The 60948-nt window shown below is 38.2% G+C and overlaps 1 protein-coding gene across 1 annotated transcript; it reads right to left on the bottom strand.

Moving 5' to 3' along the window:
• Positions 1–481: 481 nt before the first annotated feature.
• Positions 482–20443, bottom strand: MYCT1 (MYC target 1). The gene is made up of 2 exons (XM_040238713.1): positions 20268–20443; positions 482–3110 (listed from the first exon to the last, which is right to left on the bottom strand). Exons 1-2 carry the CDS (start codon positions 20440–20442, stop codon positions 2599–2601), a joined length of 687 nt encoding a protein of 228 aa, XP_040094647.1. The 5' UTR covers position 20443; the 3' UTR covers positions 482–2598.
• Between the last annotated feature and the right edge of the window lie 40505 nt (positions 20444–60948).

Below are 60948 nucleotides of genomic sequence, written 5' to 3'. Positions count from 1 at the left end.
ACTGAACTGAACTGAGGGTAGATCCTCAAAGTTCTCATCACAAGTAACTAAATGTGGCTGCAGATGTTAATTAGAATCGACTATGGTGATCGTTTTGCAGTACATTCATATATCAAATCCTTATGTTTTACACTTAAAACTAATATAACATTAAAAGTAAATTATATCTCAAAAAGTTTATTCTCTAAAAAAGTTAATTAAACAATTCTGGAATTGTTTATCTAAGTGAGATAAGAATCTAAATTCATGTTTTTAACAAATAACTTATTTTTCATCTATATTAATTCATTAAAAATTCTGGTTTTTTCTTTGTGATCATACCCTTTTTCTATTATACATTATTAGATAAAACAAGGTTTGTGTCTCTAGAATAGTTTATAAAGAATGATTTTTTTCCATTTTTTAGAGAATGATCTTGATTAAGTTAAAATACCAAATAAACAGGAAACAGTCACAAGCTATTCAATAAATAAACTCTGAATCAAAATTGACATCAGTTTAATTTTATTTCATAATCAACTAAATATTTCAAATAAAATAATTACATTAAGAGAAGGCCTCCAGTTTTTGTTATAATTTCATGTTTTATACATTGCACATTTACAACATACTCATTTTGATCATTTCATAACTTGGTGAGGGAAGAGGTAATAATTCTTTCAGATGGTTAAATAGAGAGGATTTCTGCTCTCATTTTCCTTATTTAAGAGAGATGAAGCAGTTTTTACTCTCAACATAAATTCTACACAAAAACCATATACTTTGCTTACCTCACATATTAGATATTAAAGATGGCATACAAGCAAAGATAGAGTTGAATGGCATCACTGACTCAATGGACATGATTTCCAGCAAACTCCAGGAGATAGTGAGGGACAGGGAGGCCTGGTGTGCTGTAGTCCATGGGGTCCCACAGACTTGGACACGACTTAGCAACTGCACAGCAACAAGCAAAGATCTCTTAAAATTTTATGTGGCTATAACTAAGTTTTTATTAAAAAAACTTACAACAAATTTGCCATCTTTCGAGCTTTTTTTCTCTTTCCTTCCTTTCTTCCTCTGTCCCTCCCTTCCCTCCTCCTTCCTCCTTTCAGGTATATTGCATTAGAAAGCATCTATTTATAGACATTTACTATAGACATCATTAAGCATAACTGTCCTTGAGGAACAGTGGAAAATGTAAGCTAAAAAAAAAACAATAAAGAAAATGCTATGCAGAATCTTTTATTGCGTAAATATCTATTACAGGATTGAATCGTATTCAGACTCCATTAGCTGGGACTGCTGCATTGCAGAAATTACCATGAGAGGACATTTTTCTTCACGGAAAATCCCAGTGTTCGTTGAAGAAACAGCAACATAAGCTAAATATTCAGAAACAAACCCCAGGTCGTCTGAGTAATAATTCTGGGAACTCATGTCCTTAAATGAAAAAGACCGGCCGGTCATCTCTGACCACTGAAGCTCTCTTCCTTTAAAAGGGTGGCTTCTTGTGGAGATGGACTCCTTGAATAACTGTCTGCACCAAGGACCAGCTGGCATAGTTTCATCTTTGTACAAAGACTCTTCACAGAAGCTGAGGTTGAAATCCATAGAGAAGTAAATAAAAGATGATGACTGACTGATGGGCCCATCCAGGAAGGAAAATTCTTCACGGCTGTAACATATAATTTGGATAACAGACTTTCTCTCTACTAGCCCTCCTTTATTTGTCTTTGAAGTTACAGAAAATCCTTAGGTAACAAGCTTTCCCCATTGCTAGATTTAAATGTAAGGAATAAAGTTTATCCCTTAAGAAAAATGTAAACTCGGTATTAGCATTTGTTTTTAGAGCAAATGAATTGGATTTGCTATTGTTTTTATAACAATATAACGAAAACAGTAAAGAAAGGTCAAATCATCAAGTGAGTAAATCCGAGGATTTTGCCTCAGTAAAGAGGATAACTATTCTTGGGAAAAGAACAAAAGGAGTTGGGGGAAAAATAAGTGTCAGAACTGCACTATTCTGTAACACTCACTGAGTTCAGCTTTCTTTGCTTGATTTCCTCACTTGTCACAAATGAGTAAAATCAAGAAACTTTAGAATCTCCTATGTTCCATCATTTTATGTCCATAAAATCACTAAAAATCCAAGATTGTCAAATGATTCACTTGTCTTTCTTAAGAAAGTTAAACTAAAATCCCTTAAGACAGGAATTTTTTAAAGTTACACAGTAATTTTTTTCCCCTTTATAGTCACATTGGACATTGAGTGAAAATTGTAATCCACAAAAATCCAAAGTTTTTGTTTTAGTCTAAAAGACATATATACTGTATCCAGTTGATTCTTAGGTAAGAATCACTATCTTTAAAAATTCCCACGTTGAATACAAAATACATAAATATATAACTATTTTGAAAAATATTATTTTTGTGTGTGAGACAAAAAAAAAAAAAGAAATCTGTTTTACATTGTGATGTCCAACTTGTGTGTGCATATTTCAGCTTAGAAACTCATCTGGCATTTGGGCCATGTCCTCAAAATTCTGTTTTGCCTATTTGTAACTTCCCTTCAATAAAAAACAATAAAAGAAAGAAACGAAAACAGAAGCACCCTACTCAGGAGTCCGAGAAAGCCTTTATGATGGACTCATAGGCAGGGGGTGGTGGTGGTGAAATGCCAATCCGAAGATTGTTATTGGACCAGTGGAAATCTGGACGGCCCAGGCTGTGGGAAGTGTTGATGGTGGAGGAGGTAGTGGATGAAGGGAAAGTCACCAGCTGACTCTCAGTTTCCACAGGAAGTGGTGGGCATTGCAGAAAGGGGTGGAAAGTTGAGCCCCTGAAACTTGATTTTCTTGGAAAGGAATTGGCTTGTTCCAGGGAAGCTTGTCGCTGGAAAGTGAGGCTTGCCAGGCTGAGGTTGCTTCGACGTTCACAGCCACTGTGGCGATAAAATCCGTTTCTGTTGAGGCCGTGGGTATATGAAGATCTGGATCGCCGGCTTGAACTCCACTGCGAGATGGGGGCGCTGGCCCTTCTTCGAGACAAACAGACAGACAAAGCCCAAATAAATCCTCCGATTACAAGTACCGTTGCCACGGATACCGTGAAGGACATTATCACATCCTCTGAAACCAAGAAAACAAATAGGTAATATGATTTATAGATAGGTGTTCAACTAAATATACAGGCAAAATGCAAATGAGGACTATGGAATATTTGATTAACTTAGATTCTGGATTTGGGAGATAGAAGATGGTGTTGGGTGGGTATAAATAAATGAAGCTGTTAGGCTTCCATTTATCAAAGAAAAACAATAAAGGATGTAAAACGACATCTTTTTAGCCATAACATTCCACATTGCTTACAATATTTTCTTATCTTTAATAAATTAATAATTAAAAAGTCTCATATTTTGAAAAAAGGCTCTTCTTTATTGAGCTCATAAATTTTTATAGTTGCAAATATAATCCAAGGATTACTTCCTTTTGAATTACAGTAGTAACCAATGTGCCAAAAATCCATAAAGAATTTCACAGTCACATTGACTTTGCCTTTTCCTCTATCCGCTTTCAAATCCCCCACCAGTGTCTCCCACCCTGCAGGCTGCATGATGCCTCACATCCGTTCTCATTCTGAGACAGGAAGTGCTGGGCTAGAACCATCTGGAGGGTTGACTGATTTATGTCTTATTTCCAGAACGCCTGGACTGTCACCTTTATCTTTCACTCATTGATGGCATGAGCTATGCAGACTGCTGAGCTCTTTCTTGCTCCCCAAGCTGGTTCTTGCTATTATCATGCCCTTGTGATCATGAAATTCCTATCCCCTGAACCTCCATAGAATCTCTGCTATACACCAGTATCCTCCAATTCACAGAACTTGTCCAGATTTCCTGTTGTAAGGAGGGAAAAATGCCTTTCCCAAATACCTTATTGCTTCTTTTTGTGAACTAAAAACATTCTTGAATAAAACTAGGTAGCAGAGCCCTGCATTAACTGGAAAGACATGCTGAATATTAGAAGACCCCTCTACCCGTATCATCCACCACACACAGACACACACACCCATGATCTAACCCACAACCCATATTGATTTTCACACTATCCTAAAATCTGTTGTTCTCACTCAAATTCCATACATTTCAGGATATTTCCCCCTGATGCCTGGATATAATTTTAGAATTTTCTATTTGGAAAACTCAGTATGTGCTGAATTTTAAATACAGTCAACCTACCAACTGAGTATGGTTCATGAAAAAAGACCAGCAGAAAATCCATCAAGCTGACCCCAGCCCAAGTTGCCCACCTACAGAATTGTGAGCTAAGTAAATGGGGTGGATTGTTACACAGCAAAAGCTAATTAATTCAGGGTTCCAAACTCAGCTCTATTCCTAACATTCTGTGTGATTTTTATAAAAATTTATTTAGACTCACTTATTTTATTACTTTCTTCAAATAAAGGAGTTAGATTTTATGATAACAAAAGTTCTCTCCAGTTTGTTAATATAGTCTATGACAGTATGCACCAAATCTATAATATAGAAATAACAAAACAAGCCAGTATTAATAAAAAAAAAAAGGATATTCATTGTTCCTTAATTTTTGGATCTATTTTAGCATCCTTCTATCTTATATTGTCATGTTTTTCTCCTGTGGAAAGACCATATTTATTATATCCAATGTTTACAGTTATCACAAATGCTTGTATCAAAATCTCTAAAACAACTCTTCATGTCAAATCTAGGCAATGAATTCTTTACAACAGGAAGATGACTTCTGAAATACAAGATGATTTATGGCAGATCTTCTAGACTCAGGATTGTTCTTCAAAATTGTCTCTCATCTAATATTGAGTCATGGCCTTAAAGGGAAATCTCTTGAGACTGGAGTTTTATAGAGTTAGGCTTTATTTGGAAAAAGCAATAAGCACCGTCAGAACCTAAAATTAGCCTTATCGATAATACAGTAAAATTACAAATTAACTTGTAACTATCAGTGCCCCCAAATATTCAGAACTCAAAAAGGGAATTATAGAAAATCTGGGCTGCCAACACAAAGAGACCATGTAAATCGGGATTTTCCAAAGTTTCTTCTGAAAAACAATAGAGGACAACAAGACGACCAAATAAAAATATACAAAACTATGCTTTCAGCATAATTAGAAGACACAAATATCCAAACTTCAATTTATCTAAAAAATAAATGATGGAAAATAAAAATCAATAAATTATCTCCCATACTTCCACCATGTTGTCATGGAGAAGAAGAGCAATTCTGGAAATACTATAAAAATAAAATGGAAAGGTATTTTGACCCATTAGCACGCTGACCACGAAAGGGACTTACAAGTGAATATAGGAATGAGAAGAGGCAGAGTCCTGTCACAAAAGGATCACACATTTTATGATTCTACCCACAGGAAATGTCCAGAAGACACAAACTATATAGAAAGAAAGTAAACTGGTGATGGTCTAGGGCAAGGGGGTGAGGTGGAAGGGAATGGGAGGGACCTCTAAGTTGGGACAGGATTTCTTTTTGAAGGACAGAAGTGAAGGTGAAAGTCATTCAGTCATGTCCAGCTCTTTGCAACCCCATGAACTGTATAGTCCATGGAATTCTCCAGGCCAGAATTCTGGAGTGGGTAGCCTTTCGCTTCTCCAAGGGATCTTCCCAACCCAGGGATTGACCCCAGGTCTCCCGCATTGTAGGCAGATTCTTTACCAGCTGAGCCACTAGGGAAGCCCAAGAATACTGGAGTGGGTAGCCTAGCCCTTCTCCATCAGGAAAGCCCTTTTTGGAAGGACAAATTGTTCTTAAATCCGATGTTGGTGGTGGTCACACAACTCCTATAACAAAACCATTTAATTGTATGCTTTAAGTGGGGGAACTATATGGTCTGTGAATATAGCTCAATAAAGTTGTTTAAAAAAAGAAAGAAAAAGACAGGTGCTTTTTGGAAACCACACAATGAAGGAGGAAAGAGGCAAGACTGAGGGGAAACTGGAGGATCCTTCAAAACAAAAGAAAATTTAAAACAAAGGACATGCAATTCCTCCCAACTCCATTCGCTAAAAGTTAAAGTCAACCAGCAAAAAGCAACCAACCAAACACACACACACACACACACACACATGCACACACAGTCAGCCAGTAAAAACACCACATTTTGCTACCCTGAGGAAAGGATGAACCTAGAATGACTCAGGTTCTGGTGTGGGCAAGTGAGGGTGGATAGGCGCTTACTAGTATCGTTTGTCCAAATAGGGAGGTAATGGGAGACTGTAGAACTGGGGCTGGAACTGATATTAGGAAGATGTTGAGTTTGCATGTCCTGGAGTGTATATTAGGGAATTCAGGGTTAAATAAATATGGAGTTTAAAAAGACGCAAAATTCAGAATCTTCGTGCTGCAAGAGAGTTCAACTAATCAAAGAACGCACTTCTAAAGAAACAAATGTGTTTACAGAAGTGAGTTGACAACAAACTTCCAGCAAAACTAGAATTTAACAGGTGGTGGAGGTCAACACCAGGGAAACACAGAAGGGCTAATTAGGATGGCCCACAGAGACAAGAAAGGCTACTCACACTGAATCAAAGTGAGAAAAGACTTTTAGGGAGAAGTGATTAGCAACCAGGAGCCCCAGAGAAATTTAATCAATTCATTTGTTAGCATATAAAGCACCCACTAGATACCCAGTACTGCTAAGTACAGATAGAGCAGGGAAGAAAATAATCTGTAGTGGCGTTAACATTCTAGAAGACTTAAAGTAAGAAAAATGCCCTTTAGATGGGACAGTGAGTGGGTCATTGGCCACTTTACACACAGTAGGCTGGGGGTCAGATGATGGAAAGCCCTGAGTACTTCTCCAAGAAGTTCACCCTCTTCCCTGTGGGGCAAAGAGGCTTGAGCAGTTACCCGTAGGAAGGATAAAGATGCAGCTGGTGTTGATATCTGTGGTAGACTGAAAACAGAGAAGCAGGGAGGAGAGGGAAACAATGATTCGAACATGAAATAACAATGGCTTAATCTGGGAAGCTGTAGTAAGAATAGGAAAGAATCTGATCATGGGAGTCTCAAAGTGAAAAGAATATAAAAATTATTCCATAGTATCACATCATCTAATGTCCTAGAGATAAGACATTGAGGAGAAAAATGGTGATAAACTGAGGCTTAGAAGCTCTTGCTCCTAAAATCTAAATAGTAATGTTATTTTACAGTAGTAATTTGATAATCAGATCAAATTTTAATGTTTTAGAAATTCTATCATCTGCTTACTTTATATTTACTTGCCTTTGCCATTTTATGCAACAGTAGTTTATCAGAGAATAGATTTACTAGATAAAATTTTAATTTGTATTATAACCATTGCATCTTTCCTTGAAGTTTTGTGTTGTTTATAATAGCTATCTAAATTCTGGATTTCACTGAAAAATGTTTCCATTGTTCTTGTAAGAGAACTAAGTAAAAATCATGAACTACTCAAATACTTCATAAAACCCAGTCCTTTGTCTTCTTCCAAATAAGTATGTGAATCCAGAAATTTTACTAAATTCAGTTCTTTTGTTAAGAAAAATACCTAATTTTACTATATTTCAGTGAGGTTTAGTAATCTTTGTTCTTGTGAGGTATATTGCACATAATTTGAATAATTTATTGTGCATTATTAAGTGGTCGGTTGTCTCTGGAAGAGTTTATGCATTAAGTAGTTTATGCTCCAGAGGATCCATAAGTAGATTACCATGATAAGCACTTTAATCAAAGAATATGAATAAAGTCACTCAGAGATTCTGTCTTTCTATTTAGAATGGATGAATGAAAGATATACTATGATTCATTTTAATGTTATTGTGTCTTTGAGTAGAAAAATAATGCATTAAGTTGAGACTTAGTTGGTAAACTGTAAGATCCTAAATTTAAACTTCTGTTATTCTAAATTAGAAAGGTTTCACTAAAACTAAGATCAAGAAAATTTTGATGTTGGAATGAACACAGTTTACAAAATGCAACCCTATTTTTATTTCATTATTTTGGTAAACAGTAATATGCATTTGTAATTTGATTAATTTAATGTAGGGTCTTGGACACTATTTTAAGTGTATTACATCCCTTAATTGTCAAACAACCCCAATTAGGGAAAAGCTCTTTATCTTTGGTGTGTTGTAAGAAAATATTAATCTGAAATGAAAAATTTGAAATGCATAGAATTGTATTGATTTAATACCAGATTTGGTAGCCAGTTACAGATAGAAATACTTGGAGGAAATGTGGTAAAGCAGTGTTATATATTCTGCAATTACATTTCTGAATCAACAACCTCCACCGGAAAATTTTAAATATCAACAACTTCAGATATAGAATCAGAGATACAATGTTTCAACTAAAACTCTTGCCTCAGCTCAAACTCTGAGTTTCTTTTATATTGAAACAGAGTCGTGCTTTCAAATTGTGATGCTGAAGAAGACTCTTGAGAGTCCCTTGGACAGCAAGGAGATCGAACCACTCAATCCTAAAGGAAATCAACCCTGAATATTCATTGGAAGGACTGATGCTGAAGCTGAAGCTCCAGTAAATACTTTGGCCACCTGACATGAACAGCCAACTCACTGGAAAAGACCCTGATGCTGGGAAAGACTGAGGACAGGAGGAGGGAGTGACGGAGGAGGAGGTGGCTGAATGGTATCACTGACTGAACGGACATGAGTTTGAGCAAATTCTGGGAGATGGTGAAGACGGGGAAGTCTGGTGTGCTGCAGTTCACGGCGTCGCAAAGGGTCAGATGTGACTTAGCAACAGAACAAGAAGATTTATGCTATGGGTGTGTGTGTGTCTGTTAGTCACTCGGCTGTGTCTGACTGTGATCCCATGGACTATAGCCTACAAGACTCCTCTGTCCCTGGGCTTCTCCAGGCAAGAATACTGGAGTGAGCTGCCATGCCCTCCTCCAGGGGATCTTCCCAACCCAGGGATCAAACCCAGGTCTCCCACATTGCAAGCGGATTCTTTACTGTCTGAGCCAACCACTGCACATAAATAAAATATTTATTTTAATAATTGAATATTGACAACCAACACTAGTCAGGGCACTTTTGCATTCACTCAGGTATGACATAAAGTGAGAAAATAAATATTAAAGTCTATGAAGCATTGGGTTGGCCAAAAGGTTCATTTGAGTTTTTCCATAAGATATTACAGAACACCCAAGCAAACTTTTGACCAAGCATGCTCTTGCTTTTGTGTATAAACCTGTGTAACCACTAGAGTCTGATGGAAGATTCTGAATATCTCAGTATATAAGCATGCATAATAGATGAGATAAAGAGACATACTTACTGTATTTCAACTAAATGAAGCTAAAATCTTAAAATTCCATAAAAGCATTTAAAGTTTCCAGGAGTTCCTTAACATCATCTCAGTGCATATGCCCTCTGAGCCCTTCTACCACAGCCTCTTCAGACAATGTGTTCTAAAAGATTAATCTATAGCCAAAATTAGCATAAACTTCATTTCAAGAAAAAATTAGAAACTTTTAAAATGTAAAACCAAGGGGAAGCAATTTTACTTCAAGTAACAACAATTATAATGCAACTAAAAAGATCAAATGATTGCTTTAAAAATGACAGATCTCCCTTTAAAGGAAAAAAGAAACAAACTCTAACATTAGTAAGGCATAGCATATAACTTAAGTGTTATCCTATTTTATAACTTATGTCTATATATCTACTAAGGGGCTGGCACATTGGTCCTCAAAGAACGACATCCATTATTACTAATGGATGTATAGCTTTCCTGTGTCATTTGACTCTTCCTAGTCTAATAATAATGATCACTATAGTGCCTTTCAATTCTAAGATTCTAATATTGAATCTGGTTTTCGATAAATCTAATACGTACCTAAAATTCTGGCCACTGCTATCAAAATTTAGTAAACGTCACCACCTAGTGGCCTTGAGTTGAATTGTTCTAATATCTGAACAGTGATTTTATCTTTGACAATAGAACATTGATCAATTCACAAAATCCTTTGCAATCTTAAGAATCATTAAGCTTAGCTATTACTGAAGGAGACTGTGCTAATCTTGGTACCCTAGAGAATATAGCAGGATGGTTCAGACAATAAGATTTTGGCAAAAATTGTTTTTAGGAATAATTATATTGAAGGTTTAGAAAACTTAATTACAATAATTTAAACAAGAGCAAGCATTTCTTATGTGTATCTCATCTCCCAGAAAATCCTACTGGGTCTATTGTCAGAACGTATCCAGAATTCAACTTCTCATTATCTGGTCTGCTACCTTCCTGATCCAAGTCAACATCATCTGTGACTTGGACTATTACCATAGCCTTCTCTCTGGTTCCTGCTTCTCTCCTTGCTCAGTTCTCAGTTCAGTAGCCAGAGTGAGCCTTCTAAAGTGTTAGTCAAATCACATCACTCTTTTGCTCTAAACCATTCATTTCTTTCTAGCAATCAGAATCCAACAACACATTAAAAAGATCATACACCATGACCAAGTGGGCTTTATCCCAGGGATGCAAGGATTCTTCAATATCCGCAAATCAATCAGTGTAATTCACCACATTAACAAATTGACCATATGATTATCTCAATAGATGCAGAGAAGGCCTTTGACAAAATTCAACATCCATTTATGATAAAAACTCTCCAGAAAGCAGGAATAGAAGGAACATACCTCAACATAATAAAAGCTATATATGACAAACCCACAGCAAACATTATCCTCAATGGTGAAAAATTGAAAGCATTTCCCCTAAAGTCAGGAACAAGACAAGGGTGCCCACTTTCACCACTACTATTCAACATAGTTCTGGAAGTTTTAGCCACAGCAATCAGAGCAGAAAAAGAAATAAAAGGAATCCAAATTGGAAAAGAAGAAGTAAAACTCTCACTGTTTGCAGATGACATGATCCTCTACAAAGAAAATCCTAAAGACTCTACCAGAAAATTACTAGAGCTAATTAATGAATATAGTAAAGTTGCAGGATATAAAATCAACACACAGAAATCCCTTGCATTCCTATACACTAATAATGAGAAAGTAGAAAAAGAAATTAAGGAAACAATTCCATTCACCATTGCAACAAAAAGAATAAAATACTTAGGAATATATCTACCTAAAGAAACTAAAGACCTATATATAGAAAACTATAAAACACTGATGAAAGAAATCAAAGAGGACACTAATAGATGGAGAAATATACCATGTTCATGGATCAGAAGAATCAATATAGTGAAAATGAGTATACTACCCAAAGCAATCTACAAATTCAATGCAATCCCTATCAAGCTACCAGCAATATTTTTCACAGAACTAGAACAAATAATTTCAAGATTTGTATGGAGATACAAAAAACCTCAAATAGCCAAAGCAATCTTGAGAAAGAAGAATGGAACTGGAGGAATCAACTTGCCTGACTTCAGGCTCTACTATAAAGCCACAGTCATCAAGACAGTATGGTATTGGCACAAAGACAGAAATATAGATCAATGGAACAAAATAGAAAGCCCAGAGATAAATCCACACACATATGGACACCTTATCTTTGACAAAGGAGGCAAGAATATACAATGGAGTAAAGACAATCTCTTTAACAAGTGGTGCTGGGAAAACTGGTCAACCACTTTTAAAAGAATGAAACTAGATCACTTTCTAACACCGCACACAAAGATAAACTCAAAATGGATTAAAGATCTAAATGTAAGACCAGAAACTATAAAACTCCTAGAGGAGAACATAGGCAAAACACTCTCGGACATAAACCACAGCAGGATCCTCTATGATCCACCTCCCAGAATTCTGGAAATAAAAGCAAAAATAAACAAATGGGACCTAATTAAAATTAAAAGCTTCTGCACAATAAAGGAAAATATAAGCAAAGTGAAAAGACAGCCTTCTGAATGGGAGAAAATAATAGCAAACGAAGCAACTGACAAACAACTAATCTCAAAAATATACAAGCAACTCCTGCAGCTCAATTCCAGAAAAATAAATGACCCAATCAAAAAATGGGCCAAAGAACTAAATAGACATTTCTCCAAAGAAGACATACGGATGGCTAACAAACACATGAAAAGATGCTCAACATCACTCATTATTAGAGAAATGCAAATCAAAACCACAATGAGGTACCACTTCACACCAGTCAGAATGTCTGTGATTCAAAAATCTGCAAGCAATAAATGCTGGAGAGGGTGTGGAGAGAAGGGGACCCTCCTACACTGTTGGTGGGAATGCAAACTAGTACAGCCACTATGGAGAACAGTGTGGAGATTCCTTTAAAAATTGCAAATAGAACTGCCTTATGACCCAGCAATCCCACTGCTGGGCATACACACCGAGGAAACCAGAATTGAAAGAGACACATGTACCCCAATGTTCATCGCAGCACTGTTTATAATAGCCAGGACATGGAAACAACCTAGATGGCCATCAGCAGATGAATGGATAAGAAAGCTATGGTACATATACACAATGGAGTATTACTCAGCTGTTAAAAAGAATACATTTGAATCAGTTCTGATGAGATGGATGAAACTGGAGCCGATTACACAGAGTGAAGTAAGCCAGAAAGAAAAACACCAATACAGTATACTAACACATATATATGGAATTTAGAAAGATGGCAATGATGACCCTGTATGCAGGACAGCAAAAAAGACACAGATGTGTATAGCGGACTTTGGACTCAGAGGGAGAGGGAGAAGGTGAGATGATTTGGGAGAATGGCATTGAAACATGTATAATATCATGTAAGAATCAAATCACCAGTCTATGTCCGATGCAGGATAGAGCATGCTTGGGGCTGGTACACGGGGAGGACCCAGAGAGATGTTGTGGGGAGGGGGGTTCATGTTTGGGAACGCATGTACACCCGTGGTGGATTCATGTCAATGTATGGCAAAACCAATACAGAATTGTAAAGTAAAATAAAAAATAAATTAATTAATTAAAATAAATAAATAAATAAATTAGTGGAAGGTAAAAAAAAATAATAATAAAATAAACCATTCATTTCTCCCAGAGTATAATAAAATGTAAACTCTCCCAATCGCCTTGAAGTTCCACCTTGATCTGTTCCCTGTCATCTGTCCTCCTCACTACTCTTCCACTGGCTCATTCATCTCCATTTGCACTGCCCTGTTTGCCATTCCTTAAACACATCATCTGTGCTCCTGACTTAGAGCCTTGTGCGATTTGTAACATATTCCTAAAACTCTACTCAGCTGTTTACATGGGTGACTTCACTTACATGTCACCTTCTCACTGAGAGCTACCCTGACCACCCTATTTAAGGGTCATCCTGTCCCACCTCTGATGTCTAACTGCCCCCATTGGGTTTTTTTCTTTCTTTCTATATTACTAGAAACTAGACTAACTGGATTATGAGACAAATGAAAAATCTGGAAGATTTGGAAATAGTTTTGATCAAAAGAATAAGGCATAAGTCATACTATGAATGTAATTATTCAACAGTACTGTTAGAGTAGAAGGTAAGTTAAAATATGTTCAGAAGGAACAGGGTAGACCATCACTTTCTGTGTGTGATAAACCAACTATATCAAACTTCTGGGACCAATTATAAAATACAGATCAAAAATATATATTTTAAAATCTCGGTGTAGTCTTTAGGGGGCTTCCCAGATGGCACTAGCGGTGAAGAACCCACCTGCCAATGCAGGAGACATATGAGATGCAAGTTCAATTCCTGGGTCGGGAAGATCCCCTGGAGGAGGGCTTGGCAACCCACTCCGGTATTCTTGCCTGGAGAATCTCATGGGCAGAGGAGCCTAATGGGCTACAGTCCATAGGGTCACAAAGTGACCTGGCTGAAGTGACTTAACTTGTAGTCATTAGAGACCTACCCAAACTGCTAACTTGAGGGAGAAAATTTTAAGAGAAAAGGAAATCTCTTATCACAATAATCTGTAAAGAGAGGGAAAAAGTCTGAGTAGAATTCTGTGAAATCTCTGTAGGTCTGGAACACAAAAACTGGAGTTCAGGTGATACCAAGGAAGGTAGACTTTGGGAAATATTCTAGACTCTAAGTTGGGTTTCCAGAGAGCTACTCCCTAAGAGTAATAGCAAATAAGGAAAAAAGGAGACCTCATAAAGATAGAAATACAGTTAACCCTTGAACAACACAGGTTTGAACTGCACAGGTCCACTTATACGTGGATATTTTTTCAATAAATACATAGTAGTGATTTCCTCTGGGGATGATGTAAACAGGGTTGACTAAGAAGTGCCATTATCATTAGGGGACTTTTCAGGTTGGAAATAATGTTCTATATCTTTACTGGGCTTTGGGTTACTCGGGTGTGTGAGTCTTTATCAAAATTCAGCAAATATTCAGTTATAGTCTGTGCACTTCATTTTTTGATCATTTACACATTTTATTGATGTATGTTTGACTTTCAAAGAAAAAAACTAAAAATATTAAATTCTTGTTAATACTATAAATGCTAAATTAATTGGGGGGAAGCATACTGATATCTTCAATTTTCTTGGAAATATAAACTAAGATTGGTTGATAAAATGAATATTATAAAAATGTTAATAGCATAATCTAGCAGTAAGTATATGGATATTCACTGCAAAATTCTTCAATTTTTTTCTGTATATTTCTTTCATAATAAATTTTAGAAAAGTATATGAGAGAAGGTCATGAACAACTTTAAGGCAACACATTTAGAAATTTAATTCAAATGGGCAAATTCCTACAAGACACAAACTGCCCTAAAGTAATCAAATGATCAGTAGGAAATCTGAATTATCCAATACTGTTAAACACATTGACTTTTCACTTAAAACCTTCTTATTAAAAATACTACAGATAATTACACTGGTGAATTCTTTCAAACATTTAAACAATAAACAATGCCACTCTTACACAATTTTTTCCAAATAATAGAGTTTTTTCACTTCTTAACCTGTTTTAGGAAACCTGCCTAACATTGATACCAGAATCTGACAAGGCTTTTGTAAGAAAAGACTACTATAAACAAATTTCTATCATTAACATAAATGCAGAAGTTCTAAAGTCAGGAACCTATTAAAAAATTACATTCTTCTAGGCTCTGCCTCATCCTACTGAGCCAATCTCTGAGCATGGAGTTCAGTGAGAGATGAATCATGAAACTTCTGTCTGTGGAACTGAGATACAGCAGTTTTAAAGACAAGCGTTTATAAACACTTGTCAATCAAACTTCCTAGGTAACTGATATAAAGCAAGTAATTATCAGGCTGTTAATATGAAATGTTGCATAGATGTCCAAGAGTTTTAAAATACAAGTTAAAAATACATATTTGAAACATAGTATTTGTTTACTATTTGGGAAGAGGGAATATAAAGAATATTGTTGGGGAGCATTCCCAGCCCATAAGCTTTCTCCCTCCTCAACCTCTCTAGAAACACCCTTCTTTCATCTTCTGGGGTAGATCCCTAAGTGACATATTTTTTCTCAGGTTATGAAATAAAGTTTTCAGCTATTAACCAAGGTTTGCTGCCCTTGACAGCACTTGATTGCCCAAGAAATCAATGAACAATCCTCCCTCTCTTCAATTATCTTGGAGAGGATTAGGATTGTTACCAAAGATGCACAGAAAAAAAAAAAGAAAAAAAAAACGGTGGTCAGAATTACTAACAGGATTATTAAATACTTAGAAGATAGTCTTGAAAACAAATTGTTTTACTCCAATCAGCAGACATTGTGAAAGACACAAGAGTGTTTTGAGTTTTTTGTTTTGTTTGTTTATTTGTTGCAATTTCAAAATACTGAGCACCTAAAAGACTCAAGAACATAGCTTTTAATATAATGAACAGTGCTGGAAAAAGGAACTGTGGTCCTCGCATGAGTCATGCCCAGGTCAACTTGGGCTGCTGTTTAAATACCACAGACTGGGTGGCTTCAACAACAGACATTTATTTCTCACATTTCTGGGAACCAGGATGCCCAGCATCCAGATGCCAGCATGACCAGGTTCTAGTGAGAGCCCACACCCTCATCTCAGTGCTAGCACACAGATGGAGAAAAAACACTTATCTCTTTCTCCTATTATAAGGCCATTAACCCCATCATGGGGGACCCACCTTCTAATTTGATCCTAATGAAGCCTCGAAGGCCCTGTCTCCAAATAACATTGCATTAGGGGGTTAAGGATTCAACACTGAGTGGGGGTGGGGACTTAAATATTCAATCTGTAACAAGTAAATTTTCAGAAGCAATGTGAAGAGGAGAAGTTTTGGAGACCAAAAAAGGGCTATGCATACATGTGACCAGTGAGGGTCCTGGATAAGGGGCCATTACTCCATTTCTGCCTGTGAATGAGCTACAGATTTGTTTAGGGAATCCCAGAGAAATTGATATCCATTTCCAACTTCTTGGGATCCAGATGGGAAAGATGATAAACCCCTTTGAGAAACTCTGGATCCCTGAAAAGCAGAGTAAGGATGAGGAAGTATTGACATTAGTATATCCAGATCTAAGGGTCTTATATACAGCCCAAATGCCCTCAGATCCAAGGTTACGAAAGAGCATTCAATATTGTTCTGTGCCAGCTGAGACAGATGGAAAAGAGCCAATAGACTAGAAAGGAAAAATCATGCCATTAGCAAATGTCGCACAGATCATCAGATTTTATGGTAATAATCTTCAGCAGTAAAGGCAAGAAAAACGGGCAATGCCCCTAAAGCAGATGAGAAATACACATCAGTAGAGTCAACAGAGACCAGAACTTGACCAAGAACCAATAGCCCTCTGGTTCCAATACACTTGACAGCCCTGTCTCATCCCCTTTCCAGCTGTAGAGGAAAGTAAAGAGGGAAGTGGGGAAGCTTGAAGTAACTAAATTAAAAATAATTAGGTTAAATCAGATCTCCTGTATTACAGGAAGATTCTTTACTTCTGAGCCACTAGGGAAGGCCAAGGTTAATCAGGTCTCTGTACATGGAATTCTCCAGGCAAACTTTTACAGTATACTATAATACTGGAGTGGGTAGCCATTCCCTTCTCCCGGTAAACTTTTACACTAACAGCCAAAACTACACAAATCTCTCTCAAGTCATTCAGTTCTCTGCAAACGGCTTGTGTATTTTTAACTTCTGTATATTTGTTAATAACATTGTTTCCTGATTTTCCTGATATTCTCAAACCATGCCATATTTATCTCACAAACACTAGGCACATTGCCTAATATACAAAGAGTGGTCAGTCAATGCTTCTGAGTAAACTAGTGAACTGGATAGATAAACAGACAAAAGAATGATTTAATAAGATAATATAAGAAATATGAATGACTACAATATTCTTCCTAGAATTCTCTCCCTATTTGAACCTTGTCTGATTTATAGAAACAGGTAAAGCCTCACTTTTTTTTTCTAAAAAGTATTTAGGGAGCAGGTGTTTCAGACAGTGAAGAATCTGCCTGCAATGCAGGAGACCTGGATTCAATCCCTGGGTCAGGAAGGTCCCCTGGAGAAGGGAATGGCTACCCACTCTACTATTCTTGCCATGGAAAGAGGAGTCCCTCAGACATAGTCTATGGTGTCACAACTTAGGGACTAACACTTTCATTTTTCTAACTCATAACATTCATTGCCATTTTACTGAATATTATCTAGCGTTATTCCATAGCAATATAGACATATGTTGCATACATATGTTTGCAAAAGTGTAATCTTCTTTAGGACAGACATTATAGATTTGATGAGGATTAAATCAGGTGAATAAAGGTAAATTCCTAAACCCATAAATTCTCTAATTTTTCACAATACTAGCCAAAACCACACATGGTAAGGCAAGAAGTATTACCAAATGGTCTTATTTAGGACTCTAAATACGAAAAGACTAACCAAGTTTAATGACACTTGTCTACAATTTCATTAAAGCAGAGCGCAGCAAACTTTAACAGGTTATGTTTCCTGTTGCCTTCATTGGGATTGTTTATAGGGAAGGGAAATGCATGAAAGACAGCAAAAGTGAGAAATGCGAGTCTTCAGCTGTGTGGTCAGGCCAATTTTATCAATCGCCTTTGCATTAATTACTGTCGTGTTTGTACAACATTTAATAAATTTTACCGGGTGATTATCAATAAAATGTAAACTATCATTATTGGTAATAACCTGGTATCTTTATCTAATTTTTCAATATTCTTTAAAGTAAACCAGGGAAATTACATTTGGAAAGCAATTTTTTATGCAGCCTTAGCATAAGTCTGGGAAATTTGTATGGTTTGATGTACAAGTTTTGCTTTTCTAAACTGTTCTTTCCCTATCTTCTGAATTCAAAATGCCAACAAGCAGACAATTGATTTTGGAAGCAATAGACAATGCATTGCACTGCACTTTGCAGGATTTTCAAATAACATTTTTTGTGGAGACAGTGGACATGATAGATATCAATTTAGACATAAAAAGGAGATAAAAATTTTAAAGGTCAACATTTATATTTTAGAAAATTTTTACATTTCATAGATCCACATTTTTGCATTTTACACTTAATTTTTTTTTTAGCCCAGAAAATAATGGGATCTTCTATATATTTTCCCCACATCATCAAACATTATAATATTATATCTGCATAACATATCTGTTTGGCTTTGTTAATGCTTATCAAAGTAACACTCCCCTTCCTGGTTTTCATTATTTCCATCTATTTTCCATTGTATTCACAAAGTAAGATAAAGAAACACTCAGAACTATCTTTGGAATAATAAGTTTGAATTCTTTCTTAAGCATAGATTTCTATACTAAAAAAATATGATTGTAGGATTGGTAAATTGCCACTAAATATTCCATTTTTAACTGGGGTTATTTTATGACTATGCTCCATGTTTTAATCAGTGGATAATTATTTTTTCCCTTAAATCTTTACATAGTCTTGAAAATTTTACTTTGGTCTGAAAAAGAAGTTGATTTGGTAATTTTGCAGTAAGAATTACTTTTCAATAATTTATACAACATTTTTGCAATGATGAATTTAATGTAAACACATTCTCACTATTTTTTAGCATGTGTTTAGCACATTCACTTTCTCTATGAAGGAGGACAGCAAACTAACTGTATTGTAAGAAACCCATATAATTAACACTCTCACAATTCAGACTTGTCATTTGGTGTAAGTAGAATAACATTACCAAAAGCTATTCTTTACAATATGCAAGTACAATTTACTTTCTTTTTCTTAATTCTTTAAGAATTACAATAGGATATATACTAATATCTCTCATTTTCAGACATGAAATGAACATAAATGTTGATGGTAAAAAGAGAATTCATTTCCTCCATGAAAATTTCTGTGATGGTGGAAGACCAGGTAGGTGGTTGGGGCAGGCGGCACCCCTGCCCATCTTTCTTTTTTTTTTTTTCACCTGAGAGCTCCCCAAACATACCTTGGAATCACAGCGGAAAGTGTTAAATAGTTCCCTTGGGGACGTGATCTCTTCATGAACTCCATTATCTCCTTTAACATTTTTTTTTCTGGATTTAACCCAACTTCTCCCTTTATTTTTTAAATTTCCCTAAGCCCAAGCACCTGCATCAATTTCATGTCTCAGCCCTTCTTCCCTGAGTCTTCAGCCTTGGAAGACATGGATTTTACCTCAGCTCCTTTCTGTTGCTGCTGATTGACTAGAAGTTGTGTCTGAACCCAGCCAAAACTACCTTTGTATTGTTCCCTTTTTCCCTGTGATAAGCTTTCTTTATAATGTTATTTGTGATATTATTCCCACTTAACTTGTTCTGTTACAGTTTTTCCCTCTAATTTCATAATATGATTTTTTTACTTGATCATGTCATCACATTCCTTCAGTACATTTATTATTTAGATTCACTTTGGAAATTAAAGAATATAACACTGACAGTGTAAGTTAAAATTAATCTCTGTAGAAATTCTTAGTTTCATTAAATAAGATACATAATCTGTATAACCATAAGACAAAACAATTTTCCAACAAAATCCACATGAGTATTTTCTAAACAGCAATGATTTTCATTATTATTTTCTAATTATCATTTCTTATTATTTTTTTATTATTTTGTAACACCAGCCAAAATCTTGTTGCCCAGATTCCACTTCAATGATTTCACAGCCCACATTACAGACATTTTACATGAACACATTTTTTTGTACTAAATCTATGAAAACATTAGGTCGTCAACTTAGAGTAAGCAAAATGGCTCAGGGATTTCCAAGGTTTTAATCACCTCTAGGTAGTACATTTCTCTACATTCTAATTTTAAATTAAAAACAGCTAAAGAAAATCTTACCCCAAAAGTTTTCTGGCCATGGGCTCCCTAAACTTGTTGTGTTATTAGCCATAATATCCACAAAGAATAGAAGAGAGAAGAAAAGCCAGTGTGTCCAGAAGAAGAACTTTGAGTCTGTGTCTTTGTAGTTCAGCAGAATAAATTTCACACAACCTCTCATATACTGGGTTTGCATGAAAGGAAATAAGTGTTTCATGTTTCCTGCTTTTATACTCAAATTAGCAACTGTTTTTCTTATCTTGGAATTCCACACAGTTCCTGAGACACAAAACAATTTCCTTCTCGTCATTTCCTCAGCTCAGTTGCTAAGTACCCGCCTTTCCCCCACCTCCAAACTGCTTTGGAGACATGAGACTTCTTTTCTGTCCTTTCCTCATCTCCTACTGACATGTAGAGGATGATTTCAAACTCTCAGCTACAACACTTTGGGTTTAATTTGTGTTGGATAAAGAAATAGACCGGGGGGAGAAAAAAAAAAAAACTGCCTTGCAATGTTTATAATATAGTTTAAAAACTATATTTATATAGTAAGTTGGGGGTTGGGAGGAACTCTTCAGAAATCCATAGTCTGTTCCAAAGCAATTAATTTTATCCAATACCTATTTTTTATAATTCTCAGTTACTTACTAAAATTCTAATGTCTTTGGCTCTATTTTGCATATTGATTTTGAAAAGGGAATTCTTGTTTTCATAAATACCTCTAAAATATAATCTATATTTAATTTTTTAATTTAAAGTGGTGTATAAGTATGAGAAAAAATTTTTTTCTATATTGATGGGGCCTATTTAAAACCAATTAGGGGAAACCTAACTGTAAACATTTAATTACCACAGAATGTTAAGCACTGCGTTGTAAGGAGTACAAGGATAACTGTTTTTCTTCATGATGAAGTGATGACTTTGGTACTGTGTATGAAAGTATGAAAATAATTGTACCAATTGGAGAAAGAGTAAGACAGAAAGCAACATCAACAAAGAGAGGAGTTATGACAACACTGTGGGTATTCTGGATATCACAATCCAGAAAATGGGTAAATGGGCTTTGAGAAAGAATTACATGAGACATCTCGGGAAACATAAGTTAGTTAAAATTTCAAGAGTCTTTGCAAGTTTTACTAGTTAGACTGGATTCTCTGAGCATTGGGAAGGCATTGGAAGTAGGAACAGTACCATACCACTTATAACAGCACTGAACTGTTAAGAATCTGGTTTCCCCCATCTTTGATCAACTCTATCATTAACTCGGAGAAGGCGATGGTACCCCACTCCAGTACTCTTGCCTGAAAAATCCCATGGACAGAGGACCCTGGTGGGCTGCAGTCCATGGGATCGCGAAAAGTTGGACACAACTGAGCAACTTCACTTTCACTTTTTGCTTTCATGCATTGGAGAAGGAAATGGGAACCCACTCCAGTGTTCTTGCCTGGAGAATCCCAGGGACGGGGAGCCTGGTGGGCTGCTGTATATGGGGTCGCACAGAGTTGGACACGACTGAAGCGACTTAGCAGCAGCAGCATTAACTCTTGTATAATTCTCATTCATCCCAATTGTCATCACAATATGATTTAGTGTGAAGCAATAATCATCTTCATGAAACCTGTCATATATTCCTGAGTAGCTCTAGGAAAATCTGAAAAACCATAATATAAAGTTGATCCCGTATAAAGTTTTACAGTCCTGATTCTCTAAAATTAGGTTGTTTCTGCTCATTTTGAAAATTTTGATATATTTGCATCAACTTTAAATTCATTGGAAGTTAAAATATAGCTGCCTAGCCTCTTGAGAAATCTGTAGGCAGGTCAGGAAGCAACAGTTAGAACTGGACATGGAACAACAGACTAGTTCCAAAAGGAGTACATCAAGGCTATATATTGTCACCCTGTTTATTTAACTTATATGCAGAGTACGTCATGAGAAACGCTGGACTGGAAGAAACACAAGCTGGAATCAAGATTGCCAGGAGAAATATCAATAACCTCAGATATACAGAAGACACCACCCTTATGGCAGAAAGTGAAGAGGAACTAAAAAGCCTCTTGATGAAAGTGAAAGAGGAGAGTGAAAAAGTTAGCTTAAAGCTCAACATTCAGAAAACGAAGATCATGGCATCTGGTCCCATCACTTCATGGGAAATAGATGGGGAAACAGTGGAAACAGTGTCAAACTTTATTTTGGGGGGCTCCAAAATCACTGCAGATTGTGACTGCAGCCATGAAATTAAAAGATGCTTACTCCTTGGAAGAAAAGTTATGAGCAACCTAGATGGCATATTGAAAAGCAGAGATATTACTTTGCCAACAAAGGTCCATCTAGTCAAGGCTATAGTTTTTCCAGTAGTCATGTATGGATGTGAGACCTGGACTGTAAAGAAAGCTGAGCGCCAAAGAATTGATGCTTTTGAACTGTGATGTTGGAAAAGACTCTTGAGAGTCCCTTGGACTGCAAGGAGATCCAACCAGTCCATTCTGAAGGAGATCAGCCCTGAGATTTCTTTGGAAAGAATGATGCTAAAACTGAAACTCCAGTACTTTGGCCACTTCATGCAAAGAACTGACCCATTGGAAAAGACTTTGATGCTGGGAGGGATTGGGGACAGGAGGAAAAGGGGACAAAAGAGGATGAGATGGCTGGATGGCATCACGGACTCGATGGACGTGAGTCTGAGTGAACTCCGGGAGTTGGTGATGGACAGGGAGGCCTGGCGTGCTGCGATTCATGGGGTCACAAAAAGTCGGACACAACTGAGTGACTAAACTGAACTGAACTGAAAAGAGAATAATGGAATGTAATAGAAAATTTAGAGACTCCACTGTGCAAATATGAAAAGTCATCATCTCTATAATATTCTTGGTAAGGTTTATTTCCATATAATTGAATAATAAGATACTCATCTTTTTGCTTAGGAAAAACAAAAAAAAAGGGACTCACATTTTAATAGTTACCTTTACTTTTCAATATTTTTGACAGAATTTATAAAAACATAAAATTTTAAAATTATCTTATTTCTGGAAAAACATAATCAAGATGAAAATGTGTTGAAATACTTCTGAATTCTAAATTCTTTTGGGATTTGTCAATCATTAGTTTTTTTAAGTATTTATTTATTTGATCTCTAGTTACAGCACGCAAACTCTTAATTGTGACATGTGTGATCTACTTCCCTGACCAGGGATTGAACCCAGGTCCCCCTGCATTGGGAGCATGGAGACTTAGCCTTAGCCACTGAGCCATCAGGGAAGTCCTTACATTACTTTTAAGTGCACATGTTGTATTATTGGCTACCTGATTCAATACACACTAATTACAAAAATGGATATATTTTTATAAAGAGTTATATACAGTGCATTTGATCTAAAACAACAAACTAGATGAGTGGAATAGATGAGTCTGGTTTGGTGGAAGTGCCTTCTGTGTGGAAGTTGGGCTCACTCCATCTCAAGGCTGGGATACAGTTTGAGACTTCCTTTCATTGTTTCATGTTTAATTATCTAGATTTTCTCCCAGTTTTCACTTTTGCAGATGTTCAGAAGCCAGTCAAAACTCTGAAGAAATTTATTTTCTAGCACTTTATGGCCTAGGAATATTTTTCTTTTCTGTAAACAGATGTGTGTAACATTTGCTCTTATCTGTGCATATAATTTGCTTGGTAAGAGATTCATAATTTTCTTGGCAGAGATCTACAGAAGTGACTATTTATGTCTATGCCATTTTCAAATATCTTTCAAATGGCTTCTAATGACAAAAAAGGAAATTGATTTTTATCTGTAAAAAAATTGTTAGGTCTTTTCTTCTACTGTTCATTTTTCAGAAGATAGGTCTTCAGATCTGGATTCCCCAGTAGTCAGGCAACACATTTGGAGGCTTGTTCTTCCTTATAGAGGTGGCTGAGACTGTAAAGAATGTGCCTGAAATGCAAGAGATGCAAGAGACCCAGATTAGATCCCTGGGTCGGGAAGATCCCCTGGAGAAGGAAATGGCACCCCACTCCAGTATTCTTGCCTGGAGAATTCCTTGGACAGAGGAGCCTGGTGGGCTACAGTCCACGGGGTTGCAAAGAGTCAGACGTGACTGAGCATACACACATATGCTGTGTATACACACATACAATGTTATTAAGAGCAAAACAGGCTTAGTAACACGCTCATATTAAATATTTGTTTAATAAGCGAATGAAATAATTCCAAGGACTCCAAAGATGAAAGTGTTACTAAACCAGGCTTGTCCGATGTGCAGCAAGCCAAATGCTGAGATCTGCAGCACAGAAAAGGTTTTTTCAAGAGGTAGCCAAGCAAATAGATGGTAAAACAAACTTCAAATCCACCTCCTGAAAGGTGAGGGGCTCAGGATATTTACAAGCAGAGTACAGGGTGGTCAGAGGTTCAGGGGAAGGCGACTGAAGGCAGGAAAAAGTGAAGTAATTGCTGCTCTCTACAAGTCTATCTACATTACCTGCTTCTTCCTAGGATGCACGTTCAGAAAATAGCAGTATTAACATAACCCGAGGGTGGAGTTTTTGGCCCTCTGATGTTGAAAGGTTATCTATTGGACATTTGAAGTGAAGTGAAGTGAAGTCGCTCAGTCGTGTCCAACTCTTTGCGACCCCATGGACTGTAGCCTACCAGGCTCCTCAGTCCATGGAATTTTCCAGGCAAGAGTACTGGAGTGGGTTGGCATTTCCTTCTCCAGGGGATCTTCCATAGGTCCAATTGAATGGTGGGTGGTCTAGATTAACTTGAGCTGGGCTAGAACCAGTTCCAAGTTGCTGAAAAACAACTTAGGCAATCATTAGTATTCTGGCCCACACATTAGAGGTGTTATCTATATGGGACAGTTAAAGGAGTCTTGTGATATACTGTCTAAGAAGCTATGTGAAGCTTGGAAGGTATACAGTTTGCAAGAACAATTAAAGTGAGCTTGGTTAGTGGAGATAGGTTATAATTTACTGTTTATTAGACAAACAAGTTATAGTTTAATGAATCTAATTCTCAGTTTCAAAAGTATTTTGGACATCCCAGTGGAAACCAGAAACAATGAAATAATATCTTCAAGGTTCAAGAGAAAAAGTGACCTGGGTACCCAAGCAACTGATATACTGTGAACCCATTTTTCAAAGATAAAATTAAACTACAGATTGTTTCAGGAAAACAGAAATTGAGTGATTTTATTATTCTAAGAATTACCAAAGAATAAAGATCAGAAAGAAAAAAATAATTCTAGAGAGCAAATTTGATATAAAAACTGGAAAATATGTCAGTCAACCCAAAAGTTTATATTATGAAAATAATAACAATAAGTTCTAAATTATTAAATTATTGGGATAAAAAAATCAAGACAGAACTAAAAGTCTGTAGGAAAATAGAGTCTATAAGTAAAAGGTACAAAATGAGCTGAAATATTCAGATGACTTACTTGTCCAAAAAAGAGATAAAGATATTGATGACATAATCTAAAGAAAAGAAAGAAACTTTTCTTAATCTGAAATGTAGTATGAACTAAGAAAAAATTCAGTTAAAATTATAAATATAAAGAAATACTAAAGCACACCCTTTATAATTCCTTTATAACATTCCCTTTAGAAACAAGACGAATCTGATCACTATCAACATTTGCATTCAACATTGGACTGCATAGACTTGCCAGTACCATAAGAAAAAGAAATAAATATATGATGTAAGAGAATTGGAAAGATAGAAATGAAACTGTATTTTTGTATACATTGTATAATTGTCCATATTACCACAAACTAAAAAACTAAAACTACAAACGAAAGAAGTTATTAATAGCAACAAAATACAAAAAAGAAAAAACAATGTGCAAAATTTATATGGAAAATGATAGCATTTATTGAAGGATGTGAAGGAAAACTTTTAAAATGTGGTGATGCAACATATTCATAATTGGGAGTAATCAATACTGAAAAGATATCAGTTTTCAACATACATATATTTTTCAGACATGTTGTTTTTAAATTCCTTAAAAATTCCTAAGGGCATTTTTTAATAGATTTGGCAAATTTATTCTAAAATATATATGAAAGACCAAGGGGCTAAAAACAGCCAAGACACTTAAGAAGAAAAATTAGCTTCAGTTCAGTTCAGTCACTCAGTCGTGTCTGACTCTTTAAGACCCCATGAATTGCAGCCTGTCAGGTCTCCCTGTCCATCACCAACTCCTGGAGTCCACCCAAACCCATGTCCATCGAGTCAGTGATGCCATCCAGCCATCTCATCCTCTATCGTCCCCCTCTCCTCCTGCCCCCAATCCTCCCAGCATCAGAGTAATTTCCAATGAGTCAACTCTTCGCATGAGGTGGCCAAAGTACTGGAGTTTCAGCTTTAGCATCATTCCTTCCAAAGAACACCCAGGACTGATCTCTTTTAGAATGGACTGGTTGGATCTCCTTGTAGTCCAAGGGACTCTCAAGAGTCTTCTCCAGCACCACGGTTCAAAAGCATCAATTCTTCAGCACTCAGCTTTCTTCACAGTCCAACTCTCACATCCATACATGACCACTGGAAAAACCATAGCCTTGACTAGACGAACCTTTCTTAGGGGACATATAAAGATATTATGACAGACTTCCTCTGTGGTCCAGTGCTTAAGACTGCCTTCCTCCTCCTTCTGCATTACAGGAGTTGTGGGTTTGATCTCTGGTCAAGGAAATCAGATCCCACATGCCATGGGGTAGGACCAGAACTTTAAATAAATAATAGCTAATATTTTTTCAAAATATATTGTGGCTCCTTATAATGTGCTGTATTCAGTACAGTAAAATTTTGATTCAGGGGTAGAATGTTGTGGTTGTTTAGTAGCTCAGTTGTGTCAGGGTCTTTTCTAATGAGTCAGTTATTTGCATCAGGTGGCCTAAGTACTGGAGCTTCAGCTTCAGCATCAGCCCTTCCAGTGAATATTCAGGACTGATTTCTTTTAGGATGGACTGGTTGGATCTCCTTGCAGTCCAAGGGACTCTAAAGAGTCTTCTCCAACTCCACAGCTCAAAAGCATCAGTTCTTTGGTGGTCAGCCTTTCTTATGGTCCAACTCTTCACATCCCTGCAGGAGTAGAATAGCAAACCAATTATGCAGAATAGAGAATTCAGAAATGGATCCTTGATGGATGACAGCTCTTGGATTGATGCAATCATTGTTAATATTGAAGGTCTTATAGCCTAGACATATTTTAATAATAAAACTAATTTAACATGGCATGACTTGCTTTTATTGCAATAATACACGCTCTTGCAATTATCAGTGTCCATTCTCGAGCAATGCCCTCATTCAAAAACTCATTCTAAAACTTTTAGGATTGATGGCAAAAATTTACCTTAAATTTTAGGAACCAATTTATTAAAACTAAAAAATTTCCTATTCTCCATGGTTCTCTAAACTCACATTTAATGAGTTGATATTCAAATTCCCAGTATGTTAGAAACCAGCAAAAAGGGGGAGCAAATCATTGCAACATGCAAGTTGGATGAATCTTGAGGGGATCTCAAAGGAATAAGCACACACACACACACTCACACATACACACACTCACATACACATGAATGCATGTAACACTGCTGCTGCTGCTGCTGCTAAGTCGCTTCAGTCGTGTCCAACTCTGTGCAACCCCATAGAAAGCAGCCCACCAGGCTCCCCCGTCCCTGGGATTCTCCAGGCAAGAACACTGGAGTGGGTTGCCATTTCCCTCTCCAATGCATGAAAGTGAAAAGTGAAAGTGAAGTCGCATGTAAAACTGGGAGCATCTAAATAAGATCAATGGATTGTATTAATGTTAATATTAATACTCTACCATTTAAAAATACTTGGTAAAGTGTACATGGGATCCTTCTTTATGATTTCTTACAACTGCGTGTGAGTCTACAACGATCGAAAAACAAGGAAAAAGAATTTCCAAACTTTGTGAAAGATTGAAATGAACGATGAAGTGGTTCCTAATGAAATAGGACAGAAATACTAGATGATGCCTCCAGGAATCAAGTCTCTATCTCATCAAACCTCAGAGAATCTTGGGATGCAAAAACGCTTGGTTTGAGTAAAAATACAAGAGATATGGGAATCAAAATAAGTTGATTGACTGTAAATACATTTTTGCAGTTCAATACCAATTTCCCAACAAGTCCCCCAACCTAAGAATAACTGAAAACCAGATAAGCAGGTTCTACCACTTCCTGGAGAAGACTTGAGAGTCCCTTGGACTGCAAGGAGATCCAACCAATCCATTCTGAAGGAGATCAACCCTGGGATTTCTTTGGAAGGAATGATGCTAAGGCTGAAACTCCAATATTTTGGCCACCTCATGCGAAGAGTTGACTCATTGGAAAAGACTCTGATGCTGGGAGGGGTTGGCAGGAGGAGAAAGGGACGACCGTGGATGAGATGGCTGGATGGCATCATGGACTCGATGGACATGAGTCTGAGCGAACTGGTGATGGTGATAAACAGGGAGGCCTGGCATGCTGCGATTCACGGGGTAACAAAGAGTCCGACACGACTGAGCCACTGAACTGAACTGAACTGACCACCTCCCAGCTCCTACTCCACCACTACTCCCCTACTCCTCCATCCTGCAAAAAGTGGTTTTCTTTTCTAAAGTGATTCTATATAGTTTCTTGGGAAAACTAGAGCACCTAGTCTGGGAGTCTGTGTTCCAGAGCAAAGCTGATAAATTCTAGCATTTACAGGATTTCACAGAGCTACAGCCATCTTGTCACCTAAAAACTGGGTTTACCCCTTGGTCAGGCCACAAGACATAACCAAGCCAAAGAGCAGGAGAAGGGAGGATTTATTACTTCCAGCAACTAAGGAGAACACAGGGGATCTTCCCCAAAGCAGTGTCTCCCTGAACAGCAAAACTGGGGAAATTTTAAGCTAACGGTACACGCATATTCATGAACAGGCTTGGGCGCTTGACAGAGTTCCAGTTTTAACTGACTGAAGTTAGGAGGGCTAAAGCCAACATCATCCTCCCTTAGATGACAGCTGTTCTGGTGATTGAGTGCTTCAGACAAATCTTGATCATTGAGACATCCCTGGGAGCCTTTACAACTGATTCAATTTCTTTGCTTTAGTTACTTCTCTTGTAGGCTGCTGTTAAGGCGCTTTAGTCATGTCCGACTCTTTGTGACCTTATGGACTGTTGCCCGCCAGGCTCCTCTGTCCATGGGATTCTCCAAGCAAGAATACTGGAGCGGGTTGCCATTTCCTTCTCCAGAGGATACTCTCGACCCAGGGATCAAACTTGGGTCTCCTGAGGTTCCTGCCACTGGGGGAATTCTACTCTTTTGCATGATAACAGTCATTTGTTTTTGCATTCTTTTGTTCCCTTAAGATCATTAATTACCTGAGAGCTGTTCAAGAGCAAGGATTGTGGCCAGGTCAAGAAGGCCATGACTGTTTCTCTTTCTCCAGGGACGCCCGCTTCCTCGCGATCCTATCTGCTTCCGGTTTTCCCATCCACTCATAGTCAAGCAAAGGCTGTATCTGTAAAGGGGAGATTCTAATACCAGGCATGGATGGCTATGTGCATGCATGCATCAGTCATGTCCAATTCTTACGATTCCATGGACTGTAGACTGTCAGGCTCCTCTGTCCGGTAGTTCAGGCAAGAATACTGGAGTGGTTTGCCATTTCCTCCTCCAGGGGATCTCCCTGACCCAGGGATTTGGATGGAACCAGATCTCCTGTGTCTCCCGGATTGCAGGCGGATTCTTTACCTGCTGAGCCATTAAATAAGAGAATGGATATGAATGTAACTTCAAGAAATGTTGACAGGCTATGCAAATTTGGTTAGTAAAAGAAAAACCTATAACTTTACAAAGTATCAAAGCCATGTGCATTTGGCAAATAAAAATGCAAGATTTGATTAATAATATTGTTAAATCTGTTAATGTAACAAGGAAAAATCCCCTCTATTATACTGAGAGGATTTTAATGCCATAGTAATGTTTACAAAAAGGCTGACCACTAAAGAATTGATGCTTTCATACTGTGGTGCTGGAGAAGACTCTTGAGAGTCCCTTGGACTGCAAGGAGATCAAGCCAGTCAATCCTAAAGGAAATGAACCCTGAATATTCACTGGAAGGACTGTTGCTGGAGCTCCAAAATTTTGGCCACCTGATGCAAAAAGCTAACTCACTGGAAAAGACTCTGATCCTGGGAAAGATTGAAAGTAAAAGAAGGGAACAGCAGATTTGAAATGGTTAGATAGTGTCGCTAACTCAATGGACACGAATCCGAGCAGACTCTGTGAGATAGTGGAGGACAGAAGAGCCTGGCATGCTGCAGTCCATGGGGTCCCAACAAGCGGACATGATTTAGTGACTGTACAACAACCACATACTTAAACTTCGTTTGCCCCATAAATTTATTTTACATGAAAATCAGTTGTCTGAGACAAAAAATGTTTTATAATGGAATACTCAGAAAGCAAGAGAGCTTCAATTTTATCTTTCAAGTCATTTCTAATCATAGATTAGAAATTTAATTTCTTCTTGCTTATCAGGCATAACAGATGTTTACCTCTTCTGTTTTTTGCCTATTGATTTCTTTTTTTCACATTCTTTCCTTGGTCTCTGAAGTTGAATTTCCTATATAGTAATTGAGGTGATTATAATATTCATCCTAGAACTGACAAGTGATTTAATGAAAGGCCTTGTTTAAAACGTTCAGATCCCAAGGTCAATATATGGTAACTATAATTAGTGCCTGACCTATACAAATTCTATTCTTAATGTCTTATAAAATGACTTGTATTAGAAAATCTCTAAGAACTATTCTGGTTCTGATTTTAACTAATTTTATGGTGATAATTTCCTAATTATAGTGACTTATTATACTGAGTTCTCATTTTTTAACTGTCAGGCTATTTATCAAGGAGATAAAAAAGTTAAAATGAAACAGTAGTAGTAGACTTCAAGAGTACTAAAATGGGTCTTTGTGACCCCCTGGGATATAGCCCACCAGGCTCCAGGCAAGAATATTGGAATGGGTTGGCATTTTCTTCTCAAGGGGATTTTTAACAACTCAGTGATTGAACCCAGGTCTCCTGCATTACAGGCAGATTCTTTATCATCTCAGCCACCAGGGAAGCCTAAAATGGGTCTCCTCAATATCTAAATACATATTTTAGTAGAAATTACTTTATGTACAGTGACAAAAAAATACATGTCTTGTAGAAATGGAAAAGGAAAACAATGGTAGTATTTTTTGGTGAATATTAAATCTTGAACATAATTTACTGTTGTTTCTTACATGTGACAGTAGCATGATTTTATAATTTTGAATAATTTAAAATAAATTTTACTTGAAGATAATATACTTACACAAAAAAGGAGAAAGATACTTGGTGTTATCCCACATATGGGTAAAATACCTCTATCACATTTAATTCATGACACATAGAAACTTATGGCTAACCAGCTTGAATGAACTGTCCAGACAGAAAATATTCTCAACAGCGGTCTCTACAAAATGTACTTTTGGTTATAAATAAAGTGTGTCAAGCTTTGAAATGGTGCTATTAAATTAAGAGAAATATAATACTCTAAATAACTATTATTTTTCCTCTGACATTTGCTTCCACCACCTTTTCCCCCTATCTTTTATAGGTCATGAAATTTTTGAAAACAAAAAGCGAGCTGGAACTGGAGTAGTTGTTTTTAAGTTTTATTAAAGGCTCATTTCCTTTTACTTGGTTCACACCCTAAGGGAAGAATTTCAGGGGAGGAGACAGTGGAGAAATGTCCTTGAAAAATCTATGTATAATCAGTAGAATTGTATGTTCCTGAAAGTGATTTTTTTTTAAATTATGCACAGCTTACATTAGTGGACCACAAATGCCTATACATTCAAAGTTCTCAATGCCCAGATACTTTCATTTTGTAACTGCGATTGTGTTATACACTCCCAAGTATAAACTTTTCCTTGAAACAATTCTGGTTTTTCATTACTATATCCTAAATTGGCCCTTATCAAAATAATTTCAGATATATTTTATGTAGGCAATGGATATACTCCACAAATATTAATTATATAATCTCTTTTTAATAAAACATGGGAGTTCATTATTAAAGGATTCATGTCAATGTATGCCAAAACCAATATAGAACTGTAAAGTAAAAAAAATAAATTAAAAAAAAATAATAAAGTGAATCAGTTATATGTAAAAAAAAATAAAAATATAATTTATTTATTTAAAAAAAAATAAAGGAGCTTTTAGAGGATTACTTTTGGTGAGAGAATGATTTATTTTATAATACAAAAAATCAAAAATTAAATACTATTGTAAAAACAAGATGGATACATACTATATGGGTCCATATTACTTCTTTACATAATTTTATTTTTATGTACTGCAAACAGATTTCATTGTATGTTTTGGTTTGTTAGGTAGATATAAATATATATATATACCCCCCCACACACAGATACCTGTATCAGGGAAGTCCCCAAGCAGATATATTTTATGAACAGCATCTTTTAAAAAATGTGTGTGAATAACATCTTACCCCCAATTCATTTTGAGTTTTTTTTTAATGTTTTGATATATAAATTGCATGGCATAGAGATGATATCCACAGTGTAGAGTACATAACCTCAGCCTTTTTTAGTTTTGAATACTAAATGCATGAGTACAAAGCATAAAGAGAGCAAGAGATGATGCCATGGAGTTAAAAAAAAGAGAAAAAAACCTGCCATGAATTAGTGGTGTTAAAGAAAACCTTTACATTACACATTGACACTAATTAAGTCTCAAAGACAAAAGTGTTAAGTTATTAACATTCATTGTAAAGGAGCTAAGCATGAGCAAAGATGTATTGTGATGACATAATATAGTTCTTAGAAATTAAAATTTAAACATAATTTCCACTAATATCCATGACCATGATTATAATCAAAGACTCTAATAATTTATTTTGCCCTTCTCACAGTGATTTCAAAGTGGCTAAAAGGAACAGGAAGATCTAAAAGAGGGCAAACAATGCTGTAAAACTACTACAATAGGAAACAATTGTAAGAAAGCTTGTACGTCCTACAGCTACCCTATCTAACGTGGTAGTCACATTGGGCTATTTAAAACTAAATGTAAATGATTTAAGATTAAAGTATAAATTCAGCTTATCAGTCATACAAGCCACATTTCTTTAATTTTTATTTTTATATTGGATTATAATTGATTAACAATGCTGCATGAGTTTCAGGTATATAGCAAAGTGACTCAGTTATACACGTATAGGTATCCATTCTTTTTTCAAATTACATTCCCATTTAGGTCATTACAGAACATTGCGCAGAGTTCCCTTTGTTATACAATAGGCCTTTGTTGGTTATCTCTTTTCAATATAGCAGGGTGTGTATGTTAACCCCAAGCTCCTAGTCCATCTCCCCTCCAGTCACCCATCCCCCCTATTAACCATAAGTTCGTTATCCAAGTCCATGACTTAGTTAGTCTGTTAGTCTGTTTCTGTTTTGTAAATAAGTTCATTTGTCTTCTTCTTCTTTTTAATTTCACATATAAGCATATGATATTTGTCTTTCTCTGTCTATTTTACTTCACTTAGTATGATAATCTCCAGGTCCATCCATGTTGCTGGAAATGGCATTATTTCATTCTTTTCAGTGGCTGGTATATATATGTACCACATCTTCTTTATCCATTCATCTGTCAATGGACATTCAGGTTGCTTCCAAGTCTGGGCTATTGTAAACAGCTCTGTAATTAACAATGAGGTACATGTATCCTTTTGAGCCATGTTTTTCTCTGGATGTCTGCCCAGACATTACTGGATCATAGGATAGATTTATTTTTAATTTTTAAAGGAACCTCCATACTGTTCTCCGTAGTGGCCACACCAGTTTACATTTCCACCAACAATGTTAGGAAAGTTCCCCTTTCTCGACAAACTCTCCAGCATTAATTGTTTGTAGACTTCTTGACGGTGGCCATTCTGACTGGTGTTTTTTTAATACTGAGCTGCACAAACTGTTTGTAAATTTTGGAGATTAATCCCTTGTCAGTTGCATCAGCATACTAGCCACATTTCACGTGCTCAAGCTACATGTGGCTAGCAGCTGCCATATTGGACACCATGGATATAGATGTCCATCATCACAGAAAGCTTTATTGGACTGTGCTGGCCTACAGTTTGGAAGAAAGTTTCCATGAAACTTGTACTATTTTTAAATGTCTTTGAGGTTATTCAAGTTTTATAAAGAAGTGATGAGATAGAAATATGCTTCTACCATTTAGGTTCCTACAAAATCTAGTTTTAAAAGATTATATAATCTCATGAGAAGAACATAAACCTTGGTATCAGATAATTCTAAGTTCTAATATTACCTCTGCTGACTGATCTTGGATATATTGTTGTTAGTGTTTGAACCTTTCTTCCTTTATGTGCACAACATGACCTTACTGAATAAAAAGTTTGTAAATATTAGAAATAATGTATGGAAAGTGATTAAACAGTACCTGAATATCAGTTCAGTTCAGTCACTAAGTCGTGTCCAACTCTTTGCAACCCCATGTATTGAGTCGCCAGGCCTCCTCATCCATCACCAACTCCTGGAGTTCACTCAGACTCACATCCATCAAGTCGGTGATGCCATCCAGCCATCTCATCCTCTGTCATCCCCTTCTCCTCCCTCCTTCAATCTTTCCCAGCATCAGGGTCTTTTCTAATGAGTCAGTTCTTCGTATCAGGTGGTCAAAGCATTGGACTTTCAGCTTCAGCATCAGTCCTTCCAATGAATATTCTGTGAAGAGAAAAAGTTAAAATTTTACATAACCTGCTCCTTCTGTCTCTGTAACTCAGCTTGCCCCTTGCAAAGTCTAGATCACTTAGGTCACATAGTCTCAGAAAGTGGGGACTTGGAATACTAGGAACGGGAGTTTATCTCACTCACTCTTGTCCTGCTCTTTGCAATAATCTGGCCCCTGTGAACTTGCTTAATCATGCCTGTTTGTGTTAAAGGCCAGACATCTCTCTCCCCATCTTGACTGCTGTTCCTGAGTGTGCAAAAACCCTTAGTTTAAACCAGCCTATTAAGATCTAGTGTTGCCCACTACAGTCTGTCTATAAAAACCCTGTAATACCTTTGTTCCAGGCTCAGAACTTGGAGTGTTAACTCCTCTGGGCCCGCCTGCATAATAAACCTGAGATCTCCAACTCTCCAAGTGTGTGCTTGCTTTCTAGAGTACTGGTTTCTGCAACATCAGGACTGATCTCCTTTAGGATGGACTGGTTGGATCTCCTTGCAGTCCAAGGGACTCTCAAGAGTCTTCTCCAACACCACAGTTCAAAAGCATCAATTCTTCTGTGCTCAGCTTTCTTTATAATCCAGTTCTCACATCCATACATGATTACTGGAAAAACCATAGCTTTGATTAGACGGACCTTTGTTGGCAAGGTAATGTCTCTGCTTTTTAATTAGTACTTTTGCCTGGAAAATCCCATGGACGGAGGAGCCTGGTAGGTTGCAGTCCATGGAGTTGCTAGAGTCGGACACGAGTGACTTCACTTTCACTTTTCACTTTCATGCACTGGAGAAGGAAATGGCAACCCACTCCAGTGTTCTTGCCTGGAGAATCCCAGGGATGGGGAAGCCTGGTGGGCTGCCGTCTATGGGGTTGCACAGAGTTGGACATGACTGAAGCTACTTAGCAGCAGCAGCAGTGCAAGTTGGTCATAACTTTTCTTCCAAGGAGCAAGCGTCTTTTAATTTCATGGCTGAAGTCACCATCTGTAGTGATTTTGGAGCCCCCAAAATAAAGTCTCTCACTGTTTCCACTTTTCCCCATCTATTTGCTATGAAGTGATGGGACCAGATGCCATGATCTTAGTTTTCTGAATGTTGAGTTTTAAGCCAACCTTTTCACTCTCTTCTTTCACTTCCATCAAGAAGCTCTTTAGTTCTTCTTCGCTTTCTGCCATAAGGGTGGTGTCATCTACATATCTGAGGTTATTGATATTTCTCCTGGCAATCTTGATTCTAGCTTGTGCTTCCTCCAGCCTAGTGTTTCTCATGATGTACTCTGCATATAAGTTAAATAAGCGGGGTGACAATATGCAGTCTTGACGTACTCCTTTCCCGATTTGGAACCAGTCTGTTGTTCCATGTCCAGTACTAACTGTTGCTTCCTGACCTGCTTACAGGTTTCTCAAGAGGCAGGTCAGGTGGCCTGGTATTCCTGTCTCTTTCAGAATTTTCCACAGTTGTTGTGATCCACACAGTCAAAGGCTTTGGCATAGTCAATAAAGCAGAAGTAGATGTTTTTTTGGAACTCTCTTGCTTATTCAATGACCCAGCAGATGCTGGCAATTTGACCTCTGGTTCTTCTGCCTTTTCTAAAACCAGCTTGAACATCTGGTAGTTCAAGGTTCACATATTGTTGAAGCCTGGCTTGGAGAATTTTGAGCATTACTTTACTAACATGTGGGATGAGTGCAATTGTGCGGTAGTTTGAACATTCTTTGATGTTGCTTTTCTTTGGGATTGGAATGAAAACTGACCTTTTCCAGTCCTGTGGCCACTGCTGAGTTTTCCAAATTTGTTGGCATATTGAGTTCAGCACTTTCAACATCATCTTTTAGGATGTGAAATAGCTCAACTGGAATTCCATCACCTCCACTAGCTTTGTTTGTATTGATGCTTCCTAAGGCCCACTTGACTTCACATTCCAGGATGTCTGGCTCTAGGTGAGTGATCACACCATCATGATTATCTGGGTCTCAAATATCTTTTTTGTATAGTTCTTCTATGTATTCTTGCCACCTCTTCTTAATATCTTCTGCTTCTATTAGGTCCATACCATTTCTGTCCTTTATTGTGCCCATCTGTGCATGAAATGTTTCCTTGAAGAAATCTCTAGTTTTTCCCATTCTATTGTTTTCCTTCATTTCTTTGCACTGATCACCGAGGAAGGCTTAGAGACTTAATTATGGTAGTTACCATTGTTTTCAATTAAGAATTGGGAAGCGAGCACAGTTGTTAATAGTTATACACAAAAATCATACCTTTGAATAAAGTGTGAGGTTTTTTATTTTCTAGAAAAAGTGTCTTAAAAGGCCTCAGTTCATATCAGAAGCTTCATACCAAAAATGTTTAGGATCATGGTAATCACAGGATAGGAGGGAAATGACCAAGCTAGGACAGGAAAATATATAAGCACAAAAGAATCAGTGAGTCAGGAAGAGGATAATGAGAATATGAACTGGTATGAAATGGAAAAAGGAGAGAGGGTAAAAGAGAAAGGATACAGATATACCAGGTAGAAAAGGGAAAAATCGTTCCTCTTGGAAATGTACCAGAAAGGAGTGTGAAACATAATGACATAATCATATAAGGAAGGAAAAATCATCTCTCACTACATAACTGGGAGGAAACAGCTTTTCTATAAAATTATTTTTCTTGTGCTAGAGAGGCCCATATATCTAAAAGATTCAAGAGGAAAAAAGTGGCAAAATTGGTGAAGAATATCTTCTCCTGGTGTCCTTTCAGCCTTAAACAAATCACTCTAAACTGATGTGCTGCTGTTTTGTGAAAAACAAAATGCATTTGGTAAACTAATTGATATTTAATCCCTCCAGATTCACTGTGTAATACGTACAGAAAGTAGTTTAGCTCTGACAACCTAAATGTGCATCCTCTGAGAGCCTTTATCAGAAAGAAGCAACCCAGAAAAGACACAAGTTCCAACTGCAAGAGGAGCATGCATGAAGACTAACACAGTCATGGAGAACAGAACTGTCACAGGTCACTATGGTCAAATATTTTAAATAGAAAATAAACAAATCAAAAAGATAAAATTTCACCATGAGGGAAAGATCTTGGGCATTGTCCATGCATTATTCCATGGGGATCCAACATTAAGTGCTTGAAATTGAGCAGGATTTTGAAAGAGGAAGCAAGTCACCTCTTTCATAGCATAGTGGGGCTTAACAGCCAGAAGTAATAGAAATATGTTGGATAAAAAAAGAAACAAGGTGAGGAAATTAGAAAATTGTGAGATAGCCCAGAGGCTTCAAACTCAGTTTCCATTTGATTCTAAAAAGCCTAAAGTCAGACTATATAAGGCAATAATAAAACCTATTATTACTGCACATATACTGAATACCCAGATTGTACCATAAATAATGCTAGGTATTGAAGATGCAGTGATGAACAAAACAATCACAATCCCAGCCCTTTGACACTCAAAAGCAGTCTGTGTCTAAAAGTAGGTAATTCTATCGGAATTCCTTGGTGGCCCAGTGGTCAGGACTCTGGGCTTCCACTGCTGGTGGCCCAGGTTTGAGCCTTGGTTGGGGAACTAATATCCCATAAGAGGAATTAAGATCCAAGCCAAGTGGCATGGTCAAAAGAAAAGAAAAGAAAAAATAAAAATAAATAATTATCTTTCAGGCATATTTTACTTTGTTAGCTTAATAAATTCATATATTCATATTGACAAGGACATTAATTAGGAAACTCAGCCATGTTAAGGTTCTATTGTGAAATCTATCCACCATCCGATTAAGTACTACAAATATGATATGAAAGTGAAATCGCTCAGTCATGTCCGACCCTTTGTGACCCCATGGACTGTAGCCTACCAGGCTCCTCAGTCCATGGAATTTTCCAGGCAAGAGTACTGAAGTGGGTTGCCATTTCCTTCTCCAGGGGATCTTCCTATCCCAGGGATTGAACCCCGGTCTCCCACATTGCAGGGAGATGCTTTACTGTCTGAACCATACACCTACAAAAATATACCAATGACGAAAAAATTTTCCTATTCTTAGGTATTTACCCAAGAGTAAAGCAAAAAGCAAGGGAGAAAGGGAAAGATATGACCAACTGAATGCAGAATTCCAGAGAATAGCAGGGAGAGATAAGAAGGCCTTCTTCAGTGAAGAATGCCAAGAATTAGAAGAAAGCAATTGAATGGGAAAGACTAGAGGTCTCTTCAAGAAAACAAGCAGAAGAGATTAAGAAGAGGTGGCAAAAATACACAGAAATACTATACAAAAAAGGTCTTAATGACCCACATAAAATTCTCCAGGCAAGAACACTGGAGTGGGTATCCAGGGGATCTTTCCAACACAGGGATCGAACCCAGGTCTCCTGCATTGCAGGCAGATTCTTTAATGTCTTAGCCGCCAGGGAAGCAACATATTCATATAATACCATGATAATTAGCAATATAAAGTAATAAATTATTGATAAAAGCAACAATATGAATGAACTGTAGAATCACTACACTTTGTTTGCTTTGTAAAAGAAGCCAGGCACTAAAGGATGCACGTCATATGATTCCATTTCTACAAAATTCTACAAGATGCAAACAAATTTGTAATAACTGAAAGGAAAACAGTGGTTGCCTGGGGAGGGAAAGATGGATTACCAGGGGACACAAGAGTTTGTAGGGAATAATTAAACTATTTTTTAACTTGTTTATAAAAAATGTCTTTACATAGGCATTTGTCAAAAGCGATAAAAATGAACAGTTTAAATGTTTATCATATTTGGACAAAGTGTTAAAAAAATAAGCAATAAAACTAGAAATAAACAACACACAAGATATCAAAGTACCCATCCATGTGACACTTTGAATACTCTCTCAGACAATAATTCTTTCAGAGAAAAAAGCCTTCATGACAATTACAGAAATTGAGAGATAAATAGTTTTTACAAAAACAAGTTGATAACGACCACTGGAGTTAATCAGAGCATGAAGATTTTTCTCTGAAAACTGGAAACTCAGAGAAAATAACTATTTGTGTTTCCTGAATGACCTATATATCTGGGTAACTCCAACTGAGGAAGTAAAGGCTTTCTTACAGCTATGAAATGTAAAAGAAATGATCAAGTTTTCTATTTTTTTTTAAAGCACCATTTTGCAATGTTTAGTGAAAAAATAAAACAAATGTCATCATTGAGTAAACCCATCAAAAGAGAGATTAAAATGAAATATTACTGTAAAAGTAAGAGGGTTTTGTCATCTGAACCCACCAATCATTTATCCCCCTAGGTTATTAGAATTAGGTTTTATTGGTAAAAGCAGAGAATTATCAAACCTTAAATACACGAGTGTAATTTTCCATCAAATAAAATGTAGCAGAGGCAGGTTGCCAGAGGTGATAGGACGGCCTTACAGCATCTGGTGTTTCCAATTTTTCTATTTTATTATTCTCAGTGCCAGTTCTCTGCCTGAAACCCCCACCAGTCATTTTTAACTTCACAAAAAGGACAGCCAGACATCATATGTGTTTCCATACATGAGGTGATGGCAAGCGCACAACAGCACTGATGAAACATTTGTAATCTGAAAGTGTTCCTGAACTTAATCAAACCTTTGGACCCAATTTCCACTTGCATGAACTACGACACTACAAAGAAGTAAAGAGACAAATCCAGAATGTCAGGCATTATGCAAGACAGTTGACCTAGTTTCGGTAAGAAATAATGGCAGGAGAAATTAAGAGGGAGGAGCAGGGCAGTTGCTCCAGATAGAAATCGACTTAAGAAATTCAATAATTAAATACATTGTGTAGACCGTATTTGAATCTTGAGTCTAAAAAAGAGTAAAGGAAATCAGTGCAAGGGGCCCAGATTGGATCCTTGTGTGGGAAGCTATATCCCTCATGCCACAACTAATGATCCCACATGGAGGAACGAAGATCCCACGTGCACAACTAAGACCCACTGCAGCCAAGTAAATAAATTAAATATTTTTAAAAAAATTTAAGAGATGCATCCTGAAGTATGGAAGGATGAAACAATTCGATACCTAAGATTTGCTTTAAAATACTTTATCAAAGTATTTTTAAACATGTTAAAAGTTTGGATAAAGCAAAGTCTTAAAGATTTTTAAAATTAGGTGGTGGGTATATTGGGAGTTCCCTGCTTTTATATTTGTTTGAGATTTTTTTCATAACAAAATGTATCAAACTACACACAGAATCTTGTTAATATAACATGAAAAGAAGCATCTGGTTCAAGACAGCAAGTAGCATACTTATTTGCCTCTCATCCATTTGACACTCCAGTGAAATTAAAAAATAAAGCATGAAAAAGGAATACCACAAAATGAGACAGATAATAGGGGAGAGTATCTTTAGTATAAGAGAGATTTCAACATATTTCTGGAAGACTGAAGGGTGATGGATGGACTCAAACTGACTCAGGTTTTATCAGATTTCTCTTTTATGACCTCAGAGTCTACAAGACAACTAGTTTCAAAATTCTTTGGGAAAATGACATACAGAAAGAACAAGTTTCTATAGAAAGAAAAATTTAGGTGTAATTTGGCAGAAACAGAATTCAAATGGCCAATGTGGATATTCACAGCCCCTTAATTAATTTTCACACCCAGACCACTTTGCAAAGAGAGTTTAGACTGAAGGGGTTTCTTTGAGAAAGGGTCATATAAACTGACCACAGATGAAAACTGTGACTCTTTGCCTGAAGTTTCTTCAGAGACTCAAGGCTGTTTAGCAGGATTGTTGGAGACAGGGGAATAGCCAGGCCTTCCAGAAGCAATCGGGTTCTGTCCTGATTCTGGGTGACCACTAAATACCTAGTCCATTGTCAGACATGGGACTTGTGGAGTCTGTGACTGTCTTGTCTGTCCATGGCTATCTTCTAGACTTGGGACGGGCACATGGTACTTCTCTCTCCTGTATATGTTCAAGACATTTCCTAATGACATATTTAAACCTACAAATATTATCGCATAGTTATTTTCTTAGTCCTAAGATGTCCACTGGAAACAGATACAATTAATGCCAGATAGATATCTTAACTCCCTGATGCATGGAGAAAAGTTCATTCTGGAAGAAAAGGCAGACTGGAAACCCCTAGAACTGAATTGCTTCCCCTTCCCCTCCACCTTCCTCCAAGAGAGTGAACAATACACAATGTCACATACCTGAGGAATTGTCTAGGCAAGTGCCTCCATCAGAGACTTGAGACATGAAAGGCTAGTGATTCTTCCATATCCTCGTTTAACATGTGAGCAAAAGCCAGATTGGTTACAGAGAATAACAGTAGATTACAGCAACTTTAATCAAACAGTGAAACCAATTACAGCTACATCTCCAGATGTGGTATCTCTGCTGGAGCTGATAAAAAAGCCTTTGGTACTTACTATGAAGTTACTGACTTGGCAATCATTCTTGTTTTCAAGGGAAATTGGCATCAATTTGCATTTATATGCCAGAGGCCAAACTATACTGTTTATTACTATTATTTCTTTGTTTTCCATATATAGGATCTTTAGTTGCAGCTTGTAAACTCTTAGTTGCCATATGTGGGATCTAGTTCCCTGACCAGGGATCAAACCTGGGCCCCCCTGCATTGGGAGTGTGGAGTCTTAGCTACCGGACTACCAGGGAAGTCCCCCAAAGTATACTTTTAATGGATTATATCCATTGTCCGGCTATCACAATATAGTCCAGGGGAGTATCAGTCATTTCAACATTCCACAGAATATCAGGAAGACCCATTACTCTCCTAATATTATTCTAATCTGCCTTGGTGAGCAGGAAGCTGTAAGTAGTCTAAATTCCCCAGTAATATGTACTAATTACACACAGAAGGCAGATAAATGTTCTAGATGTTCAAGAACGTGCCTCGCTGGTAAAGTATCTAGAAGTCAAATGATAGAAGTACATCAAAAAGTCTCTTCCAGAGAGATGCTGCTGCTTCTAGCCCAGTCCACCATGGGGCAGGTTGTACAACAGTGAGTCTCCTTGGTTATTTTGTTAAGCTAATGAATGAATTTAACGAGGGTGATGGGAATCTTGTTTCCTGTTGCTGGAGAGAGGATTTACATACATGAGGAGACAGGACATGGAAATGAATGTGAGTGTTATCAGTGGGTAAGTGGCCTGGGGCAGCTATAACAGAATACCCCAAACTGGGGACTTAAACAACAGACGTTCATCCTCCCCCAGTCGAGAAGATCCCCTGGAGTAGGAAATAGCAACCCCCTCCAGTATTCTTGCCTGGAAAATTCCGTGGACAGAGGAGCCTGGTGGGCTACAGTCCTTGGAGCTGCAAAGAGTTGGACGTGACTGAGTGACTGAGCGCTAGCACTAGTTCTGGAGAACAGAAGTCGGAGCCCAAGGTCAGTGTCCTGCTTCCTCAACAGGCTCCAGGGGAGAATCCTTCCTGCCTCTTCTAGCTTCTGGGGGCTCCCAGCATCCCTAGGCTTGTGGCCACATCCCTCCAGTCTTTGCCTCCATCTTCACGTGGCTTCTTTTCTGTGCCTGTGTCTCTCCTCTTCTGAGTGCAGACTGAGGTTTTTGCGTTTCCTGTAAGTGGGGGTGGAGATGCCATTCTCTGAGCCTCCCCCAAAGAAAACACTTGTTTCTGTGCTCAGAGCACATCTGAGGGGCCGTAGTTTCCACATGGTGAGTTTCTCCAGTTCTGTGTGGACAGCAGAAGTGTCCCAGCATATAATGAAGTCTTCCATGAAGATAAAGCCTAGTATGTCAAAATCAAGAATCAGCATTATAAACACGTAATTTAAAGATGTGGAGATAAATACAAATTAAGTATAGCTGTAAGTGTTTCAACTTGAAGGTTCTGGGGAGGGAAAAATAAAAGGAAGTAATACTTCAGAAGATTTGAATTTTTTTTTCTTTTGCTTTAAATAACAAGGGAGGAGGTGTGTACCTTCAGATTGTAGGGTGATTTGGGAGGTCACCTTCAATGGAATCAGATATCTTGGCTGAATCATGTGCAGTATAAGAATAATTATTTGGATTACTCTTTTAGATGCTTGACACAGCAAATTTTCTTTTAATAACACAATATTCATTTACACATTTAGTTTTTAATTTGCTAAGTGTTAATAGGTTGGCATATATTTTTGTGCAATTAAGAAAGTTAAAATTATTTGTAAGATTTATTATCAATGAAAGTGAAAATTAGTCTCACAGTCATGTCTTACTCTTTGCGACCCTAAAGACTGTAGCTCACCAGGCTCCTCTATGCATGGAATTCTCCAGGTTAAGATACTGGAGGGGATAGCCTTTCCCTTCTCCAGGGATCTTCCCAACCCGAAGATCGAACCCGGATCTCCTGCATTGCAGGCAGATTCTTTACCAACTGAGCCACTAGGGAAGCCTGCTAAGTGAAAGTGAAAGTCGCTCAATCGTGTCCAACTCTTTGCAACCCCATGGGCTATACAGTCCATGAAATTCTCCAGGCTAGAATACTGGAGTGGGTAGCCTTTCCCTTCTCCGGGGAAGGATTAAACCCGGGTCTCCCGTATTGCAGGCTGATTCGTTACCAGCTGAGCCACTAGGGAAGCCCAAGAATGCTGGAGTGGGTAGCCTATGCCTTCTCCAGAGGATCTTCCCAACCCAGGTATCAAACCCAGGTCTCCTACACTGCAGGCAGATTCATTACCAGCTGAGCTACCAGGGAAGCCCTTATTATCAACAATAATTTCTAATTTAAATTTCTATATAATAGAGGTAGAAGTGATTCGATTGCCTTAGAAATGAAGCTGAAGCTTATATTTTTTTCTTATCTTCAGCACCTGACAAACAGTATATAAGCTAAGAAGTAGTTTCATCTGTCTACTGTGATCAGTATTTTCTAAATATAACGAGAAGGTATTTTTACCCAGATGCAGCAGCTTTTTAGGTTTTGTTGTCTTGTTTCCATTTAGGGGCAGGGATTTCATTTTTCATTGTATTATCACGACATTTCTTTCCTAGAGTTGCCTGTAGATTGTTCCATTTTGTGGACTTCAAATAGCAAAGTCAACAGAATATCTTATCAGCCATTTTTTGTAAGAAGAAATTACAGTAGTTTCTAACCTTGGCATATCAAAACCAGCATTGCTGTACCTGAACCAGTATTCAGGTCTTATGTCAGACACTGGAGGATAGTCATTCTTCTCTTAAATTGGCTCAACCTGGCTATGCGTCCAGACTTGCTGAGTTTATGTAAAGCACTAATTTTCATGCCTTATGTTAGATCTAGAAAATCAAAATGTAGGAACCTGAGAGTCCAATAAAACCCCATACGTAAGATCCTAAGATTATTCAGATATAATAATATTTGGAAAACAGTACTATTATATACTTCTCAAAAACTTAGAAAAATACCTTCAAGGAAAATGATTTCCACTGTAATCTATTTTCTAACAATTTTTCACAAATTTTTCTATGCTTTCATTCTTATAATATACTATCTGAGTTCCCTCATTTCTGACTTTGTACTAACCTATTCATATTTTAGTCAGCATCACTTTGGAAAATTTAGTTCCAAAAGTACGATCTATACTTTGTAAAGGAATGCTTCTTTATTTGTATTATGTTTCTCTCCTTTCAAATGATTTCTTTACATGGACACTATGATCACTTCACAAGCAACAGCTTGGACAGAATGATTCTCGAGGGCAGTAACTGAAAGCTAATAAGAAATGACAGCAGAGATGGAAGGGAAGAAGATTAACCAAGAAAAAGAGATGAACTTGTAAACAAACAAAGCAATCAAAAGAAACAACTGCAATGCCTGAAAATGTAGGAAGAGGGGCAGGAAAGAGACAGGTAGAAGCGACATGATGGATTTGTTTCCTGGCATTGTCAAGGAAGATTAACCTCATAGGGAATGTCAGAATTTCTGCTGCTGTAGTCAATTTGAGGAGATGGGAAGCAGAGAAAGATAATGGGGTGAAGGTGGTTTCTAGAGAAAATAACAGAAGGACAAAATCAAAGAGGAAAATACACTTTTTAATATAAAGAGGCTGTATTTTTGCTTAAGGACATTATCATTCTCCTTGTCACAGAGCCTCAACACTTGTGATTTATCATTGATACCCCTCTCTTGGTCTCCGTAGCAAATCAATTGCTTAGTCATTGTAGCCTTTATCTATTAAATGACTTTCCTATCCATCTTCTTTTCCTTTCCACTATGATTACTTTGGTTCAGATCCCAATTTCCTCCCATTTTCAAACTTTGATGCTGGAGAAGACTATTGAGAGTCCCTTGGACAGCAAAGAAGTCAAGCTAGTCAATCTTAAAGGAAATCAATCTTGAATACTCATTGGAAGGACTGATGCTGAAGCCTCAATATTTTGGCCACCTGATGCAAACAGCTGACTCACTGGAAAACACCCTGATGCTGGGAAAGATTGAAGGCAGAAGAAGTGACAGAGGATGAGATAGTTGGATGGCATCACTGATGCACTGGACATGAACTTGGGCAACTTTGGGAGATGGTGAGGGACAGGGAAGTCAGACATGCTGCAGTTCATGGGGTCATGAAGAGTTGGACACTACTTGAAGACTGAACAAACAGCAAGAAACTTACAACGCTATTCTTCCCTCTGGAGAAGGAAGTGGTAACCCACTCTTGTTTTCTTGCCTGGAGAATTCCGTGGACAGAGGAGCTTGGCAGGCTACAGTCCATGGGGTTGCAAAGAGTCAGACACAATGAAGCAGCTAACACATGTTCTTGCCTCTGTTTTCATAATCCTCTATTATGGACTGAATTGTATCTCCCCAGAATTCATATATTGAAGCCCTAAGCAATGGGACTATATTTGGAAATACGACCTTTAAAGAAGCAGTGAAGGTTAAATGAGGTTGTAAGGGTCCTTATGAGCAGAGGAGGAGCCACCAAGGATGAATGTGCATGTGAGGACACAGCAAGAAGACAGCTATCTGCAAACCTAGGAAAGAGGTTTCAGTAGAAACCAGCCCTGCGGGCACATTAATCTCGGAAATGCGCTTCTGCTGTCTAAGCCCTGCAGTCTGTGGTGTTTTGTTAATGCGTTTTAAACTGCAGCGCTCATACTGTTACTCTCTTCCTCCCAAAGCACTAATGACACCCCATAGGGATTTCTCACCTTGGTTTTCAGAGGCATTCTTCCTGGATTTACCTTTCACCATCCCCTTGTTTCAGTGAAATATCATTCCTCACCATTTCTTCACAGGTCAAATAATTTTTTCCTTCCACAGCTTTCACAGTCTGTGCTTCTCTCTGAGGAAATGTACTTCTTTTCTCCAATCTCAGTAACAGTCAGGGGTAGGAGGAACCCTACCCAGAGAAGTCCCAGGGAGCCACTTCCATGATAAGCATGATGAGCAGACAGAGCACGCCAGCAGAAAGTCATGGGAAGAGCAGCCAAAGCAGCAGAAGGATAGAAACCCTTCTGCAGTTTATCCCTGACCTTCCAGTCCTGCTAACACTTGAGTCTTTGAGAGCGATAAGCCTCTGGTTTTTAACTTGCTTGGCTTCCAGTCATGAAATCTGCTTTACTCTCCAGTTGGATTTATCCCAACATTAGCCCTGGCTTAGCAGAGACAATACAAAGAGCCTTAGGACAAGAGCTCAATATCTAAGATCACATTGGCTATAAAGTTGCTCCAGCTCCAGCCTGGGTTGTCCCAGTGATGTGTTTGATTCTCTGTAACTAGATCTCTTTCAGAACCAATGAACTGCTTCCTTGTTTTACGATGATCAAGTTACTGCCCAGTGCTCAGAGTCCTGTTGTTGTTTAGTTGCTCGGTCATGTCCGACTCTTTGCGACCCATGGACTGAAGCCCACCAGGCTCCTTTGTCCATGGGATTTTCCAGGCAAGATTACTGGAGTGGGTTGCCATTTCCTTCTCCAACTCAGTCTATTGAAGGCAAAATGACCACGGTTCACATTTCTAGGCATCTCTGAAGCCTCTCTGCCTAAGCCTGTGTTGGTCACCTGGTGTAGACCTGCCAGTTGCTTTTTCCCAGCCATTCTGGCCTCACCTTAATTCACTCTCAATCTCATCCTGGATTAAGAAGTTTTGCTATTCCGTCCATCCCAATTGGCCCAGAGTTTTGCTTGTTTATTGTTGCAGGAGAATAGGCTGCTTTCAATTTCAGACCTGTAAGAATTCATGTTTTTTACAGAATCCTTTGGAAACTTTGGAAACACACTGCTGTTTTTTTTTTTTTTTTAATAATTTTATTTCTTTTTGGCCATGTTGGGTCTTTGTTGCTCTATGCAGGGTTTCTCTAGTTGTGGTAAGCGGGGCTGGGGGCTACTCTTTATAGCAGGGGCTACTCTGCATTGTGGAGCACAGGCTCTAGACACGTGAGCTTCCATAGTTCCAGCACACAGACTCACAGTTTGGGCTCAGTAGTTGTGGGGCATGGGCTTATTTCCTCCACCACATGTGGAATCTTCCTGGACCAGGGATGGGACCCATGTCCCCTTCGCTGGCAGGCAGATTCTCATCCACTGCACCACCAGGGAAGTTCCACACTCTGCTGCTTTTAATGTCCTAATGACTTTTCTTATGAGCTACAGCCAGTCTGTGAATAAATTTCAAAATATTTCCTCCAAAATACATTCAGAATCTAATCACTTCTCACCACTTACACTGTCACCGCGCTGATGCAGGTGACAACCATCTCTCCCCTCTTCTTCTTCAATGGCCTCCTGACTGATTTTTCTGCTTTTGCCTTTGATAAAACAGCAGCCAGAGTTTTCCTAAAATATAAATTATATCATGCTATTCTTATACTCTGGTGGTTCGGACAGTAAAGAATCTGTCTGTAGTGCAAGAGACTGGGGTTCAATCCCTGGGTCAAGAAGATCCCCTGGAGAAGGGAATGGCAACCCACTCCAGCATTCTTGCTGGGAGAATTCCATGGACAGAGAAAGGTGGGAACTACAGTCCATGTGGTCTCAAAGAGTCAGACATGACTGAGTGACGAACACTTTTCCTTTCATTCTTATGCTCAGAACTCTCCAGTGAATTTCCACATTGCTGAGTAACAGCAAAACCCCTGAAATGACTAACCAAGACTGAAGGATCCTCCATCACTGCTCACTGTTTCTCTGGCCTCCTCTCCTGTGGCTCTCCCTATCATTCTCTGCACTCTGAAAACTCCAGCTTCCTACCTATCCCGGGAACGGAACAGCAAATTTTAACCTCAGGGCCTTTGCACTTGCTCTCTGCTCTCCTTGGCAAGCTTTTCCCAGTTATGCAATCACTTCTTGATTCGCTTCCTTCAGGACTTTTCTCACAAGTTACACTTTTAGAGCTCTCTTTCCTGACCACCTTAATTCAAATTTCAGCCATTTACTGAGTACAATTTTTATCTTTTCTATTTCATATTTTTCTCCAGCGTATTTATCATTATACAATGCTGCATATATTTATGTGCATATTTTTTGTATCCTTCCCCATCTAAAAGATAACTGTATGAAAGAAAAAATGCTTTCTGTTTTGTTCACTGCTCTAATCAGCACAAGAAACATTGCCCGGCCTGTACATAGTAGGCACTCGTAAATATTGAAAGAATGAATGTTCTGTGCCCTAACCATGCTTATCTTCCTACATTTTGAGCCCTGCCTTTTCTGATCTTGCCTGTATTTCTATGCTTGTGTCCCTGTCATGCCCCATGAAGGCTGGAGAGAAATCTGAGGACCCTGTTAGGCATTGCAATGCCTTGGCCATCTGAATTTCTTATGGCCAATCTAGACAAAGATGGAAATATAATCCACTGGTCCAACAACCAAAATAACTGTCACAATAATAGTCACCTTGGGACACCTTGCAGCTCTGCCTGGAAAGGAAAATTAAATTCTATCCATTATAGGCCCGGTTGGTTGCCAGGTTTATCTTAAACCATAGGCAGAGGAATCACAAAACTGTGCTCAAAAAAAATTCAGGGGAAAAAAATTTGGGATTTAACAGATCCTATTCAGATGGTAAAGCCTCTGCCTACAATGTGGGAGACCCAGGTTCGATCCCTGGGTTGGGAAGATCCCCTGGAGAAGAAAATGGCAACCCACTCCAGTATTCTTGCCTGGAAAATCCCTTGTATTGAGGAGCCTGGTAGGCTACAGTCCATGGGGTCGCAAAGAGTTGGACACGACTGAGCGACTTCACTTCACTTCACTGTCAAAAGTTCTTCCTCTATTTAATCTAAATATTTCATGCTAAAAGTAAATTCATTTCCTCTTATTTTATGTTCACAAAAGATAGGTAATAGAAGGTCTGTCTCATTCACATGCAATATGTCTCAGTTCAGTTCAGTTTAGTCACTCAGTCGTGTCTGACTCTTTGTGACCCCATGAAGCGCAGCATGACAGGCTTCCCTGTCCATCACCAAGTCCTGGAGCTTAAGCAAACTCATGTCCATCGAGTTGGTGATGCCACCCAACCATCTCATCCTCTGCCACCCTCTTTTCCTCCTACTTTCAATCCTTCCCAGCATCAGGGTCTTTTCAAATGAGTTAGTTCTTCACATTAGATGGCCAAAGTATCACATTAGATGGCCAAAGTATTGGAGCTTCAGCTTCAACATCAATATTTCCAATGAACACTCAGGACTGATCTCCTTTATGATAGATTGGTTGGATATCTTTGCAGTCCAAGGGAGTCTCAAGAGTTTTCTCTAATACCACAGTTCAAAAGCATCAATTTTTCAGCGCTCAGCTTTCTTAACAGTCCAACTCTCACATCCATACATGACTATTGGAAAAAACATAGCCTTGACTAGATGGACCTTTGTTGACAAAGTAATGTCTCTGCTTTTTAATATGCTGTCTAGATTGGTCATAACTTTCCTTCCAAGGAGTAAACGTCTTTTAATTTCGTGGCTGCAATCACCATCTGCAGTGATTTTGGAGCCCAAAGAAATAAAATTTCTCACTGTTTTCACTGTTTCCCCATCTATCTGCCATGAATGATGGGACCAGATGCCATGATCTTAGTTTTCTGAATGCTGAGTTTTAAGCCAACTTTTTCACTCTCCTCTTTCACTTTCATCAAGAGGCTCTTTAGCTCTTCTTCACTTTCTGCCATAAGGGTGGTGTCGTCTGCATATCTGAGGTTATTGATATTTCTCTTGGCAATCTTGATTCCAATTCGTGCTTCTTCCAGCTCAGCATTTCTCATGACATACTCTGCATATAAGTTAAATAAGCACGATGACAATATATAGCCTTGACATACTCCATTTCCTATTTGGAACCAGTCCATTGTTCCATGTCCAGTTCTAACTGTTGTTTCTTGGCCTGAATACAGATTTCTCAAGAGGCAGGCCGGTGGTTTGGTATTCCTATCTCTCTCAGAATTTTCTACAGTTTAGTGTGATCCACACAGTCAAAGGATTTAGTATAATCAATAAAGCAGAAATAGATGTTTTTCTGGAATTCTCTTGCTTTTTCAATGATCCAGGGGATGTTGGCAATTTGATCTCTGGTTCTTCTGCCTTTTCTAAAACCAGCTTGAACATCTGGTAGTTCAAGGTTCACATATTGCTGAAACATGGCTTGGAGAATTTTGAGCATTATTTTACTGGTGTGTGAGATGAGTGCAATTGTGCGGTAGTTTGAGCATTCTTTGGCATTGCCTTTCTTTGGGACTGGAATGAAAACTGACCTTTTCCAGTCCTGTGGCCACTGCTGAGTTTTCCAAATTTGCTGGCATATTGAGTGCAGCAGTTTCACAGCATCATCTTTTAGGATTTGAAATAGCTCAACTGGAATTCCATCATCTCCACTAGCTTTGTTCATAGTGATGCTTCCTAGGGCCCACTTGACTTTGTATTCCAGGATGTCTGGCTCTAGGTGAGTGATCACCTAGATCACTCACTCACTAATTGTGATTATCTAGGTTGTGAGGATCTTTTTTGTACAGTTCTTCTGTGTATTCTTGCCACCTCTTCTTAATATCTTCTGCTTCTGTTAGGTCCATACATTTCTATCCTTTATTGTGCCCATCTTTGCATGACATGTTCCCTTGGTATCTGTAATTTTCTTGAAGAGATCTCTAGTCTTTCCCATTCTATTGTTTTCCTCTATTTCTTTGTACTGATCACTGCGGAATGCTTTCTTATCTCTTCTTGCTATTCTTTGGAACTCTGCATTCAAATGAGTATATCTTTCCTTGTCTCCTTTGCTTTTGGCTTCTCTTCTTTCACAGCTATTTGTAAGGCCTCCTCAGACAGCCATTTTGCTTTTTTGCATTTCTTTTTCTTGGGGATGGTCTTGATCCCTATCTCCTATACCATGTCATGAACCTCTGTCCATAGTTAATCAGGCATTCTATCAAATCAAGTCCCTTAAATCTATTTCTCACTTCCACTGTATAATCATAATGGATTTGATTTAGGTCATATATGAACGGTCTGGTGGTTTTCCCCACTTTCTTCAATTTAAGTCTGAATTTGGCAATAAGGAGTTCATGATCTGAGCCACAGTCAGCTCCCGGTCTTGTTTTTGCTGACTGTATAGAGCTTCTCCATCTTTGGCTGCAAAGAATATAAGCAATCTGATTTCGGTGTTGACCATCTGGTGATGTCCATGTGTAGAGTCTTCTGTTGTATGTATCATCAATTAGCTAATATTCTTTCTGTATTTGTTGATACTATGATGACAATACACGGGAAAGTCACTCAGTTGTGTCTGACTCTTTGTGACCCCATGGACTATACAGTCCATGGAATTCTCCAAGCCAGAATACTGGAGTGGGTAGCCTTTTCCTCTCCAGGGGATCTTCCCAACCCAGGGATCAAACCCAGTCTCCCTCATTGCAGGTAGATTCCTTACCAGCTGAGCCACAAGGGAAGCCCATGATGACAATAAATGCAATTAATTAGGAAAAGTAGTTGATCCACACCTCGATTGGGATAAGAGAATACTCCTAGCCATATAATGTGTTATTGTAAGTATTTTTAAAAAAAACATAGCTGCTTCCCTGAATATTGTAAGAGTCCATAGTTAGACTAGTGAGTAAGATACTTTTGATTTGTAGGAAACATTGGCTGGTTGTCTCCCCAGGATTTATTATTCCCTCCATCCTTCTTCAAAGTACTCAAATTTTGATCCAGATACTGTTCAGAGCATGAGCCATTTGTCCTCCCAGCTCTGTTCTCTGCCCCTTTCCACTGTGTGCCTGCCCCAGAAGACAGAATAGTATGAGACACACCAACAGGGCTTCTGCACCCTCAGTGCTGGTCTGGTTTGGACAATGGGAAGCCCCAGCAGTAACAGGAAAACACAAGAATATTGGAGCCTTAGTTCCCCTCGCTCCCTCTCAACCTCCTCTGAAGTTATGTGTGCTCCTAACAGCTCACTATTCTTTTTTTGTGTGTGTGTGTGTATGGTGTTTCTTTTTTTAATTTAAATTTATTTATTTTAATTGGAGGCTAATTACTTTACAATATTGTATGGGTTTTGCCATACATCAACATGAATCCACCACTGGCGTACACATGCTCCCCATCCTGAACCCCCCCTCCCAACTCCACCCCCCAATACCACCCCTCCAGGTCATCCCAGTGCACCAGCCCCAAGGATCCTGTATCGAACCTGGGCTGGCGATTCATTTCTTATATGATATTATACATGTTTCCATGACATTCCCCCAAATCATCCCACCCTCTCCTTCTCCCTCAGAGTCCAAAAGACTGTTCTATACATCTGTGTCTCTTTTGCTGTCTCACATACAGGGTTATCATTACCATCTTTCTAAATTCCATATATATGCGTTAATATACTGTATTGGTGTTTTTCTTTCTGGCTTACTTCACTCTGTATAATAGGCTCCAGTTTCATCCACCTCATTAGAATTGATTCAAATGTCTTCTTTTTAATGGCTGAGTAATACTCCATTGTGTATATGTACCACAGCTTTCTTATCCATTCATCTGCTGATGGACATATAGGTGGCTTCCATGTCCTGGCTATTATAAATAGTGCTGCAATGAACATTGGGGTGCATGTGTCTCTTTCAATTTTGGTTTCCTCAGTGTTTATGCCCAGCAGTGGGACTGCTGGGTCATAAGGCAGTTCTATTTCCAGTTTTTTAAGGAATCTCCACACTGTTCTCCATAGTGGCTGTACTAGTTTGCATTCCCACCAACAGTGTAAGAGGGTTCCCTTTTCTCCACACCCTCTCCAGCATTTATTGCTTGTAGACTTTTGGATCGCAGCCATTCTGACTGGCATGAAATGGTACCTCATTGTGGTTTTGATTTGCATTTCTCTAATAATGAGTGATGTTGAGCATCTTTTCATGTGTTTCTTAGCCATCTGTATGTCTTCACTATTCCTTTCAACACACCGTCTTCCACACGATCCTCCTTCCAGGTTCCCTCCCCTCTTTCTTTGGCCTCAGGATCAGTAACGGCTCTGCGGTTGCTCTCTCCAAGTTTCTGTGCTAGGCTTTATGGTTCTACTGCACATCTTCATTATCTAGCCTTTTGAATTGAAAACCAAAACCAATACATCTCACCTCAAATTATCCTAATCTAATGTGTGACTCACTGCAGATGGTGACTGCAGCCATGAAATTAAAAGATGCTTACTCCTTGGAAGAAAAGTTATGACCAACCTAGATAGCATATTCAAAAGCAGAGACATTACTTTGCCAACAAAGGTCCGTCTAGTCAAGGCTATGGTTTTTCCAGTGGTCATGTATGGATGTGAGAGTTGGACTGTGAAGAAAGCTGAGCGCCAAAGAATTGATGCTTTTGAACTGTGGTGTTGGAGAAGACTCTTGAGAGTCCATTGGACTGCAAGGAGACCCAACCAGTCCATTCTGAAGGAGATTAGCCCTGGGATTTCTTTGGAGGGAATGATGCTGAAGCTGAAACTCCAGTACTTTAGCCACCTCATGTGAAGAGTTGACTCATTGGAAAAGACCCTGATGCTGGGAGGTACTGGGGGCATGAGAAGAAGGGGACGACTGAGGATGAGATGGCTGGATGGCATCACTGACTCAATGGACGTGATTCTGAGTGAACTCCGGGAGTTGGTGATGGACAGAGAGGCCTGGCATGCTGTGATTCATGGGTTCGCAAAGAGTCGGACACGACTGAGTGACTGAACTGAACTAAATGTGTGACTTCTGGTCCTCGTTCAGACTCTGACAAATACAGATATCTACAGTTTGTTCATGTAGACCACTGACTTTGGGAAAATATTTTATCACGTTTAATATCCAGTATGGGTCCTTTTTGGCGAAATGAGAACATTTTATTCTTCTTGGCCACAGAAGTTGGTTGGGATGAGAATGTTAGGCATATAACCTAAGCCAGCCCATTTGGGGTGGGTTTTAGAAACTTCACCTCAAATGTTTAGACAGACATAAGTGTATTATTTTCTAATGGGTGAACCAAGATATATGTAGTCCAATATTTTGTTACAGTTAGTCTACAACCCTCAGGGGAATCAGCCTTAGGGTGAAGCCAACACGTGGGCAGCAGAGCAGAGAGGAAAAGAAACCAAATCCTTGATGGAAACTTTGGGTGAATCCTGAAACCTATTTTTCAGACTTTCACAAGCTAATAAATCTTCTTTTTGGGTTTCATCAGTTTCAGTTGGGTTTTCTGCTGCTTGCATCATAATGTGAAACAAGAGCACACGGAGACTTGATGTTGATTATTTCTCACAAATTTTTCAGTTGGAAATGGGCATGGATAGTGAAATAAACCAGAAAGAAGAAATTCACAAGTAATTCTCTCTGTTCCTTTCTCCAAGGCTCCTTGAAGTATTTCCAAGAAACCAATAAAACTGTGTGTAACAGTGAGCTCATTCAGCCATTCTGGAACACTCTTTGTAGGAATCCAGTTAAGAAGTTCTTCAATCCACATGATCTTTCCCCATTGCAAACCCATCTACAACCTGATGTCATTACTGGCACAGTTATCTTATAAACAAAAGCTCCATTCAAAACAGTGCTTATGAAAGTCACTATCAACAGTGAGGAAGAATGGGGGCAGCCTATGAAATTATTTTTTAATGTATCCAGAAAATGTTAATACTTTTATGAAAAAGAAAGGAGTAAGGACAAAAATAGATGATCTTAATATAAGACATGGGGGCTTCCCTCATAACTCAGTTGGTAAAAAATCTGCCTGCAATGCAGGAGATCTGGGTTTGATTCCTGGGTCAGGAAGATCCCCTGGAGAAGGAAATGGCAACCCACTCCAGTATTCTTGCCTGAAAAATCCCAGGGACAGAGGAGCCTAGTGGGCTACAGTCCATGGGGGTCACAAGAGTCAGACATGACTTAGCGACTAAACCATCACAATATAAGACAAAGAACAAAGAAAAGACTCCAATATGACTAGACCTTGACAGAAACCCAAGGGAAATATGAAAAAAAAAAAGCACAAAATTGAAGTGAATTTATCAGGGGATTTCAGAGATGTCTACTATCAGGAGCCATGGCAGGCATAAAACTATATATCCAAATAGAGCCAAACGTAGAGTGACCAGAGTGCTTTGGAGTAGCACTTTTTGTTCTACTCCAAAAAAGAAAAGAAAAGATAGAATGGAGAGTTGAAAAGAAAGAAAATCATCTGAAACATGGGTTATTCTGTGCTGATGGCCCACTGAGGACCTAGATACCCTGGAGGTTTGGGTAACAATTTTCCAAATGTAGATTGATAGTATTGTAACAGTATGGTTGATGATTTGTAGAATTTCATATTGTATAGTGAGATTGATATATTATTCATTTATTTATTCAGCAAATACTTACTGAGCTACCTTTTATTCATCTGTTTTAAAAGCTAGGAATATAAGAGTTAATAGACAAAATATCTGCCTTTGTAGCAGTTAGACAGAAAATAAACTAGAGAAGTAAGGGAATATACACACAATGTTGGTGTTAAGTGCTGGAAGGAAAAAATAAAGTGGAAAGAAGGATAGAAAGTTCAAGGTAGAATGATGAATGTTTACAATCTTACATAGAAAAGAAGTGACTAGTAAACCTGATAAGGTAGGTAACTCACAGCAAGTGGGGGGAGAGAAATGGCCAACAGTGAGTACAGCCAACCCTTGAAAATAAGGAAAGAAATGGGTAGTATTTAGAGTTCAAATGGTAATCAAAGGGTTTTTTTTTTGTCTTTTGTTTTTTTAGTATGAGATAAATAGCAGCATGTTTCCATATTGACGAGAAAGAACAAGTAAAAAAAATAAACGATTCTGGGAAGAGAGGAAAGTATTGTTGGCAAGAAGGATGGATTGAATATGTAAGTGGAGGAACTGCATTATCGAGGAGTTTGAAGAACTCTTGTGTAACAATAGCAGACAAGTTTGAATTTATATAAATCACTGATGCAAATAGTGCAGATGTCAGTGGAAGCTTATGGAAATTCTCTGGATTGCTTAAGATGGTCAAGAGAAATAAGAAGAAAGGTTGACAGTTGGAAACTTAGATGTGGGGAAGACTGTTGGAAGTTTGTGGAAATGGGAAATATATGAAATTTGTATAGGGAAGTGGGAGAATGTTTTGATCAGAGAAGCAGAGTATTCAGGGGTATGTGGTTCTGTGATCATAAATGCAAAGTACAGTCAGTATGACTGGATTTTTCTCCAGCCATACTCAGCACTCTGAGTGCTGGCACCAAACAGGCAGAGGTGCATGGTTCAGCCAAGTGTGTAGGAGGAAGTGAGAGGAAAGGTAAAGGAGAAATGCAAGGAAAATAAGAAATTGAAATCATTTTAAGAGGGATAAACATAAAAGGGATGGTGGAGAACAAAAAAAAAAGGTAGGATCAATAGTCACAAGCTATCACATATGACTGATATAGGCTATGCACTATATATACCTAGGGATACCCCTTCTAACTGGATGCTATTCATATTTGAAATATTATTTGTGTTTATTATAATAATTATCTGGCAGATGGTACTCAAATGTCTTGCTTTGTTTAAAAAGTGTCTTTTATGGCATTTGTCATTTTCTTTCTAATTTTTCAAGCAATATATGTTCATTTCTGATAACTGCATGATAAGTTGCTTCACACCAACACTTTGTGACCCTATGGACTGTAGCCCACCAGACTCCTCTGTCCATGGGATGCTCCAGGCAAGAATACTGGAGTGGGTTGCTATGTCCTCCTCCAGGAGATCTTCCTGACCCAGGGATCAAACCCATGTATCTTACATCTCCTGCATTGACATGCAGGTTCTTTACCACTAGTGCCAAGTGGGAAGCCCTTCTGATAACTAAAAACATGTACAAAATAAAGTGAAAAAAAAAAAAAACCAATCACCCATAATCCCTACTCCCCACATATAAGCATAATTGGCATTTTGATTCATTGCTTCCCAGTGTTTACATATTTATTTATTTATTGTTAATGTTTTAGATTTATTTTTATTTTTGGCTGCACTGGGTCTTTGTTGCTAGGTGTGTGCTTTCTCTAGTACGGTGAGTAGGGGCTACTGTCTAGTCGCAGTGCTTGGCTTCTCATTGTGGTGGCTTCTCTTGCTGCAGAGCACAGGCTCTAGGGTGGACGGACTCAGTAGCTGTGGTGCAAGGACTTACTTGCCCTGTGGCGTGTGGAATCTTCCTGGAACAGTGATCGAACCCATGTCCCCTGCATCGGCAGGCTGATTCCTAGCCACGGAACCAGCAGGGAAGTCCTATATTTTAAAAAATTGAAATAAAATTATCTACAGCATTATGTTAGTTCCAGGTACACAGCATAATGATTCGATATTTCTATGCATTATAAAATAATCACTTCGATATGTTTAGTTACCCTATGTCACCCTGCTTATTTAGCTTATATGCAGAGTACATCATGAGAAACGCTGGACTGGAAGAAGCAAAAGCTGGAATCAAGATTGCCAGGAGAAATATCAATAACCTCAGATATGCAGATGACACCACCCTTATGGCAGAAAGTGAAGAGAAACCAAAAAGCCTCTTGATGAAAGTGAAAGAGGAGAGTGAAAAAGTTGGCTTAAAGCTCAACATTCAGAAAACGAAGATCATGGCATCGGGTCCCATCACTTCATGGGAAATAGACGGGGAAACAGTGACAGACTTTATTTTTCTGGGCTCCAAAATCAATGCAGATGGTGATTGCAGCCATGAAATTAAAAGACGTTTACTCCTTGGAAGAAAAGTTATGACCAACCTAGATAGCATATTCAAAAGCAGAGACATTACTTTGCCGACTAAGGTCTGTCTAGTCAAGGCTATGGTTTTTCCTGTGGTCATGTGTGGATGTGAGAGTTGGACTGTGAAGAAGGCTGAGTGCTGAAGAATTGATGCTTTTGAACTGTGGTGTTGGAGAAGACTCTTGAGAGTCCCTTGGACTGCAAGGAGATCCAACCAGTCCATTCTGAAGGAGATCAGCCCTGGGATTTCTTTGGAAGGACTGATGCTAAAGCTGAAACTCCAGTACTTTGGCCACCTCATGCAAAGAGTTGACTCATTGGAAAAGACCCTGATGCTGGGAGGGATTGGGGGCAGGAGGAGAAGGGGACGACCAAGGATGAGATGGCTGGATGGCATCACGGACTCGATGGACGTGAGTCTGAGTGAACTCCGGGAGTTGGTGATGGACAGGGAGGCCTGGCGTGCTGAGATTCATGGGGTCGCAAAGAGTCGGACATGACTGAGCGACTGAACTGAACTGAACCCCCCACAAAGATATTACAATAAAATTGACTATATGCCTCAAGCTGTACATTTCATCCTTGTGACTCATTTATTTTGTAGCTGGAAGTCTGTACCTCTTAATCTCCTTCACCTATTTTTCACTCTTCCTCTAACCTCCCTTTCCGCTAGCAACCATTTGTTCTCTGTGAGTCTACTCTGTTTTGCTATGTTTATTCTTTGTTTTGGCATTTTAGATTCTGCATACAAGTGAAATCATACAGCGCTTGTTTTTCTTCGTCCGACTTATTTCACTTAGGTTAATACCTTCTAGGTCCGTTTATGTTGTTTCTAATAGCAGGATTTCTTTCTTTTCTATGACTGAATAATTGTGTGTGTATGTATTTTGTATTTACAAATATATATTTATATATTTATCTATCCACAGACACTTAGGTTGCTTCCATATCTTGGTTATTGTAAATCAAGCTGCAAATATCTTCTCTCATTCAGTGGACAAGTTTTTTGGTTTGTTGACAGTTTCCTTCACTGTGCAAATGCTTTTTAGTTAGATGCAGGCCCATTTGTTTATTTTTGCTTTTGTTCCTCTTGCCTGAGGAGAGGTATTTCTGAAAATACTATGAAGGGAAATGTCAAAGAGCTTACCACTTCTTTTTCTTTTAGGAGTTTTATGGTTTCGGATCTTACATTTAGGTCTTCAATCCATTCTGAGTTTATTTTTGTATATGGTGTGCAAATGGCATTCCAGTTTGGTTCTTTGGCATGTAACTGGCTTTAATAGTGTTCTGGTGGTCTCTTTAGGATTTTCTATCTATCGTATCATGTCATCTGCAGGCAGTAATGGTTTTACTTCTTACAAAATGGCCTATTATAAGAGTCTACAAAAGAATGAACTGAAACATCTTGAGGAAGGCTCCCTCTCTAACACAAAGTCATCATAAGGGCTAGCAGTGGCCTTATCGGGGGCTATAAGGTCCTATTTAGCTGAGAAACTCCTGGAATTGAAGCAGAAAAATAAACGGGCTGAAAACAAAAGAGGAAGCAGTCAGAGAGCGGAGTGTTAACATTGAGATTATCAGTATCAAATGATTGTTATTATTGATAGTGACAAAATCAAGGCCATGATCATGGGAGTGTATGGTTAAAGCTGGGGAGAGACAACCCTGGTCTAAGAAGAACAGCTCTTGAAGGAACAATGGGGAGAAAGTGACAAGATTACACTGGGTAGATGTCATCTTAAAATTCATCAGATATGCTATTTTTTGTGTTCTTTTAAAAAACAGTCTTAAAATTGTAGCTCTTGAAA

Source organism: Oryx dammah, unplaced genomic scaffold, assembly GCF_014754425.2.
Source record: "Oryx dammah isolate SB20612 unplaced genomic scaffold, SCBI_Odam_1.1 HiC_scaffold_4, whole genome shotgun sequence".
NCBI classification, from domain to species: Eukaryota; Metazoa; Chordata; class Mammalia; order Artiodactyla; family Bovidae; genus Oryx; species Oryx dammah.
Note: the sequence above shows the minus strand (reverse complement) of the source record. Positions and strands in the feature narration are given on the sequence as shown.

What these genes read in the sequence shown, in the direction of transcription:
- MYCT1 (XM_040238713.1), bottom strand. Translation starts at nt 20,442, where the DNA reads ATGCAAACCCAGTATATGAGAGGTTGTGTGAAATTTATTCTGCTGAAC. An exon ending in ATGGCCAGAAAACTTTTGGG is followed by an intron (nt 3,111 to 20,267) that starts GTAAGATTTTCT and finishes TCTTGGTTTCAG; the next exon opens with AGGATGTGATAATGTCCTTC.